At 44.9% G+C, this 71367-nt stretch overlaps 3 protein-coding genes and 1 pseudogene across 4 annotated transcripts; 3 read left to right on the forward strand and 1 right to left on the reverse strand.

Annotated features, from left to right (window-relative positions):
• Positions 1 to 14320: 14320 nt before the first annotated feature.
• Positions 14321 to 16871, forward strand: DEFB132 (defensin beta 132). Its single transcript, XM_025400427.1, has 2 exons — positions 14321 to 14409; positions 15646 to 16871. The coding sequence occupies exons 1-2, from the start codon at positions 14352 to 14354 to the stop codon at positions 15873 to 15875; spliced, it is 288 nt and encodes a 95-aa protein (XP_025256212.1). The 5' UTR covers positions 14321 to 14351; the 3' UTR covers positions 15876 to 16871.
• An 8636-nt stretch (positions 16872 to 25507) lies between these two features.
• On the forward strand, positions 25508 to 31067 carry LOC112632487 (annotated as a pseudogene).
• Positions 31068 to 36032: 4965 nt separating this feature from the next.
• On the reverse strand, positions 36033 to 56404 carry C10H20orf96 (chromosome 10 C20orf96 homolog). Of its 2 annotated transcripts, none has more exons than XM_025399206.1 (11): positions 55870 to 56404; positions 55553 to 55601; positions 54848 to 54965; positions 48889 to 49007; positions 44258 to 44416; positions 43587 to 43686; positions 42485 to 42642; positions 42303 to 42404; positions 42050 to 42136; positions 41228 to 41346; positions 36033 to 36377 (listed from the first exon to the last, which is right to left on the reverse strand). In XM_025399206.1, exons 1-11 carry the CDS (start codon positions 55887 to 55889, stop codon positions 36317 to 36319), a joined length of 1092 nt encoding a protein of 363 aa, XP_025254991.1. In that variant the 5' UTR covers positions 55890 to 56404; the 3' UTR covers positions 36033 to 36316. The 2 variants fall into 2 exon arrangements, with proteins under 2 accessions (XP_025254991.1, XP_025254992.1); XM_025399207.1 differs by having other exon boundaries at positions 55866 to 56024.
• A 10926-nt stretch (positions 56405 to 67330) lies between these two features.
• Positions 67331 to 70678, forward strand: ZCCHC3 (zinc finger CCHC-type containing 3). The gene has a single exon (XM_025400366.1). The coding sequence runs from the start codon at positions 67963 to 67965 to the stop codon at positions 69169 to 69171; it is 1209 nt and encodes a 402-aa protein (XP_025256151.1). The 5' UTR covers positions 67331 to 67962; the 3' UTR covers positions 69172 to 70678.
• Positions 70679 to 71367: the final 689 nt, after the last annotated feature.

The raw sequence follows: 71367 nt of genomic DNA on the forward strand, positions 1-71367 counted from the left end.
ACCTGGAGGAAGATATATAGAAAAGCAATATTAGGCCAGGTGTAGTGGCACGTGCCTGTAGTCCCAGCTCCTCAGGAGGCTGAGGCAGGAGAATCACTTGAACCTGCGAGGCGGAAGTTGCAGTGAGCCGAGATCACGCCACTGCACTCCAGCCTGGGTGAGAAAATGAGACTCTGTCAAAAAAAAAGAAAAAAAAAAGCAATATTAATAATGCAAATATTTCAGTTACAGGGCATCTTTAAAAGCTAGGTACAGTACTGGGAACCTTGAGTATATTATCTCATTTAGTCCTTAAAACAACTCTTTAGACGTTATATAAATAATACAACTGAAGTTTCACTTAAGTTGCTGAAGTTCACAGATAAGCAGTAGAACCAGGACTGGAACCCATGTCTTATCATATCAGAGGCCCTAGGCTTAAGTGCTATGCTTCCTTTACTCTCACTGGCAACAGCTTTGGTGCATGTACCTAATGCCAGTTACATCATAAAGGATCTACATGGATAAGCTTATTTCATACACTTAGAAATGGTTTGGAAGAGGCCGGGTGTGGTGGCTCACACCTGTAATCCCAGCACTTTGGGAGGCCAAGGCGGGCAGATCACGAGGTCAGGAGATCGAGACCATCCTGGCTAACATGGGGAAACCCCATCTCTACTAAAAATACAAAAAATTAGCCAGGCGTGGTGGCATGCGCCTGTAATCCCAGCTACTCAGGAGGCTGAGGCAGGAGAATTGCTTGAACCTGGGAGGTGGAGGTTGCAGTGAGCCAAGATCACACCACCGCACTCCAGCCTGGGCGACAGACCAAGACTCCGTCTCAAAAAAAAAAAAAAAAAGAAACACACACACATAAGTCAGAAATTCAGTGGGAATACCTCTGGACCTTGCATTTTAAGAGTTGGGAAGGCAAGAGTTAACAGTAGTCCTGAAATCAATTCTCTCGCTTTCACAGGGGATATTTCTGGAAGGAAAGGGAAAAAAAAAAAAAAAAACTTGACTCTGACTCTGTCAGATCTCCTTATAGCATGCTAATAAGAGACCTCCTGGCAAACACAGTAATGATATTCACTAGCAGAGGGGTCTTTATCTAGCAGAATGCATCTGCTCAGTCCTCAATTGCTTCTGGTAGACAAACTTAGAGTCTATGAATTTACAGGGCATGGCTCCTTGAAAAATGTCCTGTGTTTGTAATGCTAAGTAATTGCCAGAGAATAAAATGGAGATGTTTCTAACTAAAATAGCCCCTCTGGATAGCTGATGGGCACCCATGCATCACAGACATCACTGAGAGATCTTTCATGTTAAACCTATCCCATGGCTTATTCTTATGAGGTAAGAAAGGACCTGGGACATCCCAGACTTTTGCATTTTTACCTGTGCTTCATAATTACCTGTATCCTTGAAATTATTACTAAAGCTTAATGCTGGGAAAGATCTCTGATTCCCCTGATTCTGATTTGGCAAGCCAATCAATCTTTTGTATTAATCAGGAAAGAAAGCAAATATTTCTATACAAATATACCCATCTCAAAACTTTTCAAAAAAGATGTTTTCCATACATGGAAATATCTTAACTTTTTCTGATTATGAGGTTACATATAGTCATTTTGTAACGCTCAGACAAAACAGAAAACTTCATGGAAGATAAAATAAGAATCATAAAATCTTTCCCAAAGAGAAAGACCGCTAAATTTTTGTATATATCCTTCCAGAGAATACACAATTTATATGTATATCTATTTTACAAGTATACGTATATAACAAAGACTAGCTTATACTACCCATACTTTCCTATCATTTTTCTTTTCTACCTAAGATATCACTGACCGTCTTTTATATAATAAGGATAGTTCTCAATTATCATCATTGTTTAAATGGAATTCTAATGTGTTAAGTGCCATAAATTAGCAGATTCTCTATTGATAGACATTTAGCTTTTCACATTCTCACTATGAATAATGCTAAGAAGGCAATATAGTTCTTGCACTTTCATGAACATATTCTTTTATGCTATGTATATTATTTCTGGGTCAAAGGGCAAGCAGAGTTTCATTTAATTTTGTTTTAGACATGGGCTATATATTGAGAAATTGCCCTCCCAGGAGCAGTACACAGTTGTTCTTGTGCTGTGTCACCCATGCCAGTAGTAGCTAGAAAATGCATTTCCAAAGACTGGTGCTAGTTTTCTGTGCATTCTGTGAGTGCTCAATTTAAGCAATAGCCACTTAGTGTAACAAAATCTATTCACCTTAATAGCAGAGATTTCTACTTTATCCCTGGCTCACTGCCCGACTTTTGATCTCAGATATCTAAGTCCAATAAATGTTGTAGCTCCAGGCAAGTGACACAGGTAGCTTTATCCCCCTCCAATCTACCCAGTTACATTCTCTTAAGGCATGTTCTCATCCTTCAAGCATGAAGTTCTTGCCTCTGGCTTTTGTTTCTCTCTTGTTCCTGGCTTCAGTGACCTTGAGTACCCTGGAATCTTCCATATTGAGAAAGAAATGATAGAAGGGAGGGGAGATGGAAAAAAGAATTAAATATATCTATTTCTAAAAAGAAAGACAATTTTAGAATAGACATGTCTAGAAGGAGGAAGAAACAGAGGAGGGGGACAGGTATAAAAGCTGGACTTCTCTGAATAGACTCTGCTTTGAAGGTTTGACTTTGGAACCATCTAAATATTTTATCCAACACAAAAATATCAAAACTTAAATGGCAATCCCAAAAATCTAAAAGGAATAGAAATCAAATTAGCCTGTGTAATAAATGGGTTGTATAACCACACAAAGGACTATTTGAAATGACTTTCAAAGAGTAATTTGAGAATACTTCCTTATTGGAATATAGCCTAAAAACAGAAGAATTGCAAAATGTTTTCAGTGTTTTCAGTAATCATTTTGAGACTTTAATACATATATTGTGGGATAAAAAAATGAATGTTGGTGTCACTGATAAGAGATAAGAAATAAAAGTTTAGGTAAAAATTCTGTAATCCTAAATTTGAATTGGAATCTTATATTTTATTTTCAAAATACCTTTTTCTACCCCTGTCCACTGAAAAGACCTAGAAATATTGACCAACTTAGTAGAAATGATTCCCCTCTCACCCTGGATATTATCTATAAATATAATTTCCCAAAGTCTTATTGAAGAAATTGCTGTTTCTGAGCTTGAAGCAACTATACAAATGTACCTGGAAGATTTTACCATACTGGAAAAAAGCAACTTGCCAAAGACTGCTGAAGTCATATCAAAAAAACAAAGAAGTCAACTTGAAGAGGCTTTCTCTTGGCAAAGATGGGAAAATGTGAACCTTGATAAATAATTGCAAGCATTATTCACAGCAACCAAGACATGTAATCAACCTAGGTGTCTATGGATGGATAAATATATAAAGAAAATGTAATATACACAATGAAATATTATTCAGCCTTTAAAAAGAAGGAAATCCTGCCATTTGTGACAACACGGATGAACCTGGAGGACATTATGCTAAGTGAAATAAGCCAGACACAGGCAGGCAGATACTGCATGATCTCACCTATGTGTGGAATCTTAAAATGTCAAACTCATGGACACAGACAGTAGGATGGTGGTTGCCAAGGGAGTTGAGAGAAATGAAGAAGTACTAGTCAAAGGGTACAAAGTTTCTGTTATGCAGGGTGAGTAAGTTCAGGAGTTTATTGCATAGCATGGGGACTACAGTTAATAATACTCTGTTGTATACTTGAAATTTGCTAAGAGTAGATCTTAAATATTCCTACCATAAAAAAAAAAATGGTGACTATGAGAGGTGATGAATATGTTAATTAGCTTATAGTGGTAATCATGTCACAATGTATATGCCTATCAAAACATCACATTGTACATCTTAAATATGTACAACTATTATTTGTTAATTATACTCAATAAAGCCAGAAACATAAAAATGAAATAACTACAATTAATTGAAACATATCAAACATATCCAAAACTGATAAAGAAAGGTAAAGAATTTGGCCTGGCACAGTGGCTCACACCTGCAATCTCAGCACTTTGGGATGCCAAGGCGGGCACATCACCTGAGGTCAGGAGTTTGAGACCAGCCTGGTCAATATAGCAAAACCCCATCTCTACTAAAAATACAAAAATTAGCCAGGCATGGTAGCGAGCATCTGTAGTCCCAGCTACTACTCAGGAGGCTGAGATAGAGAATCACTTGAACCCAGAGGTGGAGGTTGCAGTGAGCCGAGATCATACCACTGTACTCCAGCCTGGGTGACAAAGTGAGACTCTGTCTCAAAAAAAAAAAAAAGGAGAGAAAGAAAGAAAAGTGAAGAATTTATCCTGGCTTTTCTGTAAAAACTGCACCTCAGAAGAACCAAATTATTGATAAGGAATTTTACTCTTTAGAAATATTTCCAGCTAATAAATGAAGGAATAATAGAGTTGAAACAAATTGCCGTTTTGTAATCTCAGGTGAATTTATGGATCTAGGCAATGATCATTAATGGCTGAGAAAATCACAACAAAAGAACAATTAGACATTTGTGCCTCTTGATAGAAGTATACAATATCACCTTCAGAGCTGTTTTGCCAAAAAAGAAAAAAAAAATCAAACCCAAATCTAATCAAGGCTCTCACTCTAACTCACATGCTCTAGGATATACCAAGGACAAAGAAAGATCATGAAATACCACCATGGGGATTCAATCAGCAAATTCTGAAATGCAACATTATCCTTCACCCTGCTTGGCCTAAAAGTACAAAATAACATGAGGAAAAATTAGTTTCCAGAGCCAGTTATATTTTGAAAAATCATCAGAAAAGTGAGAATCAAGGATAGAATTTCTAGAAAGTTCCTTCCCCTAAAGCCTTCACACTTGCCTCAGTGTATATATGTGGTTATACCTCTGCTTGTCCCACTGACGGGCTGCCAGTCATTAAATTCAAGCACCAAGAGACAAACTCTTTTTTTTTTTTTTTTTTTTTTTTGAGACGGAGTCTGGCTCTGTCGCCCAGGCTGGAGTGCTGTGGCCGGATCTCAGCTCACTGCAAGCTCCGCCTCCCGGGTTCCCGCCATTCTCCTGCCTCAGCCTCCGGAGTAGCTGGGACTACAGGCGCCCGCCACCTCGCCTGGCTAGTTTTTTTTTTGTATTTTTTAGTAGAGACGGGGTTTCACCGTGCTAGCCAGGGTGGTCTCGATCTCCTGACCTCGTGATCCGCCCGTCTCGGCCTCCCAAAGTGCTGGGATTACAGGCTTGAGCCACCGCGCCCGGCCAAGAGACAAACTCTTGAAAAAAAAGGCAGCCTAGGAGAAAGCAACATCATTTTTCATGTATTTTAACTTGGTTTTTCTCATAAAATGGTTTCTGAATGTTTCTTAGTTTTCAATGGGCAATAAATAACTTTTAGGGAAATAGATTTGAGCCAATCTGAGGAAGAGTTTGAGATGAAGAGAAAGTTTTGCTGTCTATAAGGAGTGCATTAGGATAGAATCTCTCCAGGAAAAGGTCACCTGTGTTGACTGCCTTTATGAGGTGACATTTAAATAAAAGTACTTGTTCAGTTTTCATTGAAAGACATTAAAAGACATCTCCAAAAAATTTTTTTGGGAATGTGAGAAACTTTACTGCACAAATGATCATGTTTTGTCAAATAAGATTTTAAAAAACCACACACACACACACAAAAATGAAAAAACATGGTGAAACCCCATCTCTACTAAAAATGCAAAGCTTAGCTGGGCATGGTGGTGGACGCCTGTAATCCCAGCTACTTAGGAGGCTGAAGCAGGAGAATCGCTTGAACCTAGGAGGCAGAGGTTTCAGTGAGCCAAGATCGTGCCATTATACTCCAGCCTGGGTGACAGAGCAAGACACTGTCTCAAAAAAAAAAAAAAAAAAAAGGAAAAATTGGAAAAATAAAGTACATGCAGTTTATTTGACAGAGGACTGTTTAACTGAACCATACTACATCCATATATGTGAAGTTATGCAGCAATAGAAAATAATAATGGACATTTATATTTTTAGATATAAAAAGAGCTGTTGAACCTATCACTGAAATTTTAAAAAGAAGCTGAAGAACAAGTACAGTGTAATAAATTATTTGTTTTTACAATTTAAGTATAGAGTAAATGTGATCTTTTTTTTTGGTAGAAGTTCTATAGATTTTAATAAATATTTAGATTCATGTAACCACCACCACAAATAGGACTCACAACAGTTTCATCACCCTAAGAAAAAGTTCCCTGATGCTAACTCCTCTGTAGTCAAACCTTCACCCCACCCATAATCCCTGGCAACCACTGATCTATTTTCCATCACTGTAATTTTTCCTTTTCCAAGAATGTGACATAAATGGAATCACCTAGTATTTAACGTTTTGAGACCAGCTTCTCTCAGCATGTGATATGGTATGTATCTGTGTCTCCACCTAAATCTCATGTTGAATTGTAATCCCCAGTGTTGGAGGTAGAGCCTAGTGAGAGGCCATTGGATCATGGGGACAGATTTCTCATGAATGGTTCAGTACCATCCCGTTGGTACTGTCCTAAGGATAGTGAGTGAGTTCTGCAGAGATCTGGTTTAAGCGTGGAGCACCTCCCCACTCTCTCTCTTGCTCCTGCTCTGGCTATGCCATGTGCCTGCTTAGCCTTCTGCCATGATTGTAAGTTTCCTGAAGCCTCCCCAGAAGCCGAGCAGATGCCAGCATCATGCTTCCTACACAGCCTGCCAAACAGTGAGTCAATTAAACCTCTTTTTTTTTTTTTTATAAATGACCCAGTCCCAGGTATATCTCTACAACAATGTGAGAACGACCTAATAACAGCATGTCTTTGAGATTCATCCAAATTCCTACCAGTATCAGTAACTCATTCCTTTTTACTGCTGAGCATGATTGTATTCTATGGATGTGGTACCTTTGTTTACCCATTCACTCATTGAAGGGCATTTGGGTTGTTTCCAGCTTTTGGCTATCACAAATAGTTTCTTTGATGGCCAGGAATAGTGACTCACCCCTGTAATCCCAACACTTTGGGAGGCTGAGGTGGGAGTATCGCTTGAGGTCAAGAGTTCGGGACCAGCATGACCAAAATAGTGAAACCCTGTCTCTACTAAAAGCACAAAAATTAGCTGGGCGTGGTGGCACACACCTGTAGTCCCAGCTACTTGGGAGGCTGAGGCAGGAGAATCGCTTGAACCTGGGAGGTGGAGGTTACAGTGAGCCAAGATTGCACCACTGCACTCCAGCCTGGGCAATAGAAAGAGACTCTGTCTCAAAAACAAATAAATAAATAAAAATAAAGTTGATATGAGCAGTTTTTACAGATGTTTGTGTGACCATAAGTTTTTGTTTCACTAGGGTAAATACCAGGTTTAGGATTGCTAGGTCCTGAGGTACGTGTATGTTTGCCTTTCAAATAAACTGACAAACCATTTTCTAGAGTGACTGCAATTTCCAGTTATCCTGCAGCCTCATCAGCAATTGGTGTTGTCAGAAACTTCTTATTTTTGTAATTTTTATCAATGTGCACAATTGTTTTTAAAATTCACAAAATTAAAAGAAAATATATTGTGCACTATTTGTGTAAATGAAGCAAAACACAAACACACAAAAGGAAGATAAAAATAAGAAACTAATTCAAGAAACTAAAGAAAGAAAAAATTAACTTTTTAAAATTAGAATAAAGGCATATATATGTAATAGGGATAGTTTGAAACACTCCCAAACATCTGCTCTGAGCCAACAACAATCAGATAGTGTGAGGGCGATACAAATTAAATGTGAGACTTAACTCTCCCCGTTAAAAATAAGGAAACAGACTTACCCAACTGCCCCCCCACCACCACCCTTCTCTTTCTCTGTCTCTTTGAAATGTATGTAAATCTTTTTAAAATGTAAATAGCCCTCTAGCCAGTTTTACAACCCAGGAATATCTTTCTCAAATACCTAGGAGCCATCTCTTTGAAATGTAAGCATCCAGAAAGATAGTGCTCCTATCTCTGAATTTATATGAGTGGGTAGGACTCTAACTTTGGCAAGTTCCTTGCTCCAAGTTACAAAACCACCTCCTGTCACAAGGATATGAGAATTTTATTTTTCCTTTGGTTAAAGCCAACTAGCGAACACAGATGGCCACTCCAACTACCAGGTGAACCTAAACTATGTGTATGTCAAATGGTACTTCTAAGTTCTCCTATTTGAGAACCAGTTATTGTTTGTCTTGAGAGCATATCTGTAATGGGTTTTTATCTTCTTCAGGATATAAACAAGTAGGATTTCTTTCTGTCTTTGCAAACTCTTAGTGAATTGCCTGTGATGTGCATCACATTCTGGTTCAATGCTTATTCAATGGCAATTGTTTTCTTTCTCTTCTACCTTTGTGGAGAGGTTTTCTAGGTTAAGAGAAGATTTTGTTTTTAATTATATTTCCCCCACAATAGCAAACACATCCCCAACCACACACACACGCGCGCGCGCACACACACACACACACACACACACTACAGGTAATTAGACAGGCCTGAGCAGGGCAGGAGAGGGCTCTTCCCCCACCCACTACGAATGTCAGTGATGTTTCTGAAATTCACATTGACTCTCTAAAAGTGATAAATTGGGCAGCACAGTGGCTCATGTCTGTAATCCCAGCACTTTGGGAGGCCGAGGTGGACAGATCCCTTGAGGTCTGGAGTTCAAAACTAGCCTGGCCAACATGGTAAAAACCCCATCTCTACTAAAATACAAAAAGTAGCTGAGCATGGTAGTGGACACCTGTAATCCCAGCTACTCAGGAGGCTGAGGCAGGAGAATTGCTTGAACCCAGAAGGTGGAGGTTTCAGCGAGCCAAGATTGCCCCACTGCAGTCCAACCTGGGCAACAGAATAAGGCTCTGTCTCAAAATAAATACATAAGTAAAATAAGTGAGAACACATGATACTTATCTTTCTGTGTCTGACTTGCTTCACTTAAGATAATGGCCTCCAGTTCCTTCCATGTTGCTGCAAAAGACATGATTTCATTCTTTTAGTGGAGGACTCGTATTCCATTGTGTATATAGACCATAATTTCTTTATCCAATCGTATGTTGATGGACATTCAGTTGATTCCATATCTTTGCCATCATGAATAATGCTGTAATAAACATACAAGTGCAGATATATTTTGATGTGATTATTTCTTTTCCTTTGGGTAGATACCTAGTAGTAGGATTGCTGGATCAAAATGGCAGGTGCCTGTAATCCCAGCTACTCGAGAGGTTGAGGCAGGGGAATCACTTGAAACTGGGAGGTGGAGGTTTCAGTGAACCAATATCGTGCCACTGCACTCCAGCCTGGATGACAGAGCAAGACTCTGTCTCAAGAAAAAAAAAAAAAAAAAATGCTGGGTGATTACCCTTATATGCATTTCCTGGATAAGCCATTTTAAAAATTATTTTTTGTTGGAAATTTCCCTGCAGAGCTGTTGCACATTGTGGGGTGTTAACCGCCAGACACTCCCACGAGGCCCCAGTCACCCAGGGGTGCCTTTGGCTGGGAGGAGCTGAAAAACTCAGACTCTTATTTATCTATGAAAACAACAGTTCAGTTCCTCACACAAATGCACACAGATAAACCAAATTTAGACAGATTTTAGGAGAAAAAGCAATCGAGAATTCCTTGTAGAATGCATCTACCAACTAGAATTAGGATCCTTAAACAACAACTTCTTAGGAGAAAACCAGCTCAGAACAAATCAAGGACCGTTAACCAAAGGGAGGTCTGGGGCTCAGGAGGACTTACCAGTTCCACCAGAGGAGGAGCTCGAAGCTTCAATGCGCCCCCTGCTGGTGGTACCTTAGCTCTGGTTTTGGGCAACTCCTTTAGGATCCTGAGTCTTCTCTGAGGCCTCACGTGTTTGGGCACCAAATTATTGTTGACGAAAAGAGCCGAACTCTGTAAAATATTTTAAGAGATTTATTCTGAGCCAAAGATGAGTGACCAGGGCCCGTGACACAGCACTCAGGAGGTCCTGAGAACATATGCCCAAGGTGGTCAGGGTACAGCTTGGTTTTGTATATTTTAGGAAGGCATGAGACATCAATCAAATACATTTAAGAAACACATTGGTTATTTGGAAGTCCCCACAGGGCAGGGGACGGGACTTAAAAGCTACAGGTAAATTTAAATGTTTTCTGGTTGACAATTGGTTGAGTTTATCTGAAGACCAGGGATCAATGGAAAGGAATGTTCAGGTTAACATAAAGGATTGTGGAGTTCAAGTTTTATTGTGCAGAGAAATCTCTCAGATAGCAGACTTCAGAGAGATAGCAGATTGTAAAATGTTTCTTATCAGACCTAAAAGGGTGCCTGGCTCTTAGTTGATTATCTCCTGGATCTGGAAAGGAAGGGGGAAAAAAGGGCGGGGGGGGGGCGAGGGATTCTCTATAGAATGTGGATTTTTTTCCACAAAAGATTTTGTAGGGCAATTTCAAAGTATGGCAAGGCAACATATTTTGTGATAAAACATTGTAATTTTTAGTTTTAGTTTTAGTTTTAGTTTTATTTATTTTTTATTTTTATTTTTATTTTTTTGAGACAGAGTCTCGGTCTGTCACCCAAGCTGGAGTGCAGTGGTGCTATCTCCACTCACTGCGAGCGCCGCCTCCCTGGTTCACGCCATTCTCCTGCCTCAGCCTCCCGAGTAGCTGGGACTACAGGTGCGTGCCACCACGCCCGGCTAATTTTTTGTATTTTTGCTAGAGACAGGGTTTCACCGTGTTAGCCAGGATGGTCTCGGTCGCCTGACCTCGTGATCCGCCCACCTCGGCCTCCCAAAGTGTTGGGATTACAAGTGTGAGCCACTGCACCCGGCCAAGACATTGTGATTTTCTTCCTTGTTATGCCAGAGTCAGATTGAAAACTAAGTCACAATATACAGGGTCAAATAAAACCGTTCATCTGATAAGAATTTATGGTTTGTAGGGCATAACTCCCTAGATCCCTTAGGTAGGAATTTGGGCAAGATAAAAAATCAGAGTTTAGTCCTCAATTCCTTAAGATAAATCTCTTTCTATCTCTCTCTCTATCTCATATCTCCATCCTATTTTCTGGAAAACTCTGACTAATGCAAGAAATTAAAGAGACAAAATACAGGATACAATATCTTAAACAACAAAATACTATTCAGCCATAAAAAAAGAATGAAATCCTGTCATTCATGGCAACATGGATGAGCTAAAGCAGTCGTCCCCAGCCTTTTAGGCACCAGGCACTGGTATAGTGGAAGACAATTTTTCCATGGTTGGAAAGGGGTGGGAGGATGGTTTTGGGATGAAACTGTTCCATCTCAGACCATCAGGCAGTAGTTAGATTCTCATAAGGAGTGTGCAACCTAGATCCCTCGCATGTGCAGTTCACAATAGGGTTTGTGCTCCTGTGAGAATCTAATGCTTCTGCGCATCTGACAGGAGACAGAGCTCCAGGGTAATGCTCACCTGCCACTCACCTCCTGCTGTGCTCCCAGTTCCTAGCAGGCCATGGCCCCCTACCAATCCACGGCCCAGGAATGGGGACCCCTGGCCTAGAGGACATTATGTTAAGTGAGATAAGTCAGGCACAGTAATATAAATGCTGCACATTCTCACTTATCTGTGGTAACTAAAAAAGTTGAGCTTACAGGCCGGGTGCTGTGGCTCACACCTGTAATCCCAGCACTTTGGGAGGCCAAGGCGGGCAGATCACCTGAGGCCAGGAGTTTGAGACAAGTGCCCTTTCTCCTAGGAGCTGAAAAAAGACCTATCTCTACTAAAAATATAAAAATTAGCTGGGTATGGTGGCAGGTGCCTGTAATCCTAGCTGCTCAGGAGGCTGAGGCAGGAGAATCGCTTGAACCTGGGAGACAGAGATTGCAGTGAACCAAGACTGCACCACTGCACTCCAGCCTGGGAGACAGGGCGAGACTCCATCTCAAAAAAAAAAAAAAAAAAGTGTCAAGCTTACAGAAGTAGAGAGTAAAATAATGTAGCAGGTAGAAGGGGATACAGAGAGGTTGGTTAACAAATACAAAATCACAGCTAGATAGGAGCAATAAGTTCTAGGGTTCCATAGCTCCGTAGGATGACTGTAGCCAACAATCGTTTATTGCATATTTTCAAACAGCTAGAAGAGAGGATTTTGAATGTTCTCACACAAAGAAATGAGAAATGTTTGAGGTACCCTGATTTGATCATTACACATTGTGTACATGTATTGAAATATCACTTTGTATCCCATAAATATGTATAATTATTATGTCAATCAAAAATAAAAGTTTTAATTAAAAAATACATTTTAAAAATCAATACAATATCTGACCTGACACTGCACTGTCAACTGAAGGAGGAAACGAATGCTATAGAAGACATTATTAGGTCAACTGGCAAATTGGAAGATAGATAGATAGATAGATAGATAGATAGACAGACAGACAGACTAGATAAAAGTGGTGTCCTTTTAAACTTATGGAGCTAATAACTGTACTGTCATATAGAAGAATATCCCTATTCTTAGGAAATACACACTGAACTATTTGGGAGTAAAAGGCCACGATAATATAAGGCAATGAACATATAACTTATGCTTAATAGATTCAAAAAAGAAAATATACAAAGATATATACAGAGACTAATATAGATATATATATATATCTATAGATACGGGGGGGGCAAATGCTAAAGCAAGAAAGACAAAATGTCAACAATAGACAAATCTCAGGGGAGCTGGGGAAAGGGTATTGTACAAATTGTATTTTGCAACCGTTATGTTTTAAATTATTTTTAAATGAAAAGATTTTTTAATAGGTTGAGGAAATTGGAGTGACTTATATTTATGACATCCAATGGACTGTGCATGCTGTATGGAAACAAGGAGAAAATAAATGTCATCATTGCATAACACATGAAGGGTAAAAAGACAATTAACTCATTGAAGACTATGTGCAGAAACACAAAAGTCTTTGCTTCTGGGGTTATAGGTTTACCAAAGGCACAAAGGGGGTTGTATATATTTTAGGATTATAATTTACATAACTTAATTGGAAAAATTACAGATTTTAAGATATTTTTACAAATCTGAGCGACTGTAAAGACTGCTAAAGTCTTGGGACATATTCTTACCAAGTCCCGGATCTTTTGTTTTGTTTTGTTTTGTTTTGTGCCTGCTATCAAACCAGGTTTTTTAGACCAGGAAAACGTGAGAAGCTAGAGTTACCCTACTCAGTTGACCCAAACCAGGACTCCTGAGATTATTCCCTTATACAACAGGCACCACATCCGAGAAAGGATTCTGGAAACGTGAGCTGGAACACAAAAGAACTGTCTTGATGGGAAACACACTCCAAAGGACGCCATTGTGGGGAGGAAAACACAAAATATTTCTTGAGAAGAATATGGAGATGGCAAAGTCTCTAACCTCCAGAAACCTTAAACTCTAGGGGAAGAAAGCAAAAATTTAGGGGCAAGAGTATTCATATTAAAACTCAAACAATAAGTAGTTTTTCTATAAACTATCTTTTTTTTCTAATGGTGAAAGTACACACAATTATTCTCTCCAAACTCAGACATCTTAGACAAATAGATAATAGAGACAGAGAGAGAGAGACAGAGATGATAGATAGATAGATATACATACATACTATGTACATATATACTTACATACATTGGTACATAGATGTTTCTTTATCAAAGATTAAGTTATTCTAGATGCATATCTTGTAGCCTACATTTTTATACTTTTTCATCATTTTTAATAACTGCATACTGCTCTATTATATGCTATATTTTCTGTATTAGATTAGATCCATGTTTTATCACCATTTAGGTGGCTTTTGGTTTTCTGTTACTGTAATGTTGAGATAAACCTCTTTATGTACTTGTTCAATTATTCCCATTAAACAAAAGCCCAAGGTGCAAAGTTTCTGAGTAAAAAAATAGGCACATTTTAAGGCTTCTGATGTATATTGCCAAATTGTGCTAAAAAGAAAAACTCTACCAATTAACACTCCCAGCAACAATGCCAAGAGAATGCTAGTTTCCCTACATCTCACCAACACTGGCTGGAATGCATCGTTTTAGAGATGAATGCTGGGAACCGATGCACTCTTTGCTCTACCTCTCCCCCTCCTAACAGTCTAGAACACAGGCGCTCAATAAATCAATCCAGGCTCCAGTCCAGTAGACATTCTGATCTAATCTGACTGCTCTGGGTAACAGAAAAGTCTCCCTTGGTTCACTGCCCAGTATCCTGGCGTCATGAGAATCCTATAAAGGCAGTAGCTCCAGGCACATTACAGAGGGACCCAACTCCACTAAACCACCACCAGCTCCCCAAGTCACCCCTTCAGCCATGAAGTTCCTGCTCCTGGTCTTGGCAGCCCTTGGATTCCTGACCCAAGTGATCCCAGGTAAACTGGATAAACAGGAGGAAGGGAGAACTGGGAACAAGGAACACTAGCAGATCTGGTTGCTCTGGTGCTAGATGAGCCAGGTTGGGTGGAGGCAGGGCTCACCCCACTAGTTCCAGTCTAAGATAGAGATCTCCTAACAACCACCACTAGCCTTGATATCCCACACCAAAACACCACCCTATATAACCTTTATAAAAATTTGTTTTCTATTCTAAAATGATAGTCACCCTCAACCTGAACCAAAATATCTTCTTTCAATTTATGTGAGCTCCTTTTATCTAACCTCCCAAGACACACTGAAGGCTTCTGTCATCACCATGTGCATCCACTGAAATCAGCCCTGGGTTGGAGCTCAAAGGAGGTATTGAGCCTAGAAGGACAAGATTGAGGTTCCCAGCCCTATGCTCAACAGAAAGCTGGCAGGTGGGGGATGGAAGGAGACCTCTTACAGGGCTAGTTCCCACAGGATGGTAAGCAATGGGTTCAGCTCAAACCCTGGGGCTAGGAGATAATGCAGGGTCAGAAAGAGACAGACAGACACACAGAGAGCAGGAAGAGAGAGAGATCAGAGGAGGGCCAGGCAATGGATGTGAAGAAAGCCAGAGAGGCCTGAGGGTGCTCGAAGAGGCCCCTGCTGTGAGCCAATGGCAGACACAGAGCACTGAGGTAAACAGATTTTACCAGAGGGTGAAATGGTGCCCAGCACTGTGTGAATGCAAAAATGCCCTGTCACTAGCAACCATTATTTTCTTTTTAATGGTTTTGGAGAATGATTTGACTCCTCTCACTTTGCCCCAGGTTGACTGATATTGACAGTTTTAGAGTCTATGAAAACAAGTATGGCAGAAACACCTTAAAAGGGAGCCTGTGGGGTGAGTGAGAATAGCCCCATTTCTCCCTTTCGAGTATCCAAGCTCCTCCCTGACCATGAAGACCTGGCTCCCCATCCCTGTTTTCACCCCTACATCCTATTCTGCAGTATCAAATTTAGCAAAAAGCTTCAAAGATGCAGATACTGGTAAAGAAGAAGAGCTCCTCAGGCAGAGTTCCCCAAGGCCATCAATCCAGGAAAATTCTGTCTCCTCCTCACTGGGTTTCCCGAGTCTCATTTGCACAACATCCTAAGGATATATCTCAGAACAGAAAGCCAAACACTCCCATCTGGCGCTGACAGGTGAGCAGTCCTGTGCTGCTTCTAACCACGACCTCTCTGTCTTGTCCTCTCCCATACAGCCAGTGGGGGTGGGTCAAAATGTGTGAGTGACACCCCGGGATACTGCAGGACACATTGCCACCGGGGGGAGACAGCATTGTTCATGTGCAGCCCTTTCAGAAAATGCTGCATCAGCTACTCCTTCCTGCCTCAGCCTGACCTACCGCAGCTCGTCGGGAACCACTGGCCATCAAGGAGCAGAAACACACAAAGGAAAAACAAGAAGCAACAAACGACCGTAACGCCATAATAACCCCTCCTATCACCCCCACCAACTCAAAGAAATATCATTTCCACAGTTCCGGTTCCTCCTACATTGTTGAGAACTAGCCAGGTCTCCTCCTTATGGGGCAGATATCTATAGCCAACCCCAGAACTTCTGTCTTCTACCATTCTGTCATTCATCTAATAACTAATTTGGAGTTTATATCTATCTTATGAGAACAATCATCATGCAGACTCGTCCACAGGGGATCTGTCAGTTTGGGTCCTCCAAATGAAAAATGCCAAGACAGAATTGGACATGCAAAAGATTGACTGGGAGAACACACCTCTGACGGACAAAGGCGAGAGAGAACAACCACAGGCAGGGAGAACCTTCAGACTGCAGTGCTGACCTAATACGTATCAAAGGAGAGAGGGATAGAGGAGGACTGAATAGAAGGAGACTGAGACTGCAGCGCTAAGAAAGTCTCAGCCAAACAGATGGGGAGGCCCAGAGCAAGGCTTGCTCCTCAGAGGAGCTCACACAGGGCAGGAATAGCCAGGTTCTCATATCCCAGGGGTTCAGTCTTTGGCTAAGAGCAGCCCCTGGAGAACATGGGGTGACTGCTACCATTGGTCTGGAAGTATGACAGCTTGAGGCTGTCCACCAACTATCCCCCTGAAGCAAGTTCTCTTGAAAGGAAATCTGAGCAGTGCTGCCATGGAGTATAAGGAGGAAGAGAAAGGAGCTAAAAGTCTAGGTTTGCCCAGCTACGTAGACTGACTTGTGAGGTATTTATTTATTCGTTTGAGTAACAAAGCAGACAGAATACATAGCCGCCATTGGTAGTACACCCCGAAAGCAAGGAAAGCATGATGCTGGTGACTCAAACGTACCTACCTATGGTGTAAAATTAGCATAATCCTCCTGGGAAGCTGTGCAGAAATAAGCACAGAGAAGCAGAACTCTACTTGTTTAATCCACTAAACATTACTTTTGGAAATTGGTTCATCATAAATTATCCAAGAGAAGTAAAAAGTTATGGGCACAAAGGTTTTTCCGTATAATATTATTTAAAATGCTGAGAAAATGAAAAAATCTAAATGGTGAAATATTATATACTAATGCCATCTATAAATACAAACAAGTAGAATGCTTATAGAATAATGGAACATAATAACATTATTCAAAATTGCATTTATGCTGTAGTTGTCAAAATTGTCTCCTTATATGATACAAAAATCATTAAAATTATGACTTTTTTGTTTGGTTGGAAAGCAGAATTATGCATAAATTTCCTCTTACAGTTTGATGCCCATTTGTTTTATATAATATTTATTTGACAGGTACTAACTTCTATTTGAGAAGAACAAACCAAAACACTCAGGCCTAAATAATTAAAAGCAGTCCTAAAAACTAGCAAACCAGATAAGAAAAGATGTTAGTGCCTATTCCCTAACTTATATCTTAGACCAAAATTAATTCTAGATGGTTTTAAAATGACAGCGTAAGGCCAGGCGCGGTGGCTCAAGCCTGTAATCCCAGCACTTTGGGAGGCCGAGACGGGCGGATCACGAGGTCAGGAGATCGAGACCATCCTGGCTGACACGGTGAAACCCCGTCTCTACTAAAAAATACAAAAAACTAGCCGGGCGAGGTGGCGGGCGCCTGTAGTCCCAGCTACTCCGGAGGCTGAGGCAGGAGAATGGCGTGAACCCGGGAGGCGGAGCTTGCAGTGAGCTGAGATCCGGCCACTGCACTCCAGCCTGGGCGGCAGAGCGAGACTCCGTCTCAAAAAAAAAAAAATGACAGCGTAAAAGCAAAGTATTAAAAGATTGTGTGGTCAAATATTCAATTTAAGAGCAAGGAAATTCTTATAACAATAGAGGCAGAACTCATGTAAGATTAAATTGATTAGGTGGCATTAAATATTAAGTTCCTGTGTATGTCAAAAGGTATCATTTTGAAATTCATCCATCTTACTGGGTATTGCAGGAGTTCGTTCCTTTTTGTTTATAAATACTCTTCTGTCATATGAATAGTATTTATTTATACACTGATTTGTTGATGGACATTTGGGTTGTTCCCAGTTTATGGCTATTACAAATAAAGCTTCTATGAACATTTATGTACAAATCTTTGTATGGATGTATGCTTTCATTTCCCTAAGGTTCCCTAGGATTGGAATGTCTGAATCATATGGTAGGAGAATGTTTAGCTTTTTTTTTTTTTTTTTTTTTTTTTTTTTGAGATGGAGTTTCGCTCTTGAGGCCCGGGCTGGAGTGCAATGGCACAATTTCAGCTCACTGCAACCCTCGCCTCCCGGTTTCAAGTGATTCTCCTGCCTCAGCCTCCGGAGTAGCTGGGATTACAGGCATGCACCACCACACCCGGCTAATTTTTGTATTTTGGGTAGAGACAGGGTTTCTCCATGTTGGTCAGGCTGGTCTGGAACTCCCGACCTCAGATGATCCGCCCACCTTGGCCTCCCAAAGTGCTGAGATTACAGGCTTGAGAATGTTTAGCTTTTTAAGGAAATACAAAATTGTTTTCCAAAATGGTTGTGCCAGTGGATGTGCCCATCAGCAGTGTGTGAAAGTTCCCGCTGTTCCTCATCCTCACCAGCATGTGATAGAGTCAGTCTTTGGCATTTTCATCATTCTAATAGATGTGTAGTGGTATTTTATTATGCTTTCTTTTTTTTTTTTTTTTTTTTTTTGAGACGGAGTCTCGCGCTGTCACCCAGGCTGGAGTGCAGTGGCCGGATCTCAGCTCACTGCAAGCTCCGCCTCCCGGGTTCACGCCATTCTCCTGCCTCAGCCTCCCGAGTAGCTGGGACTACAGGCGCCCGCCACCTCGCCCGGCTAGTTTTTTTTGTATTTTTTTAGTAGAGACTGGGTTTCACCGTGTTAGCCAGGATGGTCTCGATCTCCTGACCTCGTGATCCGCCCATCTCGGCCTCCCAAAGTGCTGGGATTACAGGCTTGAGCCACCGCGCCCGGCCTTTATTATGCTTTCAATTTGCATTTTTAATAACTAGTTACCAAAAAAGTATATTCTGTATGATTCTATTTACATAGTTCTTTAAATTCTTTTAAAATTACATAAAATGATTTAAAATAGAAAGTAAGAATCTAACGACAGAAAGCAAATCACTGATTGTCCGGGGATGTGAAAGGTGCATGGACAGGGCTGAAAGAATGTAAAGGGACCTGAGGACACTTTGAGGGGTGATCAGTCAAGATACATTCATAATCTTGATTGTGGTAATGGCTTAACGGGGATGTACGGAAGTCAAAAAATTACCAAATGGTAAACTTTAAATGTGTTCAGTTTATTGTATATCAATTTAAACTTCAAAAAAAGCTATTATTTTAATAAAATAAATAAATCTCACAGTGAAACAGAAAAATTAAAGTATCATAAATAGTTTAAAGACATATGACACACTGAGACGTGTGATGAAGTATTGATACCAATAAAATATAACAAGTTAGTATGAAGCAACAGGGAAAACATGAAACCCCTACTCAAAAATGAAAGTGACATGAACTAGCTTTTTAACTCCAAAAACGGCCCAAAAATGGGAAAAACTCTGTCTGACTTGTGATCAAATAAATGCAGATTAAAACTACAATGAGATCTTGTTTTTTACCTATCAGATTGTCAGAGAATTAACAAACCCAAGTTTGACAAGGCATAAATAGAAATAAGTCTTATCATCAGACGCTCCTGTTTGTAACAAAATATGTCAATTCTGGAAGACATTGATCTATACACCTTTCAAAATCCTTAAAAATGTTCATGTTCTCTGGCTCAGAGACTCTACTTTTACAGATATATTCTGGGGAAATAATTAGAGTTCATATCAAAAAGATAAATGTATACACAGCACACTCATAGCAGCATAGTTTAAAGTAGTGAAGAGGTGGTAGTGTAAGATGGCTGAATAGAAGCCTCCACTGGTCATGCTTTCATGCTCCCCATTAGAACACCAAGTTTGACAACTATCTACACAAAAAAAGCGCCTTCATAAGAATAAAAAAATGAGGTGAATGATCATAGTACCTAATTTTAACTTCATATCACTAAAAGAGGCACTGAGAAGGTAGGAAAGACAGTCCTGAATTGCTGACACCACCTCTCCCCAATCCTCAGGCAACAGTTGTGTGGTGTGGAGGGAGAATACGTGTACTTGCAGGAGGAAGAGCACAGTGATTGTGGGATTTGACATTGGAACTCAGTGCTACTAACACCAGGCAGAACTCAGCAGGTCCCTAGAAAGGGATCATTTAGATCATCCCTAGTCAGACGGAAATCACCCATCCCAGAGGTTGGAACTTCAGTTTCAGCAAGCCTCACCACCATGAGCTAAAGAGCCCTGGGGTCCTAAATAAACTTGAAAGGCTGTATGGGCCACAAGAACCACAATTCCTAGGCAACTCCTAGTGCTGTGCTGGGCTCAGAGGCAGTAGACTTAGGGAGCACTCAAACTAGTGAGATACCAGTTGGGGAGCTGGGGTGTGTGTGTGTGCATGTGCATGTGTGTGTGTGTGTGTGAGATTCTCATGCCTCAGCCTCCCAAGTAGCCAGTGATGGCAGTGGCGGCCCATCTGGAGTGGACACTGCCATCACGCTAGCTGCAGCAGGGAGGTGCAGCTGGGACTGTACATTCCACAGAGCTACGGAGCTGGGGACAATGACAGCCCCACACCTTCCAAGTTGGTGGGGCAGGAGCTCGCCAGGTTCAAATGCAGACACCCAGGTTGCAGTTGTGAAGCCGGGCCTCCCTGTGCTCTTGCGGGTGCTGGGAGCAGGCAGGAGCCCTGCCCTTTTGGGTGTAGCTGCAGGTGCCCAAACCACGGCTGTGGAACCAGGCATCTCTACACTCTTGAGGGTCAGGGAAGTCCCCATTGCCCTCACAGGCTTAGAAGTGCCTGCTCCCACAGCCTGGCATCTCCTTGCTGTCAGTGCCGGCTCTAATCTTGGAGCAAAGTCGAGGCCAAGCCCAGGTGCTGTCACAGCCTGCTGGGTGCGCACACACTTGGGGCAGTGCTGACATACCAGCCCTCTGCCACCTCGGACCCCTACAGACTTTGGGTGCTGATGAGCATAGAAGGGAAGCCGAAGTGGGGCTGAGGGCAACTTGGCACTGGCCTGTAGGTGTCCCTTGGCACCTACAGCCTGGGTGCCATGAATGGCAGTAGGAGTCTTCTCAGTTCTGTCTCCCTCCCTTCAGTGTGGATGAAGGGGTAGAAACGAGGTATCGCATCTCTCTTTCCCGGGGGTCGTGTTGCATCTTTTAATGGTTTACCACTGACAGCGCCACCAACGATTTGGGGATTGTGTCTCTAGGAAGCAATTTACCTAAATTTCATGTATCATTGAAACTGTTTCTCCTTATCGTTTTTATTTATTTATTTATTGTGTAAAATAAATATGCTTTTAATGTATAATGAAAGCCTGTTGATGCTAACATGCAAGGATTGAAAGAACACCTTGTTGGACTGCAAGATGGCTGCTCCCTCTACCCTCAGCTGCAGCTGGCCTGTCAGCCAAGCTTTGATTTCCTTGGCAGAATATAAAAGAATTCCTCTCTGTGGTGGTCCAGGAGACCAAGGGAATTTGGGGAGGTGATAGAATTGCACCCTGATCATGCTGGTGGTGAAAACTCGTGCAACCGTACACCCAAATGTTGTCGTTTTTACTGTATGTTAATTTTAGAAATCAAAAAGTAAAAGATACAATCACAAAAATATCATTTGGTGGGGCAAACTTATTCAGTATGTGAAGATAATAGAGAACTTTTAATTTATACAAACATGGCTCTTATAAAATAAAATATTAATATAAAATATTAAAATATAAATTCTCAAGAGCTATAACTTAAACTTCTGTGTTAATTTAGATAAGCAATTCTCCTATGAAAAGACTTAAGGATTCCTTCCTTCTCTTTTCCTGTCTTTTCATTTTTCTACAAGGAACAGCATTAAAGCCGACTGAAACAGTTACTGTGACCAGCATGTGATGCTTGAAAAGATGAAAATCGAGCTTTAAGTATGCTCAATCTCAATAACTTTTTTTTTTTTTTTTGAGATGGAGTCTTGCCCTGTCGCCCAGGCTGGAGTGCAATGGCACGATCTCAGCTCACTGCAACTTCCAACTCCCAGATTCAGACAATTCTCCTGCCTCTCGAGTAGCTGGGATTACAGGCACCGGCCATCATGCCCAGCTATTTTTTGTATTTTTAGTAGAGATGGGGTTTCACCATGTTGGCCAGGCTGGTCTCGAACTCCTGACCTCATTATCTGCCCGCCTCAGCCTCCCAAAGTGCTAGGATTACAGGCGTGAGCCACCACGCCCAGCCTCAATAACTTTTAAATATCTGTGTGCTTAGTTTATTCTTGTTTCTTTGCTAGTTTTTTTCCCTGCAAAGAAAAAGAAGAAAAATAATTTTACATCTTATTTGAAGGATGACTGTACACTGATTGTGTTCTTGGCCTTTGAAAGGAGAGAAGGAGGAAAAGGAGGAGGAAAAGGGAAAATATCTTAAGAGGTTGTACTGTTAATCTACTTCAAGGCAGATTTTAACCACTAATGCTAAAATGCTATTATGAAATTGAATATTTCAACTGAATATTGAAAATGGTCTACTGGTGCTGGGCGCAGTGGCTCACGCCTGTAATTCTAGCACTTTGGGAGGCCAAAGTGGTTGGATCACTTAAGGTCAGGAGTTCGAGACTAGCTTGGCCAACATGGTGAAATTCCATCTCTACTAAAAATACCCAAAAATAGCTGGAAGTTGCTTGAACCTAAGAGGCAGAGGTTGCAATGAGCTGAGATCATGCCACTGCACTCCAGCCTGGGCAACAGAGCAAGACTCCATCTCAATAAATAAATAAATAAATAAATAAATAAATAAATAAAAATGGTATAGTGACTTGAAGATGCAGGGGCCTGTGATGAAGAACGTGGATGGCCCCTAGAAACTGAAAGCAGCCCCCAGGTGGCAGCCAGCAAGGAAGTGAGGTCTTCAATTCTACACCTGCAAGGAACTGAATTCTGTCAACAACCTGAATGAGCTTGGAAGCTGATTCTTATCCAGAGGCCTCAGATAAGAACTCAGCCTGCTGACACTTTGTTTTCAAATTCATGATACCCTGAGTATAGAATTCACCTGAGCTTGCCCAGACTTCTGAGTTAACAAATAGGTAATGTTTTAAGTAGCTAAATTTGTGGTAATTTGTTATGCAGCAATGGCAAACTAATACAGATTTCCAGCTAAAATATGTTTTGATTTCATGAACTGGCACCTTACAAATTTTGCTTCAAACAACAGAAGGAATGGAAGATGACAAAGAGGTTCTCATCACACTCCTTTTAAGAGACCTCCCCTAGTCCAGGCACAGTGGCTCATGTCTGTAATCCCAGCAGTTTTGGAGGCCAAGGCAGGAGGATCACTTGAGCTCAGGAGTTCAAGACCAGCCTGGGCAACATAATGAGACTTTGTCTCTACAAAAAATACAAAACTTAGCTGGGCATGGTAGCGTGCACCTGTAGTTCCAGCTATTCGGGGGGCTGATGTGGATCCTTTGAGTCCAGGAGGTCAAAGCTGCAGTGAGCCATGATCCCACTGCTGCACACCAGCCTGGTCAACAGAGGGAGACTCCATCTCAAAAATAAATTAATTTTAAAAAGGGAAACCTTCCTAAAAATTGCATATGGCATCTTTGTGCATACCACTGGCCAGAACTTAGTCACACGGCCACACTAGATTTAAGGGAAGCTAGAAAATGTCTTTATTCCTAAAGGCAGTGTCCGGATAAAATTTTGAGGTCTGCCCTTTTCTCTAAGATCTAGAAAAAAACAAGGATGCCCACTCTCACTGCTTCTATTCAACATAGTATTGGAAGTCCTTGCCAGAGCAATAAAACAAGAAAAAGAAAAGGCATCCAAATAGAACATAAAGAATTGAAAATATCACTGCTGATGACACAATCTTTTATGTAGAAAACCCTAAAGATTCCACCAAAAAACTGTTAGAACTGATAAATTCAATAAAGTTTCAGGATACAAAATCAATATATGAAAGTCAGTAATGCTTATCTACACTAATAATGAGCTTTCCAAAAATGGAATCAATAGAATAGTTCCATTTATAATAGCTACCAGAATAATAAAATCCTTAGGAATAAATTTAACCAAGGAGGTAAAAGACCTGTACACTGAAAACTATAAAACATTAATAAAAAAAATTGAAGAAGACACAAACAAATGGAAAGATACCCTGTGTTCTTGAATTGGAAGGCTTAATATTGTTAAAATGTTCATATTACCCAAAACAATACACAGATTCAATGCAACACCTGTCAAAATTCCAATGTTATTTTTCATAGATATAAAAAAAAATCCTAAAATTCATCTGGAGCCTCCAAAAAACCCAAATAGCCAAGGTAAACATAAGCAAAAAGAACAAAGCTGGAGCCATCACACTACCTGATTTCAAATTATACTACAAAGCAACAGTATTTAAAACAGCATAGTACTGGCATAAAAATAGATACATTGAGCAATTGAACAGAATAGAAAGCCCAGAAATGAACCCACACATCTACAGCCAATTGGTTTTAAACAAAGGTGTCAAGTGTATGCAAAGGAGAAAGGACAATCTCTTCAATAAATGGTGTCGGGAAAACTGTATATCCATATGCAAAAGAATGAAACAGATCAACGGTTGCGGGGGGCTTGAGAAAGGGGAAAGTGACTTTAAAAGTGTAATTCAAGGGAGTTCCAAAAGGCTAAGTGATTCGGTGAATCTAATAAACATGTTAAAATGCATAAAGTTCGGCTGTGGGGGCAAGGGGAGGGAGAGCATTAGGACAAATACGTTCTTTTCTGGGTTCTGGCCAGGAGGCTTCTTGATCAGTTCAAATTGTTACAAAGTTCAGCTGGAGGTTTCCTTCTCCCTGTGGCCTCTCTGGGCCTCTGGCAGCCCTCCTCAAGGAGCAATCCGTTTCCTTCAGAGGGCCTGTGGGTTCTCTTGGCTTTCCTAATGCGTTCCTGCAGTCCTTCCGAAGCAAAACTTCATGATGCGAGCCTCCACACGCTGCTCTGTCCATCTGAGTGGGAACTGCAGTCTAGTCCTGCCTCCCATCTGCCATGATCCCTGGTGGTTTCTGACCACAGTTCAATTATTTTAGATTCCATATATAAGTGAGAACATGAAGTATTTGTCTTTCTGTGTTTGACTTATTTCACCTAGCAGAATGTGTAATAAACATTAAAAAAATGAATGTGTAAAATCAGGTAGTGATCATAGCTACAAAGAAAATAAAACAGAGTGATAGATGGAAAGTGATAGGGAGGAAGAACCTCGTTAGAAATGGTGGTCAGGCAAGACCTCTTTAAGAAAGGAAAAGAGCTGATTGCATGATGAGCCAGCCACGTGAAGACCTTGAGGACAACATGCAAAGCCGGTGACCCACCGGCCCTGCAAAGGCTGAGCAGGAAATAAGCTTGGTTGGCGCGAAGAAGGAAGGCTGGAGGGAATAGAAATGGGGACAGAAGATGAACGCCGGGAGAGGGGGCTCAAAGCCAGCTCGTGTAGGCAGGGACCGGGCACCAGCAAGGCTCGCAGAACAAAGGCCTCTCTCTCTTTCGGCACACTAAGGGCCAAAATGGTCTTCTCCAATTGCAAATTCTGCAATAAAATGCGCCCTTGGCGACTTACAACCAGGATGCATTCCACACCGCTCTCCCACGCCCTACAGCCGGCCCTTGAAGCCGTTAGCTGATTGATTTGCGTCAGTCTTTACCGCCATCTGCCGGCAGTACTCGGTATACCCGCGCCTTGGCGGTCGCAAACGTAGGCTAAACGCAGGTACACCAGACTGGAGGGGTCGGACCCCATTGTTCAGGGCCTTGCCAAAGCCTTCCCAATGTCTACTGGTGTCCCAGACACAAGAGATCCAGGTCAAGACTCACACTTCACAAGACACACAGACATGGGCCTTAGGGAACAGGAAATTCCATGGAACGTCCATTTACCCAATTAGTCAGACTCACTGAGCCCCAGAATAGGGTTTTCAATCAACTCCTGCTAAAATTAAAAAATAATGTGTGGTGGCCGGGCGCGGTGGCTCATGCCTGTAATGCCAGCACTTTGGGAGGCCGAGGAGGGCCGATCACGAGGTCAGGAGATCGAGACCATCCTGGCTAACACGGTGAAACCCCGTCTCTACTAAAAATACAAAAACAAAAAATTAGCCGGGCGTGGTGGCGGGCGCCTATAGTCCCAGCTACTCGGGAGGCTAAGGCAGGAGAATGGCGTGAACCCGGGAGGCGGAGCTCTCAGTGAGCGGAGATCGCACCACTGCACTCCAGCCTGGGCGGCAGAGTGAGACTCCATCTCACCAAAAAATAATAGTAATAGTAATAACAATAATGTGTGGTATCGATTGGAATAATAGACATTGGAGGCCACAAACGATGGGAGGGCAAGGGGGGGCGGGGATTCAAAAATTACCTATTGGATGCAACATTCACTATTCGGGTAATGGGGCACTAGAAGCCCGCTCCACCACTATGCAATATATGCACTTGTACCCCGTAAACCTATAAAAATAAAAAATAGATTAAAAATAATAATAATGTCTGGTCATCTAAATAGTACCTCTACAGCTTATTAAGTCCTCTGCAGATGCCCCAGTTGCCTGTCCTTCCCATTAAAGGTGATACCCAGTGCTGATTTCTCCCTCAACCTCCGGGTTCCCATAAACCTCTTCTTTCTCACTCCTGCTGCCCTCCGGTACTCCAGTAAAGAATGATAGACCGGCGGCGCGGTGGCTCATGCCTGTAATCCCAGCACTTTGGGAGGCTGAGGCGGGTGGATCACCTGAGGTCAGGAGTTCAAGACCAGCCTGGCCAACATGGTGAAACCCCATCTCTACTAAAATGCAAAAATTAGCGGGGCATTATGGCGGGTGCCTGTAATCCCAGCTCCTCGGGAGACTGAGGCAGGAGAATTGCTTGAACCCGGGAGGCGTAGGTTGCAGTAAACCGAGGTCGCGCCATTGCACTCCAGCTTGGGCAACAAGAGTGAAACTCCATCTCAAAAAAAAAAAAAAAGAAAAGAATGGTAGATGAACTGAAGACAGACATTAGAGCACCCCTGACCCTGGCCCCTCAACACATACACACTCCTATAGCCCCAAGCATGCTGATTTAGAATCCCAGTGATCCTAATTTGCCTAGCCAGAATCTTTGCCTGAATTTCATTAGTACACGGGGCAACACAGAGCTGATAATAATGATGAGCTTTTGCCTGTTTGTTTGTTTTTTTGAGACAGAGTCTTGCTCTGTCACCCAGGCTGGAGTGCAGTGGCACTATCTGGGCTCACTGCAACCTCCACCCCCTGGGTTCAAGCAATTCTCCTGCCTCAGTCTCCCAAATAGCTGAGATTACAGGTGGATGCCACCATGCCCAGCTAATTTTTGTATTTTTAGTAGAGACGAGGTTTCACCATGTTGGCCAGGCTGGTCTTGATCTCCTGACCTCGTGATCCACCCGCCTCGGCCTCCCAAAGTGCTGGGATTACAGGCGTGAGCCACCGCGCCCGGTCCATGATGAGCTTTTACAAGAGGTAGAGGTAATTGTACCCCTGCCTAACAAACAATAGGGTGTAGATAGTGACAGTGATTAAGGGGCAGAGTAACTTAAAACTGACACACATGAGAACATCCTTAAATAATATGACGTTGGACCCTCTCCACAAAGTGGTGTCACCCTGGTCTACACTCCTGTTAACCCATGGGCAACTCCTTGTGCCCTTTGCCCCCTTCCTCTGAACCTGACAATGGTGGGGAAACGGGGGTTCTGCCATAATGGCCAAGATTGTGAAATGTCATTGCATGGCCTTTTTTTGTTGTCATTGTTGTTGAGACAGAGTTTCTCTCTTGTCTCCCAGATTGGAGTGCAATGGTGCAATCTCAGCTCACCGCAACCTCTGCCTCCCAGGTTCAAGTGATTCTCCTGCCTCAGCCTCCTGAGTGTCTGGGATTACTGGCGCATGCCACCATGCCCAGCTAATTTTTGTATTTGTAGTAGAGACAGAGTTTCACCATGTTGGCGAGGCTGGTCTCAAACTCCTGACCTCAGGTGATCCACCCACCTTGGCCTCCCAAAGTGCTGGGATTAACAGGCGTGACTGCTGGGATTACAGGCGTGAACCACTGCGCCCGGCCGCATGGCCTTTTTGCCATGCTTGCCTTTGTTGATGCTCATTTGGTTCCTGAACTGGGTACCCACAGAGAGCTCTTAGGTGGAAATTAAGACACTCCCATCCAAACCCCAAGTCCACTGGTTCATCTTTTGCCCTCACTGACATCAGGTCTTGGCCAGGCACAGTGGCTCCCACCTATAATCCCAGCACTTTGGGAGGCCGAGGCAGGAGGATCACTTGAACCCAGGAGTTTCAGACCAGCCTGGGTAACATAGTGGGAACCTGTCTCTACAAAAAAATTATTTTAAAATTTGTTTTAAAATTGTTTTAAAAAGTTAGCTGGGTATGGTGGCATATGCCTATAGTCCCAGCTACTTTGGATGCTGAGGTGGGAGGATCACTTGAGCCCAGGAAGTCAAGGCTGCAGTAGGCTATTATTGCACCACCACACTCCAGCCTGGGCAAAAGAGCAAGACTCTGTCACAAAAAAAAGAGAGACAGAGACATCAAGACTGGCCCCTTCTAGAACCAATTCTACCAGATAGATGAGCTCCTCTCACACACACTAGATCACCCGACAAGCTTGAGTGCAATGCCTGAGATTCCCCATACAAGAGCTCCTTAGGGCGAGGCACAGTGGCTCATGCCTGTAATCCCAGTACTCTGGGAGGCCAAGGCAGGAGGATCACTTGAGCCCAGGAGTTCAAAACCAGCTTGGGCAACATGGTGAAACCCTGTCTCTACAAAAAATTAAAAAATTAGGTAGGCGTGGTGGCATGTGCCTGTAGCTCCAGCTACTCCAGCTGAGGTGGGAGGATCACTTGAGCCTGGGAGTTCAATGCTACACTGAGCCGTGATCACACCACTGCATTCCAGCCTGGGTGACAGAGTGAGACCCTGTCTAAAAAATAGAGCTCCTTAAAACAGTAACCTCCCGGACTAATGAGAAAGCCATTAATGTACTGCATTGTGCCCGGGTCTGTGACTCTCTATATAACAAGGTTCTGTGCCTCAGTGTCCTTAAAAAGACTGATTCCCGCCGGGCGCGGTGGCTCAAGCCTGAAATCCCAGCACTTTGGGAGGCCAAGACGGGCGGATCATGAGGTCAGGAGATCGAGACCATCCTGGCTAACACAGTGAAACCCCGTCTCTACTAAAAAATACAAAAAACTAGCCGGGCGAGGTGGCGGGCGTCTGTAGTCTCAGCTACTTGGGAGGCTGAGGCAGGAGAATGGCGTAAACCCGGGAGGCGGAGCTTGCAGTGAGCTGAGATCTGGCCACTGCACTCCAGCCTGGGTGACAGAGCAAGACTCCGTCTCAAAAATAAATAAATAAATAAATAAATAAAATAAATAAAACAAGTAGTGTCCAGGCACAACTGTCTTACAACCCTGCTGCCTAATATAGTGACACAGGTGGGTCGGATCATTATAAATTTAAGCTTTAGTTTCTGCACTTAGCTTTTGACTGTATGCTTGCCTGCCCACCCATCCTTTCTTTTTAGCACCTCTTCTGTGCAGCAGAAAAGCAGAATTCCCAAAGGATGCAACACCACCTAGGCAAAGACAGTAAGAGAAAACAAGCAGACCAATCTGGGATAATGACTCCCTGCTAAAGAGCTTTACACAAACCCACAAGACCAGAGGGCTTTTAAATGTTTGGGGGCAGGCTGGGCGCGGTGGCTCACACCTGTAATCCCTGCACTTTGGGAGGCCAAGGTGGGCGGATTACTTGAGGTCAGGAGTTCAAGACCAGCCTGGCCAACATGGTGAAACCCTGTCTCTACCAAAAATACATTTAAAAAAAACAAAAATTCAGCCAGGTGTAGTGGCGAGCACCTGTAGTCCCAGCTACTCGGGAGGCTGAGCCACAAGAATCGCTTGAACCCAGGAGGCGAAGGTTGCAGTCAGTCAAGATCGCGCCACTGCACTCCAGCCTGGGTAACAGAGCAAGACTCCACAAAAAAAAAAAAAAAAAAAAAAAAAAAAAAAAAAAAAAACAGAAAAAAGAGAAAAGATGTGTTGATGAGGATATGGGGGAGGATATGGAGAAACTGGAACCCTCATGCATTGCTTGTGGGAATGTAAAACAGTGTAGCCACTGTGGAAAACGGCTTGTTGGTTCCTCAAAGATTTAAACAGAATTATATGATCCAGCAGTTTTGCTCCTAGATATATGTCCAAAAGAATTGAAAGCAGGGACTCAAACAGATATTGTACACCAGTGTTCGTAGCAGCATTATTCACAGTAGCCAAAAGGTGGAAATAACCCAAATGTACATCAACAGATAAATGGGTAACCAGAATGTGGTATATTTATGCAATGGAATAGTATTCAGCCATAAAAAAGAATGAAATTCTGATAACATGCTACAACATAGATGAGACTTTAAAACATCATTTCAAGTGAAATAAGCCACACACAAAAAGGGAAATTTGTATAATTTTACTTATATGAGGTACTTAGTATTGGCAAATTCACAGAGACAGAAAGCAGAATAGAAATTACTGGCCGGGCTTCCACGCACTATGACGGCCAGCACAGAGCTGTGGGAGCCGTGCCCGGAGTCAGAGTCGTGGTGACCAGCTGCAAGCATCCGTGTTGCGTCCTCCTCGGGAAGAGGAAAGGCTCGGTTGGAGCCGGCAGTTTCCAACTCCCTGCAGGTCATCTGGAATTCGGTGAGACCTGAGAAGAATGTGCTCAAAGGGAAACCTGGGAAAAAGCAGCTCTTCACCTGAAAAATGTTCGCTTTGCCTCAGTTGTGAATTCTTTCATTGAGAAGGAGAATTACCATTCTGTTACTATATTAATGAAAGGAGAAGTGGATGTGACTCATGATTCAGAACGAAAGAATATAGACTCTGAAAAAGATGAAAGTTGGGAGTGGGTTCCTTGGGAAGAATTTCCTCCTCTGGACCAGCTTTTCTGGGGACTATGTTGTTTAAAAGAACAAGGCTTTGATCCATTTGTAGAAGAGTTGAACCATCTGGTGGGATACAAAGGAAATCATCTCTAGGTGGCTGAGAAGATTTCTCGATTTTCTTTAAAAAGACAAAAATAAGGTCTGGTTAAGGAATGAAAAATATCTACATTTCAGAACAACTCCATTTTATCTTTAAAAAGTTCCTGTGATTGCCAATTTATTTGCAGTCTCTTAATGTACCCACCACCCTTTCAGCTAGTACTTGAGAAAATTTTTCTGAAATATGTTATTGAATTGTATTCCATACACAGAATATATGATAAATACTGATATTATGGGTAATTTGCTTTCCATATTTACCTATGATATGTACTGTACAGTTTGTCATTACTAGCTTGCATGGAGTAGGATGCAGTCGAATTTGCCTTAGTATTTCTGTTCAAATACAGACCCAAATTCAAATATTGTAGTTTAGATTCAAACACAGTATGCCTGTTGCAAAATTTACCAAGTTTGTTGATTACCTCTTTTATTAAAGAAATGGTGGGGAGGGTAATATATTGTGACAATCTTTGCAACTTACAGGGAATAGGACAGGTCATTAGGGTATATTTCCCAGGTTTTCAATTGAGAACCTAAACCAAGAGAAGTGAGACAAACCATCTAATGTCTGTATCCTACTATTAACAGGCTGTGTGATGTTGAATTTCTCACTTACTCTCTCTGAGGTCCATAGTCCTTATACGTAAAATGAAGAGATTCATCTAGAGCAGTTCTCAAAGTGTGGTCTGGGGCCCTCAAGAGCTTTTCAAGGGTATTCTAGGTCAAAGCTATTTTTATAACACTAAGACATCATTTCATCTTTTATTGTTTTTCTTTTTTTTTATTTGAGAAGGAGTCTTGCTCTGTTGCCCAGACTAGAGTGCAGTGGCACGATCTCAGCTCACTGCAGCCTCCGCCTCACAGGTTCAAGCAATTCTCCTACCTCAGCTTCCTGAGTAGCTGGGATTACAGGCACCCGCCACCACACCTGGCTAATTTTTGTATTTTTAGTGGAGACGGGGTTTCACCATGTTGGCCAGGCTGGTCTGGAACTCCTGAGCTCAAGTGATCTGCCCACCTCAGCCTCAAAAAGTACTGGGATTACAGGTGTGAGCCACCATGCCCGACCATCGTTTATCTTTTTCACTCTCATTTTTTCATGAGTGTGCAGAGGAGTTTTCAAGAGGCTGTCTGGTGTGATATTGTAATAGGCTGAATGCAAAAGCAGATGAGAATCCAGCTTTCGTCTGTTGTCTGACATTGAAGAGATTTGGAGAAATGTAAAGCAGCAGTACTCTTCTCACTAATGATTTTTGTTGGTGGTGGTTAGAAAAATGGTTATTTTTAGTGGGTTTTAATATGTGAAAAAAATAAAAATAGCTATTTGTCAAAAATGTTATTTATGTGTTAATACATATTGGGTTTTTGTTACTTGTAAGTGATTAATAAAAATTTTAAGGAATTTTAAAAAAGAAGAAGAAAGTACTGGCCAGGCATGATAGCTCACACCTGTATTCCCAGCATTTTGGGAGGCCAAGACAGGTGGGTCGCTTGAGTCCTGGAGTTCGAGACCAGCCTGGGGAACATGGCAAAACGCCATCTCTACTAAAACTACAAAAAAAATAGCAGGGCATGACGGCACCTACCTGTAGTCCCAGCTACTCATGAGACTGAGGTGGGAGGATCACCTGAGCCTGGGAAGTTGAGGCTGCAGTGAGCTGTGATGATGACACCGCACTCTAGCCTGGATGACTGGAATGAGGCCCTGTCTCAAAATAAACGAAAAAATAAGTTACCAAGGGGCTGGGAGCAGGAGGAGGAAATGGGAAGTTATTATTTAATGAGTGCAAAATCTCTGTTTAGGATGATGAAAACTTTCTGGAAATAGATAGTGGTAGTGGTTACGCTACACTGTGTATATACTTAACGTGACTGAATTGTACACTTACCATGGTTAAAATGATAAATTTTGGGCCGGGCGCGGTGGCTAACACCTGTAATCCCAGCACTTTGGGAGGCCAAGATGGGTGGATCACCTGAGATCAGGAGTTGGAGACCAACCTAGCCAACATGGTGAAACCCCGTCTCTACTAAAATACAAAAATTAGCTGGGAGTGGTGATAGGCGCCTGTAATCCCAGCTAATAGCGGGGCTGAGGCAGGAGAATCACTTGAACCCAGGGAGCGGAAGTTGCAGTGAGCAGAGATTATGCCACTGCACTCCAACCTGGGCGACAGAGCAAGACTTCATCTCAAAAAAGAAAAAAAGAAACAGTCCCAGGATGCATCCATGTGCATGTGCATGCAGGTGTATCTGCCTGTGAGAGCTGCACACACAGCTCTGAGTACCTGGGAAGATACCCATGTGCAGTTGCTGTACATGTGTGGGGTCACTCTCTGGCACATTTGGAGGCACGAGGGCTACATGCAATGTGAGGGAATCTATGTCCAGGCCTCCTTTCTTGGTTTTCCTCCTCTGAACTTATGCATCCCTTCACAAAAAGTCCAGCTCCTGGCTAAAAACCTATGTGTGATTTTTCAGCTCAACCACAGGCAATGACAGGTTTTACCTGGCAGGCCTCACAGCTGAGTTGTGCACAGCGGATGCATTGCAGTCTTTAAAGACAGTTGCAGGCACAGACTCAAGCCTCCTGGACAGTTGACCTCTCACACACATCTCCGCTCCTACCCTAGGTCTTCATTCAGACACGTCTTCATTGCAGTGGGGTAGGCCTTTGGCCACGACCTCCTTATCATGGGGAGTGGGGAATCCTTGAAGACACTTTCCTCCATGCTGACTCAGAACTTTTCCCACTCTCCCTTCCCCACCCCATCCCTGGCCCCCAGGTCTGTACAACTGCAGGAGCCTTTTGTTGGAAGCTCTTCTGCAGTGAGACCAACCCCACACCTGTGCTCATCCACCCGACCCCAGATGGCATCATTCTATGAGGAAATGAGAACAGGGTGGATCCGTGTTCTACAAAAGAAAACAAACCGGGTTCTCTGGTTTAGCCTCTTCCTTGTACTGTAATAATAAGAGATTTGGGGGTTGGCTATTGCTTTCACTTTGACTTTTTTTGTTGTGAGACAGGGTTTCACTCTGTCACCCAGGCTGGAGTGCAGTGGTGTGATCTCGGCTCACTGCAACCTCTGCCTCCTGGGCTCAAGCAATCCTCCTACCTCAGTCTCCCCAGCAGCTAGGACTACAGGCGCATGCCATCATACCCAGCTAATTTTTATATTTTTTATAGAGACAGTGTTTCACCATGTTGCCCAGGCTGGTCTCAAATTCCTGAGATCAAGCAATCCACTGGCCTCAGCCTCCCAAAGTGCGAGGATTACAGGCATGAGCCACCATGCCAGGCCATCATTAATCAGCTACTCCAGCACTTGGCAGTTCAGCTCTCTCCTGCTCAGCTGAGCTCCTGATTATACAGAGGTTAAGAGCAAACTGCCTCTGTCACTTAGTAACCTGGTGACTTTGAAAAAATCACTTTGCCTTTTCATCCTTTGGTTTCTTCATCTGTAAAATGAAAATAACAATACCTATTTCATAGGGTTGTTGCTATGAGGATGTAGTGAGTCGATACATGTAAAGCATAAAGTAGGTTCTATTGAAGTGTTTGCTATTGTATTCAACATGGTCCATTTCTGCTTGGAGATCCATATGACTCTGGGGAGTATCTGTTGGCTCAGCCTAGGTCACGTGTTCCACCTTAACCATCCCTTCCCTGCTCCAAGGTAGAGCCGGTGACCTGAACTAAACCAGCAGACACGCTCCACCTCCAAGACCGGCTCAAGATGGGCATGTAATATAAGCTGGTTCAATTAGAGTGAATCTTTTTTCTTTTTCTTTTTTGAGATGGAGTCTCATCCCGTCACCCAGACTAGAGTGCAGTGGCACAATCTCAGCTCACTGCAACCTCTGCCTCCCAGGTTCAAGCGCCTCCTGAGTAGCTGGGATTACAGGTGCCTGCTGCCATGCTCAGCTAATTTTTGTATTTTTAGTAGAGACAGGGTGTTGCCATGTTGGCCAGGATGGTCTCAAACTCCTGACCTCAAGTGATCCACCTGCCTCGGCCTCCCAAAGTGCTAGGATTACAGGCGTGAGCCACTGTGCCCAGCCCAATTATAGTGAATCTTAATACACTGGCTAAAAATTCTGGGACACAGTCAGTCTCTCTCTTTCCAACAGGACATGTACAAGGACCTGCACAACCCTGGGAGATGCTGGCATATTGGGGCCACAAGCGGTGCTGACCTTAAGGAAAGGGCAACACCTCAGAAAACAAAGTAGATAAATAGAAACCAAGTCCTTAGTGCCATCACTTGATTTCTGGATAAAGCCTCATCTAAGCTATTTATTGATCTGAGCCCTTCATAGTTTAGGCCAATGTGATTTGGTTGTTTTGTTACCTCTAACCAAAAGTCTCTTAACACAAAGTGGATCTGTGAGTGACCAGAGTCTCTTGGGGGTTGTAGCAACCTAGATCCCCAGAGAGGCCAACTCTGAGATGGAGTGTAGGGTGTACAACGTTGATCAATGAGTGCTCTTGGAACCAACAACTGAGGAAGACAGAAGCATGCAGGATTGGGCACAGGGAGAAGTCCAGCTGCAATGCAGGCCCAAGGGTAATTGCAGCTGAGCCTTCAGGAAGTTCTGGAGCCAGAGTAGCCCTTCTGAGTTGTTCCAAGCACTGAAGGCCTAGCAAGTTCCCAGGGGTATTAAACTCAATAAGCCTGTCAGCCTCCACAATGCCCGCAACAGGTCTGGGCACAGAGTGGAGAGAAGCTGGGCTCCCAACTGCACCAGGAGGAGTGGCCCAGAGCCACAGAGCCATGGAGACTCAGGCAAGGGGTTGCTCCAGCACTTCTTCTGGAGAAGTTTTGAGCCCCAGATGCAGTTAGCACAGCTGCCCGCCCCTTATCTTAAGACGAAGTTCGTTGCCACCGTATCTTCTGCAAGGCCCAGCTGGGGACCCCAAGATACTGGCAAAAAAGCAAATGTAAATCCAGCTTTATCGGTAAAAAAGAAACAGCAGATTTAACTGGAAATTCCCACCTGGCCCAACAGCACCAACCAGAAAAAAGGGAAGAAGAGAGGAAAAAACTGCAGGAAGGAGAGAAAGGAGGGAGGGAGAAAGGGAGGGAGGGAGGGAAAGAAAGAGGGAGGAAGGGCACAGGGAGCAGGGAGACTGTAGATCAGGGTCTGAATGGAGACTCGGTCCTGGAAGTAAATGATCCAAGGCTCCAGGTGCTGGGGAGAGAGCAGGAGGGGAGGGCAGCCCATGGCACTGCCATCTAGAAGGGTAGCGGCTCTTCCACAGGAATGTTGAGGACGACATCCATGTCTGGGGTGCACCTGGTGGGAGGCAGCACAGAGGGCCATGAGAGACCAGAGGTGGGGGTATGGGAGCACCCGCTCAGGGGAGCCCTGCTCTTTAGAACCCTGGTACTTACTTGGGTTGGGGGGCAATCCCAAAATACAATCTGTGACCTATCTGTGACCTCAAAGCCCAAATGTGCATACACAAGCATGAACACACACACACATCAAAAATGGAAAATAAATGAGTTTGGCAGGACGAATGTTTCCCTGACAAGTCTGAGGTCAAGAGGCAGCAGGAACTCAGCTCTGAAATGCTGGGGGCCCTCAAGATAATCACTGGCTTTGGAGTGAGGATGACAGGTTTGATAATTTGACTCCGTGTCACCTTGAGCAAGCTATTTCTACTCTCCCAGCCTCACTCCTTCAGTTGGCACTTAAGTGAAAAGCACTCTTGAAGTGCCAGACCCCAGGTGAGCCTCAGTTTCGTCATCTGTCAAATGGGTTTAATATCCTAACCTCAGTTGGCCGAGCACAGTGGCTCACGTCTGTAATCTCAGCACTTTGGGAGGCCGAGGTGGGTGGATCACTAGGTCAGGAGATCGAGACCATCCTGGCTAACACAGTGAAACTCCGTCTCTACTAAAAATACAAAAAAATTAGCTGGGCATGGTAGTAGGCGCCTGTAGTCCCAGCTACTTGGGAGGCTGAGGTAGGAGAATGGCATGAACCCAGAAGGTGGATGGAGCTTGCAGTGAGCCGAGATCACGCCACTGCACTCCAGCCTGGGTGACAAAGCAAGACTCTGTCTCAAAAAAAAAAAAAAAAAAAAAAAAAAAAAAAAATCCTAACCTCAGTTATTGGTGGAAAGATTAAATGAGACCATGCCAGCATATAATAAGTGTTCAGTGAATGACAGGCATTATTATTTCCATGAAAGTAGCAAGAGAGATGGATTCCCATCAGCAATATATTCCCCATCGCAGGGACCAGCACAAATATTTAAGAGGTTGAAGAATTACACTCTCTTTTATTCTTTCTCTCTTCCAAGGAGACCATCCTCTCTCATAGTTTCAATAATCTACTGATACACATGAAGTATTTAGGTAGGAAATGTCAGGATACTTGCAATTTACAATACCATTCACCAAAAAAAAAAAAAAAAAAAAAAAAAAAAAAAAAAGAAAAAACAAGAAAACAATATGGGAAAAAAAAAAAAAAAATTTAAATCTAGATGGGCAAAACTGGCTATTCATTATATCATTCTCTCTACTTTTCTTTATATTTGAAATTTTTCATAATAATAGTTTTATAAAAAAGTGCATCTCTATGCTGGCAACACCTAAATTTCTACTTCCAGCCAATATCTGTCCTCTGAGGTCTACACTTATCTTGTCAATTGCCCACCCAATGACTCCACCTTGATACCTCATGTAAACCAAACTTACTGTCCAAGTCAACTGTATGGTTTTTTGTTTTGTTTTGAGACATGGTCTCACTCGGTCACTGAAGCTGGACTGCAGTAGGGCGATCACAGCTCACTGTAGCCTGGAACTCCTCAATCAATCCTCCTGCCTCCCAAATAGCTGGGACCACAGGCATGTGCCACCACATATGGCTAATTGTTTTATTTTTTGTAGAGATGGAGGTCTCACTATGTTGTCCCATGGTCTCGAACTCCCAGCCTCAAGCGATCCTTCTTCCTCAGCCTCCTAAAGCACTGGGATTACAGGTGTGAGCCACCATGCCTGCCTCCAAGTAAACTTTTGACTGTGCCTACATACACATCCCTCACCCCATCCCAGCCTTCCCAATCTCTGCATTTGACACCACCACCACTCCATTACAAAAGTCAGGAGCCCAGGGATTATTCTTGATATCTCCCTTTCCTGTACGTCCCAAGTCATACAAGTCCTTCTTGCCTTCCTAAATATTTCTCCAATCCATCTATTTCTCCCACCTCTTCTGCCACACACTTGGCCAGGCCACTCCCCATGTTCCCCTGGACAACTGCCCTCACACCCAGTAGAATTCCAGCTGCCACTCTGGCTCCTTGCCAATCTCATCCCCATGCTCTTTTATTTTCTTTTAAGAAAGAGTCTTACTCTATTACGCAGGCCGGAGTGCAGTAGCACCATCTTGGCTCACTGCAACCTCTGCCTCTAGGACTCAAGCAATCCTCCTGCCTCAGCCTTCCGTGTAGCTGGGATTACAGGCACACACCACCATGCCTGGCTAATTTTTGTATTTTTTGTAGAGATGGGGTTTCACCATGTTGCCCAAGCTGGTCTCGAACTCCTGGACTTAAGCAATCCTCCCACCTTGGCCTCCCAAAATGCTGAGATTACAGGCATGAGCCACCACACCTAGCCCACCATGCTCTTTTCAAACTGACTTTTTCGGAATACAAATCTGATCATGTCACCACGTGGCTTAAGATCCTTTGCTTCTGGGATCAGGCAGAAAATCTGGCCCTATAGGGCACTGCACAGAGGTCCCTGGGGCTGAGTTGCCCTGCTCCCTTCCCACCACTCTCCCTGTCACTCTTCGTTCCAACCACACTGGCCTCACCAGCTCCGTGTCAATGCCAAGTTCCTTCCAACCACAGCTCCTTCACAGCTCAAGGCTCAACATGTAGTTGGTTCATAGAGCAGTAGCATAAGCATCACCCGGGAGCTTCTTAGAAATGCAGAATCAGGCTGGGCATGGTGGCTCACACCTGTAATGCCAGCACTTTGGGAGGCCAAGGCAGGTGGATCATTTGAGGTCAGGAGTTCGAGACCAGCCTGGCAAACATGGTAAAACCCCATCTCTACTAAAGATAAAAAAATTAACCAGGCATGGTGGTGCACACCTGTAATCCCAGCTACTCAGGAGGCTGAGACAAGAGAATCACTTGAACCCAGGAGGTGGAGGTTGCAGTGAGCTGAGATGGCGCCACTGCACTTCAGCCTGGGAGACAGAGTGAGACTCTGTCTCAAAAAAAAAAAAAAAGAAAAAAAAAGAAAAAAAGAAAGAAATGCAGAATCGTGAGCCCAACTGAGACCTACTGACTTGGAATCTGCTTTTTAACATGATCTCCAGGTGTTTCCTGGGTATGTTCCAGTTAGAGACGCTCTGGTTAACAGCGTGCCATTTCCACTTTTTAGGAGTGAAAATCTGCTTCTTTACTCCTAGTGTTCCCTTCCGTGTGAAAGGGCATCCATGAGTGTATTGCTCCTGGCCTCTCTCTGCCCCTTCATATTCTGCTTTTGGAAAGGGGGTATGACCACCGGAATGGTGAGTGTGAGGAGAGGAAGGGGACACAGGGAGCCCAGTCCCTTCCTCTCTCAGCAGCGAGCAACCCAAAAGGACTCCACTCTTCTCTGCCCCAAGGCCTGGCTCCACGTGGGTCCAGCTCCACCACAACTGGGTGGTTCAATTTGCCTAATTCTGGGTTCACTATTCAGAGACCAACATGCCTAGAAATATAAGCCACAGTCTCTAAAATCAGCTTCACCCGAACAAAGGTGATAACCTGGCCCGCATGCACCTTACCTCTTTCAATCTCATTCACTGTGTTCAGAGCTCAGGTAAAGACAACAGGTGACTATTTATTACATCCCCTGGAGACCCTAGCACCACTCCCTAGAATTGCTCTTCCTTCAGCTCCCCCATCAGTCTCCTTTGCCTAGTGAGTTTCTATGCATCCTTCAGGCCTCAGTTCAAATGTCACATCCTCAGGAAAACCTTCTTGACTGCCCAGACTCACTGTCCTGAGTCACTTTTTTTTTTTTTTTTTTTTGAGATGGAGTCTCGCTCTGTCGCTCAGACTGGAATGCAGTGGCACAATCTCGGCTCACTGTAACCTCTGCATTCCAGGTTCAAGCAATTCTCCTGCCTCAGCCTCCCAAGCAGCTGGGACTACAGGCACCCGCCACCACACCCGGCTAATTTTTGTATTTTTAGTAGAGACGGTGTTTCACCAACTTGGCCAGGCTGGTCTTGAACTCCTGACCTCATGATCCACCCACCTCGGCCTCCCAAAGTGCTGAGATTACAGGCGTGAGCCACCGCACCCGGCCCCTAAGAGTCACTTTCACAGTGGCATGTACTCTACTCTGCAGCTCCAGGCTCCGCTGCAACTCCACAGTTACTTGTGGCTCATTATCGACTCACGTCCAGTTCCCTCTTTGGCTCCATGAGGGCAGGGCCGAGAACTGTTTTCATTCACACAGTGCCTGGCATTCAGAGGCACTTCATAAATCCAATAGCATTTTGTTTTGGGTTTTTTTTTTTTTTTAGAAAAAGAAAAAAAGGAAGAGATGGCAATAGGAGAGTAGAAGGAAGGAAAAGGATAGGAGGGAGAGACAGATACAGACGAAGAAGAAAAATTAAAGAATTTGCAAATGCTAGGCTCTGCCACACATGGTCCTGTGGTGTCATCATGGAGAGGTAAGCCTGGGGGACCCCCAACCCAATCGCAGAGGGCTTGCCCAAGGGAGGGTAGGCAAAGAATTGGTTTCTAGGGTCCAAAAACCTGCCAAGTGAAGAGGACATCCTTCTCTCCTTGTGGAGTGTCTTCCAGGCTATTCTTCCCTGAAGCCAACCAGCCCACTCAACTCTGCCTTCCTCAAGAACCCAGAAGTGAAGGGCTGCACCCACTTGGTTGATACATGGAATCTGGGAACTAGAAGAGCCCTTAGAGATTACACAACCCAGTCCGCTGTGTACAGATGGGAATCGGAGGCCCCTGGTCAGTGGCAGGTCCAAGGCGGAAACCTAGGCCCCTCCCTCCCTGTACAGGGTTCTGCCATCCACACCAGGCTGCCTTCCCCAAGAACAGAGAGCCTCTGTGAGCTCAGAGTGTGGCTGGTTTAAGAGGCAGTGGCAAAAACATCACATACTTGGGTCTCCGAAGCAGAACATCCTCAAACACGACCTCTCGGGGTTCCCGGGTCTGGGCTTGGAGCTCTTCCACCTCGGCCCTTAATACGGGCATGTTCTCCTCAAACTGGTCAATAAACTGAGAGGAAAGGCATAGCAGGGGAGAAGAGAGAAGCCAAACGCCCCCCAACCAAAGGGAGAAAGGTCAAAATGAACAAGGAGCAAAGCTATCTGGGGAAATGGTATGGGCTCTGTTACTGGGACTTGCTGGACTCCAGAGAGGGGACCTCCCCATGCAGGGTGGGGCTGGCTTCCAAGTGAGTGACAATATTCAGTGGTGCTGAAACAGGTGAGGGATCATGGAGAACGGAGACAGGTTACAAACTGGCGGAGAACGCTCAATCATGGGAATAAATGGAGGCTGGCAGAAATAGCGAAGGGCATGCACATTAAAAACCGATGAAGAGGCAAGATAATGAAAATTAATTCAAGAAGGCAGTGATGGTGGTTCATTAACACTGATAATGGGTGGTGGGCAGTGACAAGAAGCAAGGGGTAAAGATGCAAGGTGGCTAATGGCTGAATAGGTGATGCTTGATGATGTTGCAAATGGTTCATAACCGGCGATGCAGGCTAACGAGGCAAGGCCTAGGTCGGTGCCAATCACCTTCCCAGATGAAAGACAAGTGACAGTAACGGCACCGGCAAGGAGGCAGGCCAACACCAAAGTTAGAGACCTCCTGAGTGCCAGATCAGGAGAAGCCTGACCCATTCCCACAGGCTGTGGGGACTGCCCACCCACTGCTGCCCTACAGGGACCACCACCTTCCTCGCCCACGCACTTCGCTGAACCTTTGCATGCATTTCAGGAAGTCCTGGCTTTCCCATATCTTCTGTAGGAGAGCCTCCTCATAGGGATGCTGGGTTTTCTGTGGAGGAAGAAGAGGTCTGGCCCCCAGGTGCCTCTTCCTGGGCAGCAAAACATGGTAGAGAGCAATAGGGCTGCAGTGGGCCTGGAGGCAGAGGATGGGGAAGAAGAGGGGGTGGGAGTGGGACCTGGATCCCCCGCCTCCCACACAGCAACTGGCTACTCACTGCCACCACAGAACTCAGAATTTTTTTCTTCTTCTTCTGAATCTTGTCAGACAAGGATTCCAGGACCTTTCTGCGCATCTCACTGAGGTCATCCAGCTCATCCTGGGATCCAGCAGAAGGGTGTTGGCCACCAGCCCGGACTCCCACACAGTCTGGTGGGGGAGGGGCAGGGGGTCCCCCACCTGCTGACTGTCCTTATCCTGCTGCAGCTGGCGCACAAGGGTGGAGATCTGGACAGACTTGATGGAATACTCATGGTCCATGTAAGTGCTCAGGAAGTTCACTTCCTCCTGGGTCTTCTCAATCTTAGCATTCAGCTGCTCCACCTGCTGCTCTAGAGCTGGGGAGGGGTTAGGGAGGTCGGCAGGGAGAGGAGGCAAGACCTTCCCTCAAGCACCTGGGCCCCAGGAGGCCCAGGAGGCAAGGTCTCCTTGGCCAATAACTGGGGTCTGGGCTGAGGTGAGCTCACACAGGGCAGGGAGGTGGTTAAAAGATAAGGCTCTAGAGGGTTTTCCACCCCTGCAGGAGAAGAGGCAATGCTGGGTAGGAAAAAGGAAGGGAATTGGTACACGATCCCTAGACTAGTCCCCACTCTGCCACTGACTTGCAGTGTGGCCCTCACCAAGACTGTCCCTCTCCAGACTTCAGTCTCCTCAGAGACACACTCAAGGAAGTGAGACCAGGCAGATGGGGTGACAGTGGCTCCCAAGACACAACCCATGGCAGGATTAAGACAAAGTCTATCCTGTCTTCCTCCAGAGAGAGATCCCCAATGTCTGGGGTTGCCTGATCCACTGCCCCTCTGCTCAGCAGCTGTGTAGTCTGCTCAGGGAAAAGGAACCACAGGCCAGGCAGGATGGAAGCCAGGAGACCTAGGTTCTAGCCCAGCCACTGACTCCCAGAAGGACCTTGGCAGGAAACGGAGCCAGGCTAGAGTTGGATTCTGGCTCCTAGCTATAAAACCTTCCACAAGCTACTTCACCTCTCTTAGTCTCAGTTTCCTCCCCTGTAAAAAGGACAGCTTCCCTGCCTCCAGGTAGTTGCAATGACTGGGTGTGTGCCTGTAACAATGCAGACATTGGTAGAGACCCAGACATGGGGCCTGGAAAGTGCTAAGTGCTGGGTAAGTAGGCTATTCGCTCTGTATCTTAGCCTTCCCATCTGCCTAGAAGAGAGACGATGGGGCTGAGGGTTTCTGAATGGCAAGTACAAGATGAATGCTGTGCTGCTAACTTCCCCAAGGTGCCACGGGGAGGGTCACGGAATTCACCCAGGGATTCTTACAGCTCATCTTGCATTTCTTCTTTTCTTCCCACTCCTGAAGCTCAGACTTCAATTGCTGCAGCCTCTTCTTGTTTGAATACTCCAAGATGTCGATGATGGTCTGTGGGAGGGGTGGGGTCAACTCACCCACAGGCTCTGCTGGCTCTCAGAAGCGGCCACCCAGCACTTCCTCAGAGGAGTCCCGAATCCCAACCTCACTCCCAGAAACCTGACCAGAGGCTAATCGGGACAATAACAGAGTCCACCCTTAGGATTGTTGTAAGGACTATATAAATACATACAGATCGCTTGCTATTACACGTAGAGGTGTTTGCAAATGCTGGTGGTGGTAGCAGCTACCTCTTGCACGGGTACAATATGTGCCAGGTAAACCCCCTCTGGGACGGGTGCTATTGTGCCGCATTTCACAGAGCTCAGGGAGGCAAAGTTAACTCAAAGTCTCCTGGCCAGTGAGTGCTGGCGCGTTGGGATGAAACTCCCATCTCGGTCCTCTTGCAAAGCCCAGGTGAGGGGAGTGAAGTTGAAGAAATGCGTCTTCCAGTTGGAGGAAGCGGCATGTGCAATGGGCAGGGAAGGGCAGGAGAGGGCGCACGAGCACGTGGAGGGAGGGAAGGAGGGCGGGCGGATGCCGCGGGCACTGCCGGCACCGAGGGCAGAGGCGCGGGTCTCACCGCTAGGACGTCCTGCTGCTGCAGCAGGGCCCGCACGTTCAGGGTCGTGCTGTTCTCCATGTCCTGGATGGTCTCGATCAGCTCCTCGTTGAGCTTGGTGAGGAAGTTCTCATGGCTTTGGAGCTCTCGCAGAGCGGTCCTCCCGTTCCTGAGCATCATCTGCGGGCGGAGGGAAGAGTAGAGAGGCGGCGCTGCGCCCTGCCCGGCCGGAGTCCCCAAAAGCCCGTGGACCGCCGCCCCAACCCCGCCAGACTCCCGCCCCCTTGCGGCCTTCTGCTGGTAAATGCGGCCCAAGCTGGGCGGCGGTTCCCCATTGTCTGCGCCGCCCGGGAGCTCCGGGACTCTCCTCCCTTCGGAAACGCACGTGTACCCATCATTTCACATCCCTGAGGTGCGGGTGCATCTTACAGTTGGTGGCGTGTCACCATATAATCAACAAATACATTATTAGTGGGTAAATAAAGATGTGCCTTAATATCAATGGCTTCTCAGAATCAATGAAATATATAAATAATAATAAGGGCCGGGCAGGGTGGCTCACATCTGTAATTCCAGCACTTTGGGAGGCCAAGGTGGGCCGATCACGAGGTCAGGAGTTCGAGACCAGCCTGACCAACATGGTGAAACTCTGTCTCTACTAACAATACAAAACTTAGCCGAGCGTGGAGGCGCATGCCTGTAATCCCAGTTACTGGGGGTGCTGAGGCAGGAGAATCGCTTGAACCTGGAAGGCGGAGGTTGCAGTGAGCTGAGATCGTGCCACTGCACTCCAGCCTGGGTGACAGAGGAAGATTCCATCCCAACAATAGTAACAAACGCCCCAGGTAGGTAAGAAGGTGGCAGAGCGACCACCATGTCTGGAGGAGAAGCAGGGGAGGCAAAGTGGATGATAAACGTCAGCATTTCCTGGCAGGCCGTGGAGCTAATGAGTACTCTCATTTCACATAACAGCCCCCTATGGAACAAGGAGGGTCTGAGAGTTAAGTGACTCCCCTAAGATTACACCCAGCAGGTGCATAAAATCTACAGTAACAATAACAATTGCTGAGGGCCCTCTACATGCCAGGCCAGTTGCCATGCATTGCTCCACATGTGGCACATGGTATCGGTTCACCTGCCAACAGCTCTACGTTTACTAACTCTGTGTTGCTGATTAAGTGGAGGCTCAGAGAGTTTAATGACTTGCCCAGTGTCACACAGTCAAGAAGTGGCAGGGTTGGAACTGGAAAGCCAGACTTCTGAGTCCCGATGTCTGTCTTTCCACTATGCTAAAACAAGAACTGCATAGCCTTAAAACTGCAAGGCATGGCTGAACCACGTAGTGACTAAGACTTGGATGTTGAACCTAGACACACCTTGGTTCAAATCCCAGCTCAGCCACTTACCATCTAAAAGAATCTGGGCAAGTTAGTTAATGTTTCAGAGCCTCCTTATATTCATTCTAAAGGTAAGGAAACTAATACCTGTTTTAGAGAACTGCCATAAAATATAAATGAGATTGGACAGGTGCAGTGGCTCACGCCTGTAATCCCAACAATTTGGGAGGCCCAGGTGGGAGGATCACTCAAGGCCAGGAGTTCAAGACCAGCCTGGGCAACATAGTGAGACCTCATGTCTACAAAAAATAAACAAAATTAGCTGGGCGTGGTGGTGTACGCCCACAGTCCTAGCTACTCAGGAGGCTGAGGTGGGAGGAATGTTTGAGCCGAGAAGATCGAGGCTGCAGTGTTGAGATTGTGCCACCACACTCCAGCCCGGGTAACAGAGCAAGAACTTGTCTCAAAAAGTAAGTAAGTAAATAAATAAAATTTTAAAAAAATTAAAATGTTAGCTGGGCATGGTGGTGTGCACCTATAGTCCTAGCTACTTGGGAGGCTGAGGCAGGAGGATCTCTTGAGCCCAGGAGTTTACTGCTGCAGTGAGCTATGATTGTGCCATTGCACTTCAGCCTAGGTGACAGAGCAAGACCCTGTCTTTAAAAAAAACAAAGAATAAATAAATAAATGAGATGAAATTTACAATCAAGCTGCTTAGTGAGAGTGCACTCATATGCACTCAGTGAACAACAGGTGATACTTCTGGCTCTAACCCTCTACCCCTGCCATAAATATTTGCTCTTTTATTTATTCCTGTTCTTCCTCATTTCTCTATCGTTTACTAAAAACTACCCCTTCCTACTCCTCAGCTCCTTTATTTCTCATATAACAGTAATCATGCCGATGTATTGAGTGCTTACTATGCGGCTGATACTGTGCTAAGCACTTCATATGCACTGCAGCACATCAGCACATCACCCTCACAGCAACCCTAAGAGATGGGCACTATTATTAGGCCAACTTTATAAAAGCGAACAGCACTCAGGCACAGTGGTTCACACCTGTAATCCCAGCACTTTGGAAGAGGAAGGTGGAAGGATTACTTGAGCCCAGGAATTAGAGCCTGGGCAACAAAGGGAGATCCCATCTCTACAAAAATTAGCTGGGCATGGTAGTGCATGCCTACAGTCCCAGCTACTCTCAGAGGCTGAGGTGGGAGGATCACTTGGGCTTGGAAAGTCCAGGCTGCAGTGAGCCATGATCATGCCACTGCACTCCAGCCTGGATGACACAGCGAGACCCTGTCTCAATCAATCAATGTGGATACTAAGGATTAAATTCAGTGACTTATCCAAGGTCACACATAGCAGAGCAGTCATCCTTGAAGTCCAGGCTCCTAGCCACTCCACTATCTTGTCTCTACATCACCAGACCAAAATACCCAGAAGTATCTTGTGAAAAACATTATTCTCCAAGTCCTGGGCCCACTGAAACAGCAGCACTAGGGTTTCAGTTCAAATGTCACCCACCTTAGCAGCCTCTCATTAGCACCCTACCTAAAACAATTACTGCCACACTCTCCTCCGTGCCTCTAGCCCCCAACCTTATTCTTAGGCTTCTCTTTGGCTCTTATCATCACTTCAAATATCTTTCTCTTGTTGATTGTCAGTCTCCCCCATCCAATAGAATGTAAGTTCCCTAAGATCAGAGGCCACATCACTGGTGAATCCTCCCACTCAGAACAGAACCTGGCACATGGTAGGTACTCAATCAATATTTGTTGATTCACTAAATGAATGAAAGATGGTAAGAGACAGTATTAAGAACTGGACTGGTTAGGAGCACAAGTTTTAGAGCCAAATTGTCCAGGTTCAGCTTTTATATCAATCAAAAACACAGAAACCCCTCTAAAGTTAGGATAAAAATAACAGAAATGGCCGGGCACAGTGGCTCACACCTGTAATCCCAGCACTTTGGGAGGCCAAGGCGGGCAGATCACCTGAGGTCAGGAGTTGGAGACCAGCCTGGCCAACATGGTGAAACCCCGTCTCTACTAACAATACAAAAAATTAGCTGGGTGTGGTGTTGGGCACCTGTAATCCCAGCAACTCAGGCGGCTGAGGCAGGAGACTTGCTCAAACCTGGGAGGTGGAGGTTGCAGTGACCTGAGATCTTGCCACTGCACTCCAGCCTGGGCGACAGAGTGAAACTCTGTCTCAAAAAAAATAAAAATAACAGAAATATTAGTTCCTCCTTTAAGAATACTGGGCCACCTCTAAACCATTTTGCAAGATAAAAGGTTAAAGGGGAAAAAAAAGTTTCAAAGCAAATTATATTTTCCCTTGTTCTTTATATAGTAGTCATTGTTCATTGAGCTATTAAAAACTTTCTTGAAGAATTATTCTATAGTATTTTGTAGTCTTTATAATACTTAGTATTTTACTTTCTGCTATGTATGCTAAGGACTTGTTTTCCTTTAGGCATTTCAAATACTTTGAAACATTGTTCAGATAATTCCAGAAGCCATAAAACAATGTATAGCAAGGAAATTAATTACCTACAATCGTATCGATTGATGTGAAAATTTTAATTGTCAGTTTCTAAGGCTTGCTTCAAAGTACACTGTATGAAAGTTTAATTTACTGGAATTTTTGTTTTATTTTGTTTTTTTTTTTTTGAGATGGAGTCTCACTCTGTCCTCCAGGTTGGAGTGCAGTGGCACCATCTCAGCTCATTGCAACCTCTGCCTCCCAGGTTCAAGCGAGTCTCCTGCCTCAGCCTCCTGAGTAGCTGGAACTATAGGTGTGTGCCACCACACCCAGCTAATTTTTGTAGTTTGAGTAGAAATGGGGTTTTACCATGTTGGCCAGGCTGGTCTCGAACTCTGACCTCAAATGATCCACCCACCTAGACCTCCCAAAGTGCTGGGATTACAGGCATGAGCCACCACACCCAGCCAAGTTACTGGAAATTTTAAGATAAAGAAGCCACTAGATCCTGTTCCTAATGCAACAAAATAACAAGCAATTCTGATAATTTCTTGAGTCTTAAACAACAGCAAATGCTTTGTATAACTGGCTTTGACCCCTGATCCGGCCATTTCCTGACTGTGTGACCTGGTGCATGTCATTTATCTCCCTGCACCTCAGTTTCCCGGTTTGTAAAATAGGAACGAGGATAAGCGTGCTCGCATGGTTCCTGTGAGGAAGAAATGAGTCAAGTCTGGCACCCACAAAGTTCTCAGCACATGTTTGCTAGAGCCATCATCCCCGTCCCCGCCCTGGGCCCAGTGTCCAGGGAAGATGTGCCTCATACCTTCATTAACCGGATTTTGGCCTGCATCTTCCCAGGGTCCAACTTCTGCCTTCTATGTAGTTCTCGTGGATTCTTTGGCTGGTAGCTTGTCACCACTCTAGTGGGCTTGGAGTGGAACACTAGGGGTAGACAGGAAAGGACAGGGAGAGAATGAGGGTACAGGCAGGCCTGAGGCCAGGTTCCCGGGAGCGCACCTTTAATGAGAGGCAGGCCAGGCCCCAGCTCCACCCTCTGGCTGCCTTATAATGTGACACTAGACTGACAGTGAAATTCACACCCTTCATTAAGCTCCCAGGACCTACTCTGGGCCTCAATATAAGGGAGCGACAAGCCCATGTGAAAGAAGTAACTATGAGCATGGGCAGAGGGGAGGGCGGGGCAGCCAGGAACCCCGCTCCCAACTGTCCAGTCAGAAAGAGAGTCGGGAACTCCCACTCCTTGTGTCTTTCCAGTAGCTGCTGCAGCACAGGACAGCAGAAAGACCAGAGTCTAGCAGGCCTGAATCCAAATCCCTGCTGTCCCACCAACCTGGCTGACAGAAGGCCTGATGGGGTAGGGGTTAAGAACAAGAACTAATGAGCCAGACAGTCTAAGTTTAAATCCAGGCTCTTGGCCAGGCAGGGTGGCTCACGCCTGTAATCTCAACACTTTGGGAGGCCAAGGCGGGAGGATCACCTGTGGTCAAGAGTTCAAGACGAGCCCCGCCAACATGGTGAAACCCTGTCTCTACTAAAAATACAACAAATTAGATGGACATAATGGTGGGCGCCTGTAATCCCAGCTACTTGGGAAGCTGAGGCAAGAGAATCGTTTGAACTCAGGAGGTGGAGGTTGCAGTGGTGTGAGATCACACTCCAGCCTGGGCGACAGACAGAGACTCCATCTTAAAAAATATATATATATATATAATCATAAAAATAAAATTTTAAAAAATCCAGGCTCTGCCTTCTGTTAGCTGTGTGACCTTGAGCAAGTCAAATGACCTCTGTGTCCCTCCATTCGTCCACCTATAAAATGGGAATAATCATCATGCCTACCTCGTAGGGTCTTCATGAAGATGAAAGAAGTTACTATACCTTAAAGGTATTCGGAATAGTGCCTGATGCATATTCAGTGCTGGATACACATTACCAGTTGTTACTCTTACTTCTGGTGACCTGAGAAGTGGGACCTCGACACCAGACAAAGGCACAGCGGCTATGCAACACTCCAACTGGCTGTCTCTGAAACACTCTAAGAGCTGTGGTTCTGCCAGATAGGGAGTATAGGCATCTGGGGGGCATATTCTTAGAATCCCTGTTTCCTCTCCGCCTGTCATGCAATGACATAAGACAAATCACCCAGGTGGATCCAGCTCTACTCTCAGTCGCCACCGAAATCCCTGCTTCAGGTACAACCCAGCTCATCTGGGAAAGATATTAATCTCTTTAATAGATCAATGTCCTTCATCTTGAGAAATGGTGGCATTAACTATGGAGACGATTAAGTAAATTAATTTTGTGTTTAATTTATAAATTACCTGTACATATCCAGTTTTTAGTTGTATTGTATAAGAGATAGAATGACTAATAGGTTAATCTTGTGATTCTAATTTTACAAGTGTAAGTGGGATTTTGATTTAGATTTAACTTGAAAGATTTAAGACACTCTTATTAAATATGTATAAATTACTTTTATTATTTAAGAGAACATAAGACTACCTATATTAATTTTTTTTTTTTTTTTTTTTTTTTTGAGAAGGAGTCTGGCTCTGTTGCCCAGGCTGGAATTCAATGGCGAGATCTTAGCTCACTGCAACTTCTGCCTCCCAGGTTCAAGCAATTCTCCTGCCTCAGTCTCCCGAATAGCTGGGATAACAGGCGCCCACCACCACACCCGGCTAATTTTTTTATTTTCAGTAGAGACAGGGTTTCACCATGTTGGCCAGGCTGGTCTTGAACTCCTGACCTCAGGTGATTCAGCTGCCTCAGACTCCCAAAGTGCTGGGATTACAGGTGTGAGCCACCTCGACTGGTCAGATTACCCAAATTTAGAAGTTTAACTATTAGATATACAAGAATTACGTAAATACCCAATGGGTTTTTGTTAATCAGACAAGTGAACTATTTGAAAATGCAAATGAATATGTTAAATTTTAAGATGTGGCTTAAAAGGTTTAGGAGAATTTAATTAACCAAGTTCCAAAACCCCCTTACAAGTATTTATAAAAATTGTAAGATTCTTAAGTTGAATTTAAACGCTTAAGGAAGATTTGCAGTTTTAACAATATTTATTTTCATTATTGGTAGTAGCCCTGATTTATCTTTTTTTAAAATTCAACCTTTTATTTCAAGATAGCTCAGATTCACAAGCAGTTTTAAGAAATAATACAGAGGGGGCCGGGCGCAGTGGCTCACGCCTGTAATGCCAACACTTTGGGAGGCCGAGGCGGGCGGATCACAAGGTCAGGAGATCAAGACCAGCCTGGCAAATAAGGTGAAACCCTGTCTCTACTAAAAATACAAAACAATTAGCTGGGCATGGTGCGGGGGGGTGCCTGTAGTCCCAACTACTCAGGAGGCTGAGGCAGGAGAATGGCGTGAACCCAGGAGGTGGAGCTTGCAGTGAGCCAAGATCGTGCCACTGCACTCCAGCCTGGGGGACAGAGCGAGACTCCGCCTCCAAAAAAAAAAAAGAAAGAAAGAAAGAATACAGAGGGGCTGGCTGTGTGGCTCACATCTGTAATCCCAGCACTTCGGGAGGCTGAGACAGGTGGATCACCTCAGGTTATGAGTTCAAGACCAGCCTGACCAACATGGGGAAACCCCATCTCTACTAAAAATACAAAAAATAGCCAGGTGTGGCTGTGCACGCCTGTAATCCCAGCTACTTGGGAGGCTGAGGCAGGGGAATCGCTTGAACCTGGGAGTTGGAGATTGCAGTGAGCTGAGATCACACCACTGCACTCCAGGCTGGGTGTGAGACAGAGAGAGACTCTGTCTGAAAAAAAGGAAAGGGGAGGGGAGGGGAGGGGAGGGGAAGGAAAAGGAAAAGGAAAAGGAAAGGAAAAAGGAAAGGAAAGGAAACAGAGGGAGTCTATGTACCCTTTACCCAGTTTTTCCCAAAGTCAACATCCTGCAAAAGTACAGTACAATATCACAACCAGGATATTGACATTAAGATGGGCAAGATATAGAGCTTTTCCATAACCACAAGGATCCTGCCTGTTGTCTTTTACAATCACACCTACTTCCCTCCCCTTACCACCCTCCTCACAACTCTGCCCTAACCCCTGAAATCACTAATCTGTTCTCCATTTCTATAATTTTGTGATTCCCAGAAGGTTATATAAATGGAATCATCCAGTATGTAACTGTTGGGATTGACTTTTTTTTTTTTACTTGGCATAATTCTCTGGAGATTCATCCAAGTTGTTGAATATATCAGTAGTTCTTTCCTGTTTATTGCTATATAGTTTTCCATAGTATGGATGCACCATAGCTTGTTTAAACATTCACCCATTGAGGGACTTCAAGGTTGTTTCCAGTTTTGAGGTATAATGAACAGGGCTGCTATGAACATTCACATACTGGCTTTTGTGTGAATGTAAGTTTTCATTTCTCTGGAATAAATGCCCAAGAGTAAAACTGCTGGGTCGGATTACTAGGAAGTGCATGTTTAATGTTGTTAGAGACTGCCACACTCATTTCCAGAGAGGCTGCATCATTTTACCTTCCCACCAGCAATTGCGCACAATCTGATTTCTCCTCTTTGCTAGCATTTGGTGCTATCACTATTTTTTCATTTTAGCCATTTCGACAGGTATGCAGTGATATCTCACTGTGGCTTCATCTGCATTACCCCAATGGCTAACGACGTTGAACATCTTTTTAATGTGCTTATTTGACATCTGTATATCTGCTTTGGTGAAATGTCTCTTCATGTCTTTTTCCCATTGCCTAACTGAATTGTCTGTTTCATTGTTGGGTTTTTAGTTACTGAGATATTCTACATAGTAGTCCTTTGTCAGATACATGGTTTGCAAATATTTTCTCCAAATCTATAGCTTGTCTTTTCATCCTCTTAAAAAGGTCTTTCATAAGCCGGGTGCGGTGGCTCTCGCCTATAATCTCAGCACTTCGGGAGGCTGAGGCAGGCAGATTACTTGAGGTCATGAGTTCGAGACCAGCCTGTCTCTACTAAAAATACAAAAATTAGCCGGGCATGGTGGAACATGCCTGCAGTCCAGCTACTTGGGAGGCTGAGGCAGAAGAATCACTTGAACCCGGGAGGCAGAGTTTGCAGTGAGCTGCACTCCAGCCTGGGCAACAAAGCGAGACTCTTTCTCAAAAAAAAAAAAAAAAAGTTCTTTCACAGAACAAAATTTTTAATTTTGATGCAGTCCAATTCATCTATTTTTCTTTTCTGGGTCAAGCTTTTGGTGTGATATCTAAGCACTCCCCTTGGCCCTAGGCCCCAAAGATTTTTCTCTCCTGTTTTCTTCTAAAAGTTTTTCAGCTTCACATTTTACATTTAATTTCTATTTTATTTTATCTTTGAGCTAATTTTTATATTTGTTGTTAAACTTAAATTTTTTGTTTTTGTTTTTGTTTTTTTGCCTATGGATGTCCGATTGCTCCAGCGCCACCCGTAGAAAAGGCTTTCTTCCTCCACTGAATTGTTTTTCCACTTTCTGAAAAACCCATTGGGAATATTTGTACGGATTTATTCCCGTTTTCTCACTGGGAAGTGCTGGCAGTGTCCAGCAGGGAGCTGATCCTTCATTCCCTGCTTGGTGGTGCTGATTCCACAACTGGGATAGTGCCGGCAGGAATGAGTGGAGAGGTCATCTTCTAATCCCTACCTGGCAGAAGAAGGTAGTGCTCTGACTCTCTCTCTAGGGTAGTGTCAACAGAGTCCGACAGTGACAAGATTTCATGAAGTGTCATGAGGTGGGACTGGTCACCTCTGGACTTCACTCCACTCCCCCAGCCTACCTATGTCAGTAGAGCCTGGTGGGAGCCTGAGCCTATATCCCTATCCAGCATCAGTGAGGTAAAATAAGGTGGTGAGATGCAGGGCAACTTGGCATTCTACTCTCCCATCTCCTTTTTGTGTTTCAGTGTTGCCCACAGGGGAGCTGATCTAACATTACTTACTCGGAGGCAATGAGGTGGTATGAGTGATTTTATACATAGGTGTATACATAAGTATGCTATATTGTCTATGAAGTTCATTTCAGGATACCAAAGAAATATTACAAAATATTTGCTATTAATTCTTACAACAATCCTATGTGGTATTAGCGTCCCCATTTCACAAATGAGAAAACCAAGGCTCAGAGAGATGAATGATTTTTCCAAGTGAGTAAATGGCAGAGCCAAAATCTGACCCCATGTCTGCCTGAGCCTGACCCAAGGCCTCAGAATTCCCCTGTAAAGCATGATAATGATGTGGCAGAGATTATTCTATGAGTTCACCAAACCTTGTTTTCTTTTCTTCCTGGAAAAACAGAAGGACTACATTTCCCACCTTCCCTTGTGGTTAGCAGAGGTCATGTGGCTAAATTATGGCCCCTGAAACATGAGTAGGAGTAACATTTGTCACTTCAAATCTGGACCCCCCCAAAAAAAATGCTCACATAATTGTCCATGTTCTTGTTCTCTCTCTTCCCTCTATGCCAGCTGAATGCAAAAGTATCCAGCAGAAGACTTCGAGACCTTACAAAATATCAGACCCACAAGGTCAAAGGAACCTGGATCCCTGAATGACCATGTGGAACAGAATCCCTCCTTCCTCAGATCCACAAATGTACTGTGACATAAATGAGACATAAACTTCTATATCAATACTTGCAATTTGGGCATTGTTTATTATATCAGTTAGCCTACCCTAATATAAGTGGTGTCACCAAGAGCCAAGAGCAGCCACTCTATCCTGTCTCTAACCTCCACACCAGCTCCCAGCTGCCTCCACCTACCTGGTTGGACCCTAGTCAAAGTCTTCATTTTGCTTATATGAAGGCTGTTGGCTTGTTGGACTGGAGGCAGAGTAGATGGTTTGGTTTCCTGCTTGGACTGCTGCCATGGAACATAATCCTACAAAATATACAACCAGTCACATAGCACCATGAGTTCATATCCCAGCTCCACTCTTTTCAGATATCTGTAACCTCAAGCAAGTGACTTGACCTCCCTGAGCCTCGATTTTCTCATCTGTAAAGTGGATCTAATAATAAAACCTACTTCTGCCTGTTGGCACAAGAATTCCGAGAGATATTTATGAAGCATGTGGTAAGTGCTCCATAAATGTTAGCTATCACTTTTTTTTTTTTATCAGCCAGCCAGAATTTACTAAGCACATCCAGGCTGTGAGGTGCTAAGAACTGTGAGAAACAGAAGGCATGGAAAAGACGCAACATCCACCCTCAGGAAACCAGAGTAGCAATCAGATGAATAAGAGAGCAGCATAATACACCCTTACATTCTGATAAGACAGTGAGAGGAGAAAAATGAGGTTCTGAGGCTTGCTCTGGCTCCCAACAGCAAAGTGTGTGACCCGGGTGGGACTGGAATTTGGGTCTCCAGTCTATATCCGTGGAGCAGTCACAACCGTGAGAGTGGAGGGCAGGTGGACTGCAGGGCCAGCGAGCCTCCCACCCCAGCCCTAGTCCCCCAAGACTCACCGAAACCTGGAACTCGTAGACTGTGGAGTAAGTCCCAGAGTGGTTGGGTCTGGAAAGAGTTGGGAAGGGAAAGAACTTCCATTATCCCCAGCCCAAGGGGCAGCAAGCAGCAACTCAAAACAGGATTGGAGTCTTGAACCAGAAACTGCAGTTCACCGGGTACAATAGCGCCGCGGGAGTGGGGTGGGGCCAAGGAGATGTGGGCGGGGAGAGGGCGGGGTCAGAAGACTGAGGGCCGACCTCTAGGCGAGGGCGGCATGCGCATTCCGCCTTTCTTCCAATTTTTTTTTTTTTTTTTTTTTTTTTTTTTTACCTACTTTTGTAAGACATGCGCCATTGGGGAAAATGGAAGAGAAGCTGCGAGTCTGTGAGACACTGATCTTCTAGAATAACTACTCGGCTTTTCCAACTTCCTTGTCTCAGTGTAGATCGCGCAGTAACCCACGCCACTCAAAGGTCCGGAGACCCGATGCTTTTGCCAGCGTCTCGGTCTCCAAGGAAACGCGACGCCGGCTACCGAGCGCCTAGAGGGACTAACCTCTCAAGGCAAAATCTAGTTCGGCCCTCTTTTCAATTTTCAAATTCCCTTCAGTTTGCTCTGCCCATAATCCTAAAATATTATATCATATTTCTCCACTCTCATCAAACTTCCACCACTTCCTTCGCTATCTTCACTTTTGACTAATGAGTTTGCTTCCAATTTTACTAAGGAAATTTTGGGAATCAGTAAACCCACTAGTTCACAGCACCATTTACTCGCCTACTTGCCTCCTTCCTGTAACTACGTATAAACTGCCTACTAAGACCAATTCCTACATTTGTGCACCGAATCCTATCCTCTCACATTTTCTCAAAGATATTGGCCGAGCAGTTCTCCCCGTTTTTTCCTCCTCTTTTCCCTCTCCTTTGTATCATCAGTATACCAACGTATTTTTAAATTTCTTCTATTTAAAAAGCTTCACCACAGCGGGACACGGTGGGTCACGCATATAAGCATGAGAGCACTTTGGGAGGCCAGAGGTGGGAAGATCGCTTGAGCCAGAAAGGTCCAGGCTGCCTTGCCGTGAGCCATGATCCAGCCACTGCATTCCAGCCTGGTTGACAGAGCAAGACCCTGTCTCTAAATGAACAAACAAGCCACTTCCCCTCCAGCCAGCTCCCATGTCTGCTTCATTTTAAGCAAAACTCCTAGGTTTGCCTATTCTGTTTCCCATTGTTTTCCCTTCACTCAATCAGGCTTTCACTCTCCACTGAAACTGCCCTCATCAACATCATTGGTGACCTCCACTTTGCTAAACCCTATGGTCACTTCTAGGTCCTCCCCTTATTTGGCCTGTCTGCAGCATTTGACACAACAGATCACTCCCTCCCCTGAAACACTTTCTTAGTATCCAGGAAACCACTCTTCAGTTGCTTCCTGCCTCCTTTTCAGTCTCCTTTGCTGATTCCTCCTCTTCTCCCTTTATTATGATAGTATGCCAGGACTCAGTCCCAGGCCTCTCTCTTCCAGTCTCATGGTTTTGAATACTATCCGTACCCAGATGCCTCTCAGACTCGTCTCCAGCCTCCCCCTGAATTCCAGTCATATAATAATGTGCAATATTTTTCCAGAAACATTTTTCCCAAACTCAAAATAGGGCAACTCTCTTCTTGGAATCATCCTTAACTCATCTCTCATCCCACGTCCATCAGCAGATCCTGTTGCAATAACTTGAACATATATCTGGAATAGGACCACACACACACATACACACACACACACACACACACACACACACTCCTCTTTCCTTTTGTACCCCAACTAAAGTACTAGCTGCCACCCTTGCCCTACACACCAGATTTGCTAGATAGAGCAGGGATTTAAAAGTGAATTCCAGTTTAAAAGATAATTGGGAGGGAGCAATAATTTTAAATCACTTAAACTTCAATAGGGGAACATTACTATAGAATACCATGTCAGAGCTCCCAACCTTTTCTGCCTCTTAAAAATCACAGGAGAATGTGTTTAAGTGCACTGTGGTAAATAGAAGCAGCTTCTAGGATAAAAAGCAATTAACCTGGGTACTCTGGCTATTCAGGCCCCTCCTGGCTGACCCTGGAGCTGAGGGAATCACTATATTGGGTACCCTCATTTGCAGAGCACACCATATGACAGCATTCTTGCTGGGAAACTCTGTACCAGGAAACCATTAAAAAGTAAAAGATAAAGGCTGGGCGCGGTGGCTCACACCCGTAATCCCAGCACTTTGGGAGGCCGAGGCGGATGGATCACCTGAGGTCAGAAGTTCGAGACCAGCCTGGCCAACATGATGAAACCCCATCTCTACTAAAAATACAAAATAGGATTAGCCAGGAGTGGTGGCGGGCGCCTGTAATCCCAGCTACTTGGGAGGCTGAGGCAGGAGAATCACTTGAAGCAGGGAGGCTGATGTTGCAGTGAGCCAAGATCGTGCCACGGCACTCCAGCCTGGGCAACAATAACGAAACTCCATCTCAAAAAAAAAAAAAAAAAAAAGTAAAAGATAGGAATACATGACAGATCCAGGTAGTGACTTACTCAACAGCCATTCCTCCCTGTCATCACAGCTATTGGATCCTGATCTTGTCCATGTATGCACTTGCCTTAAGGGAGGCAGGCACCAGGCCCAACCCTAGTCCTAGTCCCAGCTTCCATAGTCATGACTGTTGAGGCTGGGCTTGGTGGACCAATTTCCCTTTCCAGTTAGAGACCGAGTCATAGACACATGATTAAAGTCTGGCCAAGGAGACAGAATGAGAAATCTACTCAGAGGCTTTTGGGAAAGGTTTTCATCACACTTTTAAAAAAAGGCATTGCAGAAAAACATTCCTTCGTCTGCTGGTAGACATTGTCATATCTGTGTGGGATTCCTGGAATTGTGGAACTGTGAGGGGAGTTGGCCAAAGAGGATACACTGTGAATGGGAGAGAGGAAAATGTAAAAACCTTCTGCCTTGATAGCACTGTCGAGCCATTAAATTAACCAACCCTAGCTTGGCACAATAGTATCTGCCTATAATCCCAGCTACTTGGGAAGCTGAAGCAGGAGGATCGCTTGAGGCCAGGCGTTTGAGATCAGTCTGGACAACATAATGAGACCACATCTCAGAAAAAAAAAAAAAAATTTGTTTTTGTTTTAATTAGCCAGATGTGATGATGTGCACCTGTAGTCTCAGCTACTTGGGAGGCTGTGGTGGGAGGATTGCTTTAGCCCATGAATTTGAGACTGCAGTGACCCATGATTGTGCCACTGCATGCCAGTCTGGGCAACAGAGTAAGATTCTGTCTCTATAAAAAATTAATTAATTAAATTAACCTGTCACCTATCTAGAAATTACTTGAGATTAAATAAGAAATCACATTACTGGGTGAGCAAATTTGAGTTGAGTTTTCTGGTACTTGCAGACCAAAAGCATTTTACTGAAATCTGCATCTAGAGGAACAACAAGATAGAAGGAACCTGGGTCCCTGACAACCTTGCAGGAGACAGTCACCTACCTGTCCTTACTGCCTGCCAAATTCCGAGCTGCTTCATCAAAGAGAAATAAACCTCCACATTGTCTGAGACCCTGTATTTGAGAGTCCCTTTGTCACAGTATCTTAACCTGTACCTTGATTAATACAAATAAGAGCTTGTCCACTGTCACACAGCCTTCCTCATCAGACGTGCTGACCCCAGCATGGACACCCACTGAGAGCTGCCTTTGCCCCACATCTCAGGTGCTTAACCAGTGATATTGCTGCCTCCCACTTCATTTTTTTTTTTTTTTCTTTTTTTGAGACAGAGTTTTGCTCTTGTTGCCCAGACTGGAGTGCAATGGCGTGATCTTGGCTCATCACAACCTCTGCCTCCCAGGCTCAAGCAATTCTCCTGCCTCAGCCTCCCGAGTAGCTGGGACTACAGGCATGCGCCACCACGCCTGGCTAATTTTGTATTTTTAGTTGAGACGGGGTGTCTCTATGTTGGTCAGGCTGGTCTCAAACTCCCGACTTCAGGTGACCCGCCTGCCTCGGCCTCCCAAAGTGCTAGGATTACAGGCGTGAGCCACCGCGCCTGGCCCCACTTCAAATTTTAAAATAAATACTCAAAGACATTTGCAAAAATGCTGCCACTTTAATCAAAGCCAAAACACACTTGAGGGGCCACCGACAATCACTTGTAACAAAACTGTTGGAATTGGGACTGAATAAGATGGGGTCCATTTGCACTTACACCTGTTCAGGTGGCATTTCTGTGTTCATGAACACCTGATGGAACTTCCTGCCCTCAGGATAGGTGGGCAAGACAAACCGGCCTTTCCTTCCTGCACGTGTGAGGTGATAAATGTGATAGAGGGCCTCTCAGGCCTGCTTGGCTCCAGGCTCAGCAACAGCAACCTGGGCTCTCATTCCATCAGCATCTTGCTGAGAGGTGGACTAGGCTGAGCAGGCAATCTCAGGTTTCCATCCATGTCATTCGATGTGCTGACTGTGGCAAATGTGCACACCATCCTAAACCCACAATCCCTACTGTCGTCACTGGGTAAGATGCCATGGTTCTTGTGGAGACACCTGCTACACTCGACATAACAAGATCCTAGACATTCCTTCTTACCATCTGCGCAGCACTCCAGAGCTGCCTGCTCTTCCATCCTAAGACCCCCCAACTGAATTCACTGCTAGGCCCCAGCACACTGTTGTCTTCCCACTGTGCATAGATGCTGCTCTTCAGTTGTCCTTGTGCCCTCTTGCAATCCTATTCAGTCCTGATTGTGAGCACAATTTCATCCCGTAACTTGGAGGTGGCCAGGCCAACCTTGACTTTGCTGTTAAACATGGCTTCGTGGGGGCTGTGGCAGATAACCTTGTGGTAAGTCGAGTTTTTCATCATCTGAATGAACTACAGATCCTGAAGCCAATGATGTGTGTCATTGGTCTGTATCCAGGTAGTCAGCATGTAGTGTGTGTACTGGGTTGAATAGTATTTCCAAAAAATGCATGCCATTCCCAGAATCTTATTTGGAAATAGGTTGTTGTTGCAGATGTAATTAGTTAAAATGAGGTCGTACTGGAGTGGGCCCTTAAAAGACTGGTGCCATTATGAGAAGAAGAGAAGACACACAGAGGCAGACACAGTGAGAATGCCTTGTGACGACACGGGCAGAGATTAGAGTGATGCATCTATAAGTCAAGGAATGCTGGCAACACCAGAAGCTAAGGGAAAGGCATGGAACAGATTTTCCCCTAGGGCCTTCAGAGAGAACATGGCCCTGCTGACACCTATATTTCAGACTTTCAGCCTCTAGAACTGTGAGATAATAAATTCCTGTTGCTTTAAACCACTCAGTTTATAGCAGGGGTCCCCAACCTTTTTGGCACCAGGGACTGGTTTCACAGAAGATGATTTTTCCACGGACAGGGCTCGGGGGTGGTTTCGGGATGAAACTGTTCCACCTCAGATCATCAAGTATTAAATTCTCATTAGGAGCATGCAACCTAGATCCCTCGCACGTGCAGTTCACAATGGGGCTTCCACTCCTATGAGAACCTAATGCCACTGCTGATCTGACAGGAGGAAGAGCTCAGGTGGTAATGCTCGCTTGCCTGCCACTCACCTCCTGCTGTGCGGCCTGGTTCCTAATGGGTAGACCCAGGGGTTAGGGACCCCTGGTTTATAGTTTGTTGTTACAGCAGCCCTAGGAAACTAATACAGTCTGCATGATTCCATTGACTCCCACCACAGGGCTCTGTCCGTGTTCATGAACCATCTTCAGCTGAGTTAGCTCCCCGACAATCTGGATGAAGAAATACCCTCAATGGTGTCTGCAAGACACTGGGGGCCCTGAACAGTGAAGATGTCCTACAGGATGTCCTCCTGGAGGCACCTAGAGGTCAGAGGATATAAGACAAACTTGGTCGGCCAGGCGTGGTGGTTCACGCCTGTAATCCCAGCACTTTGGGATGCTGAGGTGGGCAGATCGCGAGGTCAGGAGATCGAGACCATCCTGGCTAACATGGTGAAAACCCGTCTCTACTAAAATTACAAAAAATTAGCCGGGCATGGTGGTGGGCACCTGTAGTCCCAGCGACTCAGGAGGCTGAGGCAGGAGAATGGCGTGAACCCAGAAGGTGGAGCTTGCAGTGAGCCGAGATCGCGCCACTGCACTCCAGCCTGGGCGACAGAGCTAGACTCTGTCTCAAAAAAAAAAAAAAAAAAAAAAGACAAACTTGGTCAAGTGGTCCTGAAGAGCCAGAATAAATGTGCACAGCCTGGCAGGATTTGCTTGCATGCTGATGAACTAGACTTGGTATCTGCTGCTGAGCACCTTGGAAACCAATCAGCTTGGACATCAAGCCACAGTTAACAAGGTGTTCCTTTGCTGGCAGAGTCTGCAGAGTCAGGTAGAAGCCGCTGCTATCACAGGAGATGTCCTTGCAACTGTGCTCCAGCTCCTTCCCCATGCACATGCACCTGCCGTGTCCAGTGCAAAGAAGGGTCTCAGAAAAAATGTCAAGGAGTTTATCCACATGGATGTAATACTGGACTTCTGACGATATCTCCTTCATGGACTCCACCAGCTTCTCATTCCCAGGAGGTTGGGATGATGTTGATCCAGGCCAGACACTGACAGTCAAGTGCCTCTTTCTTCCCTTGGCCTCAGCCTCCTTCTGTCTCCGGGGTCAGCTGGCTTTACTTCCCTTTGGTGAAGAGATTGCAGTTTGTGGACTTGCTTTCTAACAGCTACTGCAAGTAGCCAAGAAGCAACACACACATGTGGCCCCACTGCATCCTGGCCTTGGAAAAGCCAGTATCTCCTCCCTCTGACATGATCACAATGCCAGACACTAGGCGTCCAGAGGCAGATTCCAGTCCAGGGAGTGGAGACACTTGCTAATGGCATACTACTGAGTGAGAAGGAAATCAATGAGAAGCAGCAACACTCACAAAAGACAATTCCAATGAAAAGGAATAGAATACTGTGGGTCAAACATGAGTCAAGATTCTAATCCTAGCTTACCCTTAAATTGCTCCACCTCTCCAAACCTCAATTTACTCATCAGTAAAATAGGAACAATAATGCTTACTTTACTGGTTTGTTTTAAAGATTAACTAGGCCGGGTATGGTGGCTCATACCTGTAATCTGAGAACTTTGGGAGGCCAAGGCAGGAGGATTTGCTTGAGGCCAGGAGTTTAAGACCAGCCTGGGCAACATAAAAAGACCCTTTCTCTATAAAAAATTAAAAAATGAGCTGGCCATTGTGGCACAAGCCTATAGTCCAAGCTACTCAGGAGGCTGAGGCAGGAGGATCACTTGAGCCCAGGAGGTTGAGGCTTCAGTGAGCCATGATCACACCACTGCACTCCAGCCTGGGTGACAGAGTGAGACCCTGAAATAAATAAATAAATAAATAAATAAATAAATAAATAAATAAATAAATAAATCTTAACTAACACTATCATAGCAGAGATTGCTAATACCCTCCCACATCCACTCTACACTTCTGTAGTATTAGAATTTTTATTGGGCACATGGGTTGCCCATCTAAAGACCTCTCATTTCTTGGCCAGGCACGGTGGTTCATGCCTGTAATCCCAGCACTTTGGGAGGTCGAGGCAGGCAGATCACCTGAGGTCAGGAGTTCGAGACCAGCCTGGCCAACATGACAAAAGCCCGTCTCTACTAAAAACACAAACATTAGCCGGGGGCAGTGGGCATCTGTAATCCCAGCTACTCGGGAGACTAAGGTAGGAGAATCACTTGAACTCGGGAGGTGGAGGTTGCAGTGAGCCGAGATCATGCCACTGCATTCCAACCTGGGTGACAGAGAGAGACTCCTTCTCAAAAAATAAAATAAGATAAAATAAAATAAAATAAAAACCTAATTTTCCGGCCTCCCTTGCAACTAAGGTGGCTGCATGATTAGGTTTTAGCAAATGTGATGTGAGTAGAAGCGTGTGCAAGTTCTTGGTCATGCCCTTAAAAGCAAAGGAGCCTAGCTTCTGTGCTAATACAACTACAAATGCAAGTTATCAATAAATAGTAACCTTAATGTAGGCATTATCTCCATTTTATAGACACAAGGCAGAACTGTGTAAGTGGCTAAGCATATAAGCCTTGGAATCCTCTTGACGTGGTTCACTAAGCCACTACTAGCTTTGTGACATTGTGACATTGGGCAACTCACTCTACCTCTCTCAGCCTAGTTCCGTCATTTGTGAATAGAAGCAATAATTCTAACCTCATAGGTTTGTTTCTGTATTGCTTTCCAAAACCTACTTCTTCTTTCAAGGTCCATCTCAAACCATGCCTCCATCTCCTGACTCTCTAAAGGTCACTTCAAAAATAATGCAAATCCAAAAATTCATCATTAAGAACTTGGGCTGAGATGCAGATAGGCTTGATCAAGTTCTAGTCAATGGAATATAGGCAGAAGTGCAACATCCGAAAATGTCCTTATACAGGAAGTGGAGGAGACATGCCATTCTCTTCCACTTGTTCCTTTCTGCTGCTGGAATGGAACCTCATAGTTGGAACTCAGCAGCCATTTGGGCCATTAAATATTGTCAGAAAAGTAGGTCATATATGGCAGAACATAAAGACAGAAGGAGCCTGGATCCCTGACACTATGCAGCCACGATACCAGCTCTGAGCTGCCTACCTCCAGACTTATTCTATGAGAGAAAAAATAAACTTCATTTGCATATGTTACCATTATTCTAGAATTTTCTGTTATTTAGCTATTCCCAACTAGCATTAGCGAGTTTCTTTTCATTTTTAAGACAGAGTTTCTCTCAATCTGTTGCCCAGGGTAGCATGGAGTGATCACAGTTCACTGCACTCACTGCAGCCTCAACCTCCTGGGCTCAAGCAATCCTCCCACCTCAGCCTCCCTAGTAGTTGGGACTAGAGGTGGTGCCCCATCACAGCTGGCTAATGTTTTTCATTATTTTTGGTACAGATGGGGTTTCGCCATGTTGCCCAGGCTGGTCTACAAACTCCTGGACTCAACTGATCTGCCCGCCTCAGCCTCCCAAAATGCTAAGATAATGGGTGTGAGCCACCATGCTGAGCCCAGTTGCTTAACAATTCAAAAATCAAAAATCAGCTGCCATTTACTAAGTGCTTACAGAGCACTGGGCAATTGTGTTGTCTTTTCTTTTTTCTTTTCTTTCTTTTTTATTTATTTTTTTTTTAACAGGGTCCACTTTGTTACCCACAGCTCACTGCAGCCTCAACCTCCTAGGCTTAAGTGATCCTCCCATCTCAGCCTCCAGAGTAGCAGGGACTATAGGTGCATGCCACCATACCTGGCTAATTTTAAAAATTTTTTGTAGAGATGAGGTCTATGTTGCCCAGGGTGGTCGAGAACTCCTGGGTTTAAGCAATCCTCCAGTCTTGGCATCCCAAAGTGCTGGGCTTACAGGCATGAGCCACCTCACCAGGTCAGTTGTGTTGTCTTCACAGCAATTGTCTGTGAAGACAGACAGCAAGACATGCCCCAGTTATCAAAGACCTCACAGATGCTCCTAAGACAAATCCCTTCACCTCTCTGAGCCTCAGTTACCTCCTTTGTAAAGTGAGGATAATTGTGCTTAAGCCAAAGATGGCAAACTAGTTGGTCAGGTCTATTCTGAACACATTTGTCTGTCATGTTATTTTTTTAACTAGAATGACTGAGTCAGGCATATTCTAAGCAGTTTACATGATAGTGACTTGGAGAACAGGTGAGAGTGGTCAGATTGGGGATATATTTTGGAAGAATTGCCATCAGGATTTGCCAAAAGAATGGATGTCAGGTTTGAGGGAAGAAAAGGAGATAGAAATACTAAAAAGGAACACAGGTGGAAGCCAGCGCACTAAAGACATAAGAACATAAAGAGGCCTCACAAGACAGACTCTAGACCCTCACGTGTTCAAGCTGCTGAGCTCAGGCCTTGTTCCAGGCAGCAAAACACTGGATTTCCGATCTCTCTTAGAAAAGCAGACATCTGGCAACACTGGGCCTGTGTCTCTCTGTGACAATAATCTGCCAGAAATGAATAAAGGCTGCTCTCTTCATATGGCCTCAGTGCCCATCCGGACTGCTTTCCTTGCAGGGTACCTGCCTGGCCCCTGTAGCTCCTGATTTAATAATCTCTGCAAAATTTGACCTGGAAAAAATGAAACTGACCAAAAGGATGGCCCTACACATACCAATGAAATCTTACAATAGAAGAAGATATGGTTAGTAAAATTGGACATGGAGCCAGAACATAATCCACAAGTCAAATATTTTCAAAATACCAACAGATGCCTTTAAAGTCTGACACAAAACAAAAATGCTCAAAATACATTGATTATATGAAAGTTCCTGACTAGTGCAGCAAGACAAGAAAAAGTGTAAGATCTGAAAAAAGAGACAAAACCTTCATTATTCACAGACAATATGATTGGCAATACAGAAAAGTAAAGAGATTCCAAAAACCACTGGAATTTTTTAAGGTTTCAACTTTGGTGCCAAATATGGGGTCAGTACACAAAATTCAATCGTGTTCCCTCTAAAGGACACCAAGAAACAATATATAACTTCTGATTTACAATAATTTCATTTACAATAGCAGTCAAACCATGTGGTACCTTGGAATAAATCCCCCAAAGTATGTAAGACCTTTATGAAGAAAACTATATTTTATTTAAATGCATAAAATAAGACGTAAATAAGTGAGAAATCAAGTGGGGTCATTCACGGAAAGATTCAGTGTTATGAAGTCACAATTCTGTACAAACGCAATGCAGCTCCAATTAAGATCTCATAGTCTTCTGGAACTTAGTAGGCAGGTTGTAAAATTTATATGGAGGTTCCAAATATAGCTGAGACCATCTTAAAGAAGACAAGAGAGAAGAATGTTTCCCATAAAAGAACAAACTGGAGTTCAGATTTCTCTTTGGAAACTGAAAGATCTGCCCACAGTGGACCCTCACTTCTGGAGAGGAATAATCAGCTAGAGTTGACCAGCAGTTGCCCCTTCAGATAGAATCTTCGATCTCCAGTTCACCCAGTATATCTTCTACCTAAGGTACCTGCCTGACCCTTGCAGATATTTGATTATGTGATGGTTACCTGGAATGAGGGCTTAAGGTAAGAGGAATGGAAGAGATTGTTTAAAATACATATATTGTTTGGTTGTGTAAGTATTCTCCTCATGGTGAAACTTGACCAGGCAAATTGAAAGAGTAACAGAGAAATATGTGAATCTCTAAGACTTGGATGTTTCTGGTAATAGTGAAGTTCCGAGTATGATCATGGGAATGCGTGGCTGAGAAGGGATGAAGGAAAGGGTGTCTGAGGATATAAAGTGAAAGGACTGGAAAGTGCAAACAGTACAAGAGTCAGGGATGGTGGCTCCCCTGAGACCAATACCAGGAGTTGGGGTGAAGGGAATCTGCCTGTTGACAAGGTTTCCTAGAGTCTGATGCACAGTCCTTGATCCACAGCGTCAGAAATAGTGGTTAAAGAAATATAAGCTACCTATACGTGGGGCTGCCTATTAACTCCGCCAAGTGACTTAATTCCTGCCTCCTTATCTGTAAAATGGGCATAATTACGGCATCGTTTTTGGAAGATTCCATGTAATAAAGTCTGAAGTGTGCTTAACACAGTACCGGGAACGTAAGAAGCACTCATACTTCATCCTAAGTACGACGGAGGTCTTTTCAAAAAAGTAAAAATAATGCAATATGACTTACTTGGAAATGTATCAAAAAATAAAGACCGATGAATGGACCGAGGTGTAGTGTGATAAAACAGAGTAAAATTTTAATGATAAAAAGTCAATGCTAAAATGTTCACTGTAAAACTTTCAACTTTTCTGCTTGAAAATGTGCATAATCCGACGTGGGAAAAAATAATGCATTGCAGTCAGTTCTGGGGAAAAGGAAAGCTAAGTTTTAATTTTGCTATTGTTTTTGCTTTTTTAACAGAAAAAGTACAAAGAAAACAACACAATGGGGGAGATGTTTCTGAATTCGTCCCGCCTGTGGGCTGTGGGCCGTTAGCAAAGCTGCTTGCATGAAATCATCGAGCACCGCTTGCGAAATGTCAAATCCTCGAGAGCGAGGCCGGAGGCTGCCAAACCCGCGCTGGGGAAAGGGACGCCTCCGGGCGCCCCATCCCTCTGCGGACGGAGGTGAGGTTGGAGCGAGCGCTGGCGGAAGAGAGGCTCAGCAGTTACCAGGGGGTGCAGAGCCGGCGCTGGCCAATATGCGCCGCATGTGAATACCTTTGAGGGAGCGGCGGGGGAGGGTAGCGTCAAATTTCAAAAAAAAAAAAAAAAAAAAAACCCAAACCCCCACAGCCCCGGCGGGCGGGCGCGCGCGATGGGCGCCCTTTGGCTGCGGGAGCGAGTGGAGGATGCTGGGAAGGAGGTAAAATGGCCACCGGCGGCGGCGCGGAGGAAGAGAGGAAACGGGGGCGGCCGCAGCTTCTGCCCCCCGCGCGGCCCGCGGCCCGGGGCGAGGAGGCCGAGGGCGGCCGCGAGAAGATGGGCTGGGCCCAGGTGGTAAAGAATCTAGCCGAGAAGAAGGGCGAATTCCGCGAGCCGCGGCTACCGCGGCGGGAGGAGGAAAGCGGCGGCGGTGGCGGGAGCGCCGGGGTCGGCGGCCCAGCGGGCCTAGCGGCGCCGGACCTCGGCGACTTCCCACCTGCTGGCCGCGGGGACCCGAAGGGCCGCCGGAGAGATCCTGCCGGCGAGGCGGCGGACCCCCGCAAGAAGAAGGGAGCTGCGGAGGCGGGCAGGAGAAAGAAGGCCGAGGCGGCAGCGGCAGCCATGGCGACCCCGGCCAGGCCCGGCGAGGCCGAGGACGCGGCCGAAAGGCCCCTCCAGGACGAGCCGGCGGGGGCGGGCCCGGGCAAGGGTCGCTTCCTTGTCCGCATCTGTTTCCAGGGAGACGAGGGCTCCTGCCCGACCCGGGACTTCGTGGTAGGAGCGCTTATCCTGCGCTCCATCGGCATGGACCCGAGCGACATCTACGCGGTTATCCAGATCCCCGGCAGCCGCGAATTCGACGTGAGCTTCCGCTCGGCGGAGAAGCTGGCCCTGTTCCTGCGCGTCTACGAGGAGAAGCGGGAGCAGGAGGACTGCTGGGAGAACTTTGTGGTGCTGGGGCGGAGCAAGTCCAGCTTGAAGACGCTCTTCATCCTCTTCCGGAATGAGACGGTGGACGTGGAGGACATTGTGACCTGGCTCAAGCGCCACTGCGACGTGCTGGCCGTGCCGGTGAAAGTGACCGACAGGTTTGGGATCTGGACCGGGGAGTACAAGTGCGAGATCGAGCTGCGCCAGGGGGAGGGCGGGGTCAGGCACTTGCCAGGGGCCTTCTTCCTGGGGGCCGAGAGGGGCTACAGCTGGTACAAGGGGCAGCCCAAGACATGCTTTAAATGTGGTTCCCGGACCCACATGAGCGGCAACTGCACGCAGGACAGGTGCTTCAGGTGCGGGGAGGAGGGGCACCTGAGCCCTTACTGCCGGAAGGGCATCGTGTGCAACCTCTGTGGCAAGCGAGGACACGCCTTTGCCCAGTGTCCCAAAGCAGTTCACAATTCCGTGGCAGCTCAGCTAACCGGCGTGGCCGGGCACTAAACACCCGCCTGCCTGCCAGGGTGAACACACAGCCAGCTTACCCCTCTTAAGTGCCAAAACTTTTTTTTAAACCATTTTTTATCGTTTTTGAAGGAGATCTTTTTAAAACCTACAAGAGACATCTCTCTATGCCTTCTTAAACCGAGTTTACTCCATTTCAGCCTGTTCTGAATTGGTGACTCTGTCACCAATAACGACTGCGGAGAACTGTAGCGTGCAGATGTGTTGCCCCTCCCTTTTTTAAATTTTATTTTCGTTTTTCTATTGGGTTTTTGTTTTGTTTCTTGTACTTTTTCTCTCTCTCCCAGCCCTCCCCGCCCCATACCTTGTCTTCCCCTGGATTTTCACCCTTTGGGCTGCCTTGCTCATCTTTATGCCCCAGCACTAGGTACGGGGCCCAACACGTGGTAGGCACTCCATCAGTGTTTGCTTAATTGAAAACATTGTTGACTGTGGCTTCTATCAGAGTGTCTACCTTTTGCAGCTCTTCCCCTCCCTCATTTAATTTGCTGCTTTTAATCTACGTGGTCAGAATTTGTGAAACCAGTGTTGTTAGAAGTGTATATAATCTGAATCAATAAGCTCTGAATGGTGGCCAAGGGCCTCTCTTTATGGCACAAAAATGCATGGACTTCATGACAGCTCTTTTGGTGGCTCAGAAGCCATTTTTCATAGAATCATGGAATCTAGAATATTCCTGCTGGAAAGAACCTGAGAGTTGGTTTAGACCAATTCCCTGGTTTTCCAGCAGATGAAACAGGCCCAAAGAGGTTAAATGACTGGGTGAAAATCACATAGCTGTCTGGTGCCAGAGCCAGCCTATAGTAGAGTCCCCTGACCCCAAGCCCGGTGCTCATTCCACTACCTCTCACACTTCACAACAATTTCCTCAACACTTGAGGGCCCAGAAAGTCTGATCTCTCCAGAATGTTGAGCCCAGAGGAATGCTGAGAAATCATCTGGAGGAGGGAGCAGAAAGAGAAGGTTTTAAGGAGGGGTTTTCTGAATACTTGGGAGATACGGAAAGGACCAAGGAACACACTCCAGAGTGCATGCGTTGCTCCCTGGGGCACCACTTCTGGATTAAAGTGTGCCAGGTCCTTTGGAGGCCCTACCCCTTCCCCATTCATTGTCACCAGTGAGAAATGGGGGTGACCCTGTGTAAAGAAACCTACCAAAGGTTTACATTTGCACCTTAGCCTCAATAACTAGGAACCCTAGAGAAGCAGCTAGCTGGAGCTCATCTGCAACTCCTGACTCAGGAGAAAGATGGATTTTAACCCAAAATTATGAGTGAGCTGTTAAGTCTAAAATGTACTTGGGAGATAGGCCAAGCGAGAGGTCATGGGCCAACTAAGTGTTATCAAGTAGAAAAGACAGTACACTGCTTTTCTTTTAGTGTTTGCTTTTCCTTTGCTATATGTTTTGCTATTTCCTTGTGGCTTAGAATGTAAAATTGATTGTTAAAAATTTGTTCTGAATAAATATTTATCTTTTGTATTGCTAACACTGGTGCACTATTTCCTTTCCAAGTGTTAGATGCACAGTTACCCAGATCCAGACCATATTTCAATCCCAGTTCCCCTACACTCCATTTGTTTACCCTGCTAAATTCATTTCCCACCCCTGGAGGCAACACTTAGCACCTACTAAGTGCCGGTCCCTTTGCATCACAATCAGTTAGCACACTGTTAAAACAGGTTTTAAGTCCTAATACAGCTCCAAGAAATCAGAATCACCGTTAGAGGAAGTGAAACATTTTAGTTAATCATCAAGCAATTCTGATGGGCAGCCAGGTTTGAGACCAGAGTGTAAGATATGTGAGCTGAACCCGCCCTCAGGGAGATTACAGACCTGTGGGAAAGAGGGAAGTGGCTTGCCAGCTTCCTGGTCTTTCTGTTATTGTAAGCGCCGTGGATGGGATGCAAAATATTCTTGGGTTCTGGGAAAATGCCATTTCTTCCAGCTGTTGAAAAAGAGAAGGGGGGATCCAGGGAGCTGACTTATCCAAGTTAGCCCCCCCGGAGACTGGGTCTGCAGGCAGAATAGGGTCAAGCTCTCTGGACTTTGGGTCCAGTACCCTGCAGACCCCAGGTACAATCCTCTGACGGATTTTCCAGCTGGTGATGTTAGGATGATCTGATCCTAAGAGTTAAACATTCCCAGTATATTGACTCTCAGACTCAGTGATTTGAG

Source organism: Theropithecus gelada, chromosome 10, assembly GCF_003255815.1.
Source record: "Theropithecus gelada isolate Dixy chromosome 10, Tgel_1.0, whole genome shotgun sequence".
Classification (NCBI taxonomy): Eukaryota; Metazoa; Chordata; class Mammalia; order Primates; family Cercopithecidae; genus Theropithecus; species Theropithecus gelada.

Bases quoted from the DNA above. Each gene is read 5' to 3' on its own strand.
- C10H20orf96 (XM_025399206.1), bottom strand. From the start codon at position 55,889: ATGGCGCATGTCTTACAAAA. The intron at 54,966-55,552 runs GTGAGTCTTGGG...TATATTTTGTAG, and splicing joins TCTACGAGTTCCAGGTTTCG to GATTATGTTCCATGGCAGCA. The intron at 44,417-48,888 runs GTATGAGGCACA...CTCCGCCCGCAG, and splicing joins CCAAAATCCGGTTAATGAAG to ATGATGCTCAGGAACGGGAG.
- ZCCHC3 (XM_025400366.1), top strand. From the start codon at position 67,963: ATGGCCACCGGCGGCGGCGCGGAGGAAGAGAGGAAACGGGGGCGGCCG.
- DEFB132 (XM_025400427.1), top strand. From the start codon at position 14,352: ATGAAGTTCCTGCTCCTGGTCTTGGCAGCCCTTGGATTCCTGACCCAA. The intron at 14,410-15,645 runs GTAAACTGGATA...TCTCCCATACAG, and splicing joins CCTGACCCAAGTGATCCCAG to CCAGTGGGGGTGGGTCAAAA.